The following is a 72,089-nucleotide window of genomic DNA, read 5'->3' on the forward strand; positions in this document are numbered from 1 at the left end:
GACCGACCTTGACTATTAGCTATATTTGAGAATCTAACCGATACTTTCTAAGGCATGGGATTCCCGGTGGTTGGGAATGGGTTAAAGAAATTAAAACGGAATCTACATGTCCTCCTTGGGTAGGATATGTACGGCCATCCTCCATGGGTAGGATGCCAATATTAATCCTGCGTATTCTCCTTGGGTAGAACTACGTACGTTCGTCCTCCTTGGGTAGGACAACAACCTTAAAACTTACTAGACAAAACTCTATCATAAGTCCCTCATTTTATATCGACTTAATCGCCGAGGCCAATGGCGAGCGGGTCATTAGTTAATAGCGCTATTAGGTTTAACAAACCTCACACCGTGCCAGTCGGACGGGCGTGTACTAATGGACTATGGCAAAACCGTCAGTGATGATAGACACTGATGTAGGGCACAACTTATTTGCGTTAGTAGTCGATATGGTACGGTCTAGTGGTTCACATGGGGAAGCCCCCACTGATCATGGATATGGTTTGGGTAATAAAGAATGAACTGGTTAATCATACTTTCAACTACGGGGTAACCCCCACGGCAATTACGCCAACGAAAGACAAACCACGTTTTCAGAAACAACTTAAAACTAATCAACCAACCGTGAACTCACTCAACTTTGTTGTTGACTCGTTGTTGCATGCCTTACAGGTCGTTAAATGCTTGGAGCTTGCACGAGGAAGGAGTCGTTGTGGGATACGGACTGTTATGTTCCGTGTTTAATATTTAAATCCTTATGAACTTATTAAACTTACGTTTTGGACTTTAAACTAATGAACTATGGACTTATATTTTGGGTTTTACTTTTAATGCTTCCGCTGTTTAATTCAAACTTAGTTAACTAGCTTTGGTCACCAATTGTATTGTGGTTGGTTTCATTTACTTAATTACGTTGTTCAATATGATTGGTGGCTCGATCTTGGTCACATCACGCCTCCAAGCGGTGATACTCCGCATGGTGGATTTTGGGGGTGTGACAGGTTTATTGGATGTTATGCTAGGCTGCAACCAAGTTAGGAAGTCTAGAAACTCACCGAATAAAAATCTGAGTTGGAATGGAATTTGTTTTTGAGACTGAATATCTATAATGACTGTTTATGCTTTATTTGTTTAATAGTATGGGATATTAAACCTTATAAATATTGTCACTTAATAGTTTTTATGGATTCTCTTGAACAATCTATTTCGCTCAGTGCTACGCCCCGATGATTCCGCCATCGGTTGGGGTGTGACAAATTGGTATCAGAGCCATAACTATAGGGAATTAGGTCGAGTCGTGTAGAGTTGACCTAGTCTATAGTCTAAGTACCCAAAAAGAGACCCTTCGTACGAACCCAGTAGGGACTTCGTACGAACCTACATGATGACTATGCTCTCGTTCGAACCTGCAACATTTCACCTTCGTACGAATCCACACTATATAGCTTCATACGAAGGTACCTTTCCTAAGGTCAAAACACACTTTGCTTTCCCAAGGCTAACACAATACACACATTTTTGAAAAACGCTCGCATAACACAACCGAGTGATTGGGTTGAGATTAGGTGTGAAAACCAAGAACTCTCGATAGGATCACTCACTCTACGCGTATTTCTACTCTCAGCACGAGAACTTCCGTTGAGTTAGGAGTGATATCCACATCTCAACGGGAATCTCCCTTTCAATCTTGTGGATGTTTAACCATAGTTAGGAGCAAAATTGTTAAGTTAGGGGTGAAACCTGCATCTTAACGACTTGTTCCACTCCCTACTTTGATTTTCCAAATCCCACCAAAGTCTCGATTGTTCCAACGGTGTGAGTCACGTAGTAACTGGAAGGATGAGTGTCGTTCGCCGAAATTCGGTGAGAGCACAGTCTATTAGGCCAATGCGTGTACTCGAACTTGTTGGGAATAGTCGAATCACTTTGGGTAGTCGATGTCTAACACCCAGGACACTCCATTAATTTTTCTAGCCTGGAATCACCGATTTTTATGCGTCATCGATTTTATGTGTTTCGATTTTGGTGACTCTACGCTTTCTGCTCCCCGCTTTACAAAACGCGCAAAACTTGGACAGCTACTGCAATCTGTTGGTGCATATGTCTGTCGACTTCGTCTTGTATCGAGTCTTGTAACTAGAATGATAGACCAGGACAGGTAGAACGAGAAAAATAAGAAACAAGGCTAAACTAGCCAGTCCACACGAAGTGGAAAGTCCAGTTCGTGCAAACTGGCAGTTCGTGCGAACTGGAGAGCATGGTTCATGCGAACTGGAGAGCATGGTTCATGCAAACTGGCTGACACTATATATAGGGGTCTTAAGTCTGTCATTTGTAACGATTCTGATTCCGGAGCTGAGGTGCTGTCGAAGTGTCGAGTGAACTGTAAAAGCTTTCAAATCAATATATTCGACAATTAAAGTGAATCTAAGTGCATATCAAGCTGAATGAAGATCAAATCAATGAATTCCGCCTCTGATTTGGTTAAGAACTCTTCTGAACATCTCGTTTAGATCGATTCAATGATCCTACAAGTGGTATCAGAGCTCAGGAGGAGGAAACGAGAAACAAGGCTAAACTAGCTAGTCCACACGAAGTGGAAAGTCCAGTTCGTGCAAACTGGCAGTTCGTGCGAACTGGAGAGCATGGTTCATGCGAACTGGCTGACACTATATATAGGGGTCTTAAGTCTGTCATTTGTAATGATTCTGATTCCGGAGCTGAGGTGCTGTCGAAGTGTCGAGTGAACTGTAAAAGCTTTCAAATTAATATATTCGACAATTAAAGTGAATCTAAGTGCATATCAAGCTGAATGAAGATCAAATCAATGAATTCCGCCTCTGATTTGGTTAAGAACTCTTCTGAACATCTCGTTTAGATCGATTCAATGATCCTACAAGTGGTATCAGAGCTGAGGAGGAGGAGTTCTTACCATTTCAGTGTGTTTTCATGGCTAAAAACTGATTTCTTCTCACTTCTACTCATCTTTCTACACTTTTCATCAAATTAACTGAGATTTTACGGTTAAAATGGGCTGATTTTCACATATAATACGCGAAACACTGTTTTAATCAATCCTTGAAAGAATCAGAACTAAATTCGACCTAAAACCTAATCAAATTTGACAAAAACACATCAGTTCGTTTGAAAATTGAACTAGATCGTGTGGAATAATAATTCAGTTCGCACGAAATGGTCCAAGTTGTTTAGTTGTTTGAAAGGTGTCCAGTTCGCACAGTTTGACCCAGTTCGTTTAAACCAGGTCATGCGAAGTGAGTCATTTCATTTGAGTTTGTGTGTTCAGTTCGTACGAGGAGGTGAGATAGTCCAGGTCGTTTGAAAGATAACCCAGTTCGCACGGAGTGAACCTAGTTCACATGGATTGAACCTTCACTTCGCACGAGGTGAGTTAGAAGTGGTCCAGGTCGTGTCATTGTGAACCAGATCGTTTAGAGTGGGTTTCAGGTCGCTTGAAAGGTTGTCCAGATCATACGGGTTGAACCTGTTCAGTTCGTACGAGGAGGGTTAAGTCCAGATCGCTTGAAATTAGGTCAGGTCGTGTGAAATCTTGTCAGTTCGTACGGATTGAATATCTCCAGATCGTTTGGAAACCCCAGATTGTTTGAAAATCTGTTTTTGTGAACCTTTTAAAACCGTAACATGGAAAACAAATTCTACAACGCCTTTGCTACTCCGATTACTATGGCTCAGAATGTGAACTTAGACAATGAAATAGGCACCATGCAAAAATCGCCTAAGCTCATGAATATCGAGGAGTATAACAGTTGGGAGGAACGTTTCGAAAATTGGGTTCAAGTGAATCATTTGGATGCGTGGGAATGTATTGAACAACGATATGTTAGACCGATTGATGACTACGGAGAGAATGTTGCTATTAAAGATCTAATTGATGATGAGAAAAAGAAATACAAAAGTGAAAAGATGATGATCAGTATATTGCAACAAGCTATTAAGGAAGACATCTTGATTTTATTGTAACACAACGGAAGTGCACACTCAATATGGAAAGCACTAAAAACAAGGTTTGTTGGAAGTGCAGACATGATCAAAAACAAAAAATCGCTTTTGAAGAAAGAATTTGATCTATTTCGTGGATTGAAAACTGAAAACACCAAGCAGATTATGGAAAGATATTGCAATTTGGTGGTTAACATGAAGCGATTGAGCATCAAGAAAGATAGGGAGGAATGGGTTGAAAAGTTAGCTGATGCTTGGGTCAGTTTCTTGGTCGCCCCCGGATGTATCGAATAACGAGATTTATGGGCCTCGTCAAGTAAAAGTGCCTTGGCACCACATGTATTTGGAACCCAAATTCTCCCAAATCGAGTTTTTAATCCTTGGTTACCGTCCTCCAAATCTTTTAACTGCCCTACTATTCTTTCCTTTTTCACTTTCTCTTCCTTTATTGCTTCTATTTGAGATTTTCGGATTTGGTCAAGCAATCCTGATGTCACAAGTAGTTGCATCGATCGGACTCGAAAAGGCGTATAATCTGTCTTTCGGCTCAACACGTCCGCCACCACATTAGCCTTCCCGGGGTGGTAATGTATATCACAATCGAAGTCCTTGACAGTCTCTAACCACCGCCTCTGCCTCATATTTAATTCCTTCTGATCGAAGAAATACTTTAAGCTTTTGTGGTCGGTAAAGATAGTGCACTTTACCCCATACAAATAATGCCTCCATATTTTCAAGGCGAACACCACTGCCGCTAACTCAAGGTCATGCGTAGGATATTTCTTTTCATGAGTCTTCAGCTGCCTTGAGGCATAGGCTATAACCTTGCCTCGTTGCATCAAAACGCAGCCAAGCCCCGAATGCGAGGCATCCGAGTAAACTACCATATCATCCGTTCCATCCGGTAACGACAATACCGGTGCTTGGGTCAGTTTTTCCTTAAGCGTTTGAAACGCCCTTTCTTGATCCTTGCCCCAAATAAACTTTTCTTCCTTGCGGGTTAGTTTGGTTAATGGCATAGCAATTTTGGAGAAATCTTGTATGAATCTCCGGTAATAACCCGCAAGCCCCAAAAAGCTTCTGATTTCCGAAGGATTCTTTGGTGGATTCCATTTTGCCACGGCTTCTATTTTCGACGGGTCTACTAACACCCCGTTTGCATTAATGACGTGCCTGAGAAATTGCACCTCTCGTAACCAGAAGGCACATTTTGAAAACTTTGCATACAATTTTTCTTTTCTGAGCGTCTCCAATACTTCACGCAAATGTCTTGTGTGTTCCGCTTCATCCTTTGAGTATATTAAAATGTCGTCAATAAACACTATTACCGACTTATCTAGCATAGACTTGCAAACCCGGTTCATGAGATCCATGAAAGCTGTGGGTGCATTTGTTAACCCAAAGGACATTACAAGGAACTCGTAGTGTCCGTACCACATACGGAAAACCGTCTTCGGTATATCTTCCTCCCTGACTCTCAACTGATGGTACCCCAATCTAAGGTCGATCTTGGAGAACCAACTTGCGCCTTGCAATTGGTCAAATAAGTCATCAATTCTTGGGAGTGGATATCGATTTTTCACCGTGAGTTTGTTCAACTCCCGGTAATCGATGCACATACGCATACTCCCATCCTTTTTCTTCACAAACAGCACTGGTGCGCCCCACGGAGACACACTTGGGCGAATAAACCCTTTGTCGAGTAGATCTTGAATTTGAGACATTAATTCTTGCAATTCTGAGGGTGCGAGCCGATACGGCGCCTTGGCCACGGGTTTCGCGCCCGGAATCAATTCGATTCCGAACTCTACCTCCCATTCTGGCGGTATTCTCGGTAGGTCTTCCGGAAATACGTCGGCATACTCGCGTACCACCGGTACGTCTTCAATCTTTAGTAATCCTTTGTCTGGTTCGTTTGCGTATATCATGAATGCCCTACAACCGTGCCTCATGAGCTTGTGAGCTTTTAGCATTGAGCACATAACAGGTTTACCCTCTTTCTCGCCATGTATGGTAACCGATTTCCCACTTGGAGATGTTAATTTTATCTCCTTGCGGAAATATACGACTTTCTCATGGTGTCGGGATAGCCAATCCATCCCGACCACTACTTGGAATTCTCCCATGGACATAGGAATCAAGTCTATTGGATATTCCTCATCGTCTATGCTTATCTTGCAATCTCGACATATATCACACACAAGGAAATTTTTGTTATCACCTATTTCTACCTCTAATGGCATAGGTAATTTCATTAGTACAAAGGAAGGATGCCGAATAAATCCATGTGAAACAAAGGATTTATTCGCACCCGTATCAAATAACACATGTGCAGGAATTGAATTTATGGCAAATATACCTGAGACCACACCGGGCTCTGTTTTCGCCTCCACTGCTGTTAACTGGAAAGATCTTGCTTTTGCTTTTGGTGCCTCTGTGTGCGTACTCTTGTCATCCTTCTTTCCGACCAACTCCGGGCACTCAGATTTCTTTTGACCCGGCTGATAACATTTGTAGCACACCGACACTTTCCCCGGGCACAACGCAGCCGTGTGCCCGGCCTTCCCACATATAGGACACGGCTTGTCCTTAAACCGGCACTCACCCTTGTGCCCTTTCCCGCATACTTTACAACTTGGCGTACTGCTCTTTCCTTCTTGCTTCTTCGATGAGTCAGTCGTGCGTGCCTTTTTCGTAGGGCTTGGATTAACCTCTTGCGCCCTTCTTTCACCCCTTTCAATTTGTTTCTTTAGCTCTATTTCTCTTTCTCGAGCAGTATTGATAATTTCAGTAAGGGTCTCATATTTTGAGGGAGTCATGAACTCCCGATACTCTGCGCTTAGCATGTTATAATAATAATACGCCTTCTGTTCTTCGGAGGTCACCAATGCATCGCAAAACCTCAGTTGGTTAAGAAAGATCCCCGTGATCTTATCAATAGATTTGCCTTTCTGTCTAAGCTGAATAAACTCCTCTTTGATTCGATTGATAACCGCTTTAGGACTGTGAGGTTTGAGGAATGGTACCTTAAACTCCTCCCATGTCATTGCTTTCGCCACTTCACTTCCGATTTCCTTTTTCTTATTATCCCACCAGTCTTTTGCTTGACCTCTCAGCTGACCCGTGCCATAAGCAATGAAGTCACTTGTATCACAGTGGGTTCTCTCGAACACCCCTTCAATATCACTCAACCATCTTTGGCACACTATCGGATCCACCTCTCCGTGATAGAGTGGCGGTTTACATGCCATAAACTCTTTGTACGAGCAACCCTTGCGCTCTACAGATTTTTCCTTAGCTACATTAGCATCATCTTCCAATTTCTTTATTCTCCCATCAACCACCGATAATACCGTATTCTGAATCTTATCAATAAAACCGGATAAGCTATTTTCGATTGCCTTTCCTACTTCCTCGGCAATCACTTCTCTCATTTGCTCGGTGACTCTTGGCACCGCTTCGTCATTTCCCATATCCGTCATCTTTAAAACTGAAATTTTTACATTTAAACGTTTCATTTATAACATTGCTTCTTTTGTTTCGGTTTAGCCAAGTTCTCAACTTGCTTTAACCGTTCAAATTTGGTGCACTTTCCGGATTTTAAGTGTGTTAACACGCTCTTCCCATGCACTTCAATTCCTTTCTCATTCTTACATAAGACATAATTTGTTAACATAATAAGTTAATTCTTACCGGACGATCGATCGAGCTTGAACCGAACACTTTGTTGACAACCTTAAGCTCTGATTACCAACTTGTAACACCCGTCTAATTTACTTGAATTTAATATTAGTACAACCCATTTTTTTTTTTTTGATAAAATATGCTTGGTTAACATAGATTTCATAGATATAGTTCATTAGTAGCAAAGACCTTAGTCGACTAACGACTAAGTTAAAACATCCAAAAGTTGTTTAACAATTTGTTTACAACCCATAAGCATATCCTATTAAAGTTTAAAACATTGCGGAAGCTTGTGAATAGTGTTCGGTTCTTCAAAAGCTAGTTCGATCATCTTCCGGTTAGTTCCAACATCACCTAGGATCAAAACCACAACAATTGTTAGTTTTGATAAGGTTACAATGGATATAAACAAGTTCCAAGAGTCAAACAACAAAAAAAATAAATTTTTCTCGGTTCAAGGGGGCGTCGCGTGACGCCAAGGGCCTAGGCGTCACGCCTAGCCCTGTTTTTCACAGAATGTTTGCTCAGCTGTTGCTGTACATTCCCAGCTCCAAGTTTATTCAATCCCAACTTAAAATCGCCATAACTTATGATCCGTAAGTCTGTTTTTAGTGATTCTTTTTCCTACATGACCGTATTTAAATTACCGACGTGTCTACCATAATTGTTATCTCACAAACTTGGTTTACGGGCTTAGTCACTAAAAGCTCTATTTAGATATTCGACCCACTATATTTACACAACTTTGCTACCGTACAATAGCAACCTTGAGGCGTTTTCACCCAACATTCGGGGCTTAGCATCACTCGCATTTCCTTACCAATTCCATGGCTTAATGCTCTTGTGCTTGATGTCACTTTTGCTAAGTAATTAGACACCAATGCTACAATTTACACCATTATTCGACCCGTTGGCTCATCTTATGGAAAATCCTCCAATGTGATGCCTACCAAACGGTTCTTTATCAATTTAAATGTATTAGTTCAAGTAATAATCATGGTCACTATTGTCGTGATTCCTCTTATAACATCTATTCAACCCGTTTGACTATCTAGTGAAAACCATCACTTTATAAACAAGTCAAACCCAATCCCAAGTCTTTATTTTAACCCGTTTGATGTTCGAGTGAACTACGCCACTTTAGAATGCATCAAACGCATCCCTCACGCTTCGATTCTATCTATACATTAAACTCAAACAAATATGCACAATTTAACGAGACTAAAGTCGCGTACCTTTAAAGCACTCCTTTTCCACGTGTATCCCCTCCGGCGTGTCCGCTCGACATTCCGGATTCCTTGCCTAAAGAGTTCAATTCATAACAAGTTTAGAACTCTTTCTTAAGCTTTAACGCATCATTTTCTTAACATATTCAAATCTGCGTTTTACCCAACCTTTAACATTTTAACCCTAATTTAGGCGTTTCATCAAACACCTAGCGGGTCAAATTTCTACATGATCTAAACCAAGTTCATGACTTGAAATTATCATCCAAATTAGCTTCAATTTGACAATATACACATATTTTTAACATCAATAATTTTAGGGATTATCTCAAAATTTCAATTTACACTAGACAAGAGTCTTAATCCTAGTGTTTATCAAGTTCTACTAACATATTAATCACCCGCTATGGTGATTTTGATCCATACAATCATCATGCAAGGATTTGACAAGATATCATCCAGGGTTTGTCCCTAAACCTTATATCACTCCCAATTTCATGTTTACAACACCTAATTAAGCTCAACATTCAAATTTCAATCAAATGCAAGAATTTGGGTTGAATCAAAATGACCTAATTCGACATACCTGATGATCCTCTAGACGAGGTGATCACAATTTTATGTTCAGATTTTGATTTCAACCTGATTTGGGCCTTCAATTTGAGAGTTTAGTAGAATTTTAGGGTTTGAGAGTGGGGGTGTCACCCCTTTCCTGTTCTTGATCGACCAGACCTCTCAATTGAGGGGTTTGGTTTTGTTTTTAATTAAAATCAGTAATATAAGTTTCAATTTTTGACAACATTGGCCCCTCACATTTGTTTAACATAGAGTTTTGTTGTTTTAACCCTATTTAAGTTATTTTTAGACTTGTAGTTAACTAGGTTATAAATTCCTAGTTAATTAATTATTGTTTATTTAAACTTTATAATTCTAATATAAAGTTTTATATTTCCGGGATGTTACAGTTGATTCAAAGAAGGAAGCACCGAAAACTCCCTTCAGCTTCAAACAATTCAAAGCCCGCGGTCCTGCAAACTTTACTGGAGAAGATGGACCCAGTGCAATGTTTCAGTGGTTTAACTCAATCGAGGTCCCATTCAGGCATAGCAGATGCCCATAGAATCTCTGCACTATGAATGCTACTGGAGTCTTCCAGTCCAGGGCACTGGATTGGTGGACCGCTGAGTGCAACAGGCGCGGTAACGATGCAGCTTATGGCCTCTCAAGGGAGGAGCTCAGGGAACTCATGATGAAGGAGTTTTGTCCTCCTCATGAAGTCCAGAAGCTGGAGAATGAATTCTGGCACATTAAGCAGGAAGGAGGTGATAACGTTGGTCTCACCGCTCGTTTCAAACAGCTGAGTATTATCTGTCCCAGTCAGGTGGACACACCTGATAAGACCATCAAGAAGTATATTCGAGTTCTCCCCGATTGTGTAGCCGACTTTGTTCAGGCAGCAAGACCTGCTACTATCGAGGAAACCTACCAACTCGCAGCTGAGATGAACGGCAAGAAAATCTTGGCTGGAGCTTTCAAGACCTCGACCAAGAATCTCAGCCAGGTCACTACTACTCCCAATACCAACAATGCAGCATCTCAAGGTTCAAAGTCTTCACGCCAAAGCCACAAGAGAAAGAACAACAACAGCAAGAACAACGCGGTAGTCGCAGCACCACTCAACGCAGTTCTAGCACCGCCCAACAACCAAAACCGTCAAGTTGCTGTTACCAACGCACCGCCTGCAAAGCGTGCGTATACTGGTACTCACCCTCTCTGCCCAACTTGCACCTATCATCACCCAGCAGGGGTCAACTGCCATTTCTATGCAAACTGCAACATCTATGGACATTTCACTGCTCACTGCCACTCAGGCCCCCGACAGCAAGCTACTCAAGCTCTTCCAGCACCGCCAGCTCAGCCCCTCGCTCTTTAGGGTAACCCGGTAATTCCGGCACCAGTTGCTAATGCTCGAACCTGCTACACTTGTGGTGACCTGAATCATTTTTGATAATGTCTGCCCTCATCGAATTGTGAAACAAGAACCCCAACAGCAGCAACCACCACAACAGCAACAGCAGCCTCAGCAGCAGCAGCAGCCACAACAAGCAGCCCGCGGAAGAAATTTCAATATCAACGTCCGCTAGGCCCAGACTGACAACAATGTTGTTAATGGTACGTTTCTTGTTAATGGTATTTATGCCTCTTGCTTGTTTGATACTGGAGCCGATAACTGTTTTGTGTCGTTTAAATTCGAAAAACTTTTAAAACATAAACGAGCTAATCTCCCAAAGACCTTCGACATGAAGTAGCCACCGGAAGGACCGTCACCGTCAGCTCCGTTCTCCGTGATTGTACTCTTACCCTCAACAATCACGTCTTCCCGATCAATCTCATTCCAACACAACTTGGTAGTTTCGATGTCATAATAGGAATGGACTTTCTTCATGAAAATCGTGCTGAAGTCGTTTGCTTCGAAAAGATGATCCGTTTCTCTATTTCGAACGGTGATCAATTATGTGTCTATGGCAAAGTATCCTCGAAAGAGCTCAAACTGATGTCATGCATCCAAGCGAGTAAGTATCTCCGCAAGGAATACTTGGCTTTCTTAGCCCACATTGTAGTAGCGGAGGAGGAAAAGAAGCCGATGGAAAAGGTACTTGTGGTTCGTGATTTTCCTAATGTCTTTCCTGATGATTTGCCCGGTCTACCCCCTACCCGAGATATCGAATTTCGCATCGACCTCATTCCTGGAGCTAACCCTGTTGCTAAAGCACCTTATCGTCTCGCACCGTCCGAAATGCGTGAACTTTCTAGCCAACTCCAGGAGTTACTTGATAAAGGCTTCATACGCCCTAGCACATCTCCTTGGGGCGCACCTGTCCTTTTCATGAAAAAGAAGGATGGATCGTTTCGAATGTGCGTCAATTATAGGGAACTCAACAAGCTTACTATCAAGAATCGCTACCCTCTACCCCGAATCGACGACTTATTTGACCAACTGCAAGGTGCTACCTGTTTCTCTAAGATCGACCTACGTTCTAGTTATCACCAGTTGCGTATTCAGGATCAAGACATCCTGAAAACCGCTTTCTGTACCCGTTATGGCCATTACGAATTCGTGGTCATGCCTTTTGTCTCACCAACGCACCTGCGGTCTTCATGGATTTGATGAATCGTGTGTGTAAACCCTTTCTTGATCTTTTCGTTATTGTGTTTATCGATGATATCCTTATCTACTCGAAGTCGAGAGGCGAACATGTGCAACATCTTCGTTTAGTTCTCCAAGGAAATCGCCTCTACGCCAAATTTCTAAGTGTGAATTTTGGCTTGAGGAAGTTCAATTTCTCGGTCATATCGTTAACAGTCAAGGAATTCACGTCGACCCCGTGAAAATAGAAGCAGTAAGGAGCTGGATTACGCCGAAGAACTCTTTCGAAATCCGTTCTTCCTCGGATTGGCAGTTTATTACCGCCGATTCATCGCTGATTTCTCTAAAATCACCGTACAGCTTTAACCCAGAAGGATAAACGTTTTGTTTGGGGTCCCAAACAGGAGGAAGCCTTCCAGATCCTCAAGTATATGCTCTGCAACACTCCCGTTCTTACACTTTCCGACGAAAACGACGATTCCGTTGTTTATTGCAATGCCTCTAACCTTGGTCTTGGTTGTGTTCTTATGCAACGAGACAAGGTTTTCGCGTATGCGTCTCGACAACTAAAGATTCACAAGAAGAACTACACTACCCACAACCTCGAACTCGGTGTAGTTGTTTTTGCGTTGAAGATTTGGCGACACTACCTGTATGGTACCAAGTGTATGGTCTTCACCGACCATAAGAGCCTACAACACATCTTGAACCAAAAAGAACTGAACATGCGCCAACGCAGATGGGTCGAACTTCTCAACGACTATGATTGTGAGATACGCTACCATCCAGGCAAGGCAAACGTCGTAGCCGATGCCGTAAGTCAACGAAGCTATGTGTATAGCGTTCGCGACGTTGAAGCCCAGCACGAGCTCGAAACCCTCATCCGTGACGCGCAACACGCATGCTTCATTGAGAATACCTTAAAGGAGGAAATGAATAAGTTGGTGCCAAAAACTAGTTGGTAAGCAAATCGAATGGTATTTATTACTATCTCGACCGCATTTGGATCCCTAGTCGCAATAACCTTCGGGAGATATTGCTAACTAAAGCCCACAAATCTCGGTATTCCATTCACCCCGGTGCCGATAAGATGTACCAGGATCTTCGTTCCAGGTATTGGTGGCCGGGAATGAAGAAGGATATCACTCTCTACGTTCCGAAATGCTAAACTTACTCGAAAGTTAAGGTCGAACATCAACGACCCTCTCGCTTACTCGAACAACCTGAGATCCCGATGTGGAAATAGGAGAGTATTGCCATGGACTTCATTACGAAACTCCCTCGCACTCCTTCAGGTCACGATAGCATCTGGGTTATCATGGACCGTCTTACGAAATCCGCCCATTTCCTTCCGATACGAGAATACTTCAAGGTAGAACGATTAGCACGAATCTACACCGACGAAGTCATTTGTCGACACGGGACGCCTCGTGACATAATGTCTGATTGTGATGGTCGTTTTACCTCGCGTCTCTGGGAGACGTTCCAAGCCGCTCTCGGTACTACTCTTAATCTCAGTATCGCTTTCCACCCCCAGACCGACGGTCTAACTGAGCGCACGATCCGCACCCTTGAAGACATGCTTCGTTCGTGCGTTATTGATTTTGGTGGTAATTGGGATTCGCATTTACCTTTAGTAGAATTCTCGTACAATAACAGTTATCATGCTAGCATTCAAATGGCACCCTTTGAGGCATTGTACGATAGAAAATGTCGATCACCAATTGTATGGCACGAGATCGGAGACGCTCAGATCACCAGTCCCGAGTTACTGCAAGAAACGACAGACAAGATCCACCAAATAAGAGACAATCTCCTGAAAGCTCGGAATCGTTAAAAGAGGTACGCCGATAAACGCCGCAAGCCCCTTGAGTTTGAAGTTTGTGATCACGTACTCCTAAAGGTTTCACCTTGGAAGGGGGTGATCCGATTCGGCAAGAAAGGAAAGCTAGCGCCACGATACGTGGGTCCCTTTAAGATTCTGGAAAGAATTAGCAAAGTGGCCTACCGACTCGAATTACCGGTGGAACTCAGCAACGTACATCCGACCTTCCACGTCTCACACCTCAAGAAGTGCTTAGCTGAAGAAAATCTTCATGTACCTCTAGAAGACTTGCAAGTAAACGAGACCCTACACTTTGTGGAGAAGCCTGTGGAAATCATGGATCGAGAGACCAAGAAACTTTGACGCTCACGCATTCCTATAGTGAAGGTTCGCTGGGAAGGCAAACGCGGCGCAGAGTTCACTTGGGAGCTCGAAAGTGATATGAAGGCTAAATATCCGCAACTCTTTGTTACGCCTGCTCCTTAATTTCGGGACGAAATTTAAAGTAGGGGAGGCTCTAACAACCTGACATTTCGGATCATTACCTGTTTATTTTCGCTTCATCTTGTAACCAATTGAATCCCGGGATTCGATATAAACAATGGATTATGTTAAACTAAATACTTTTTAATCACACCGCACCACCATACACTTAAACGCTTTATATCCGCAACGCTTATGCAACACGAATTACAGAGAATTGTGCTATTTAAATTACCGTGTTTGTTTGTTTGGTTATCAAACGCCTCCGCCTATGCTTATCACGACTAACACGCTCTACAATCGCAAACGCTGTTATCAGTAGTAGTAATGTTATGTGTGTTCTTATGTGCCTTACTTGGGTGTGTTTATTATGTGTATTGTTACTCGCAAACGCTATCGCAATGCAAACTCAACGCTACTCGCACAACTCAATTTATCACTCTAAAACGCAACGCAACTCGAAACTTAGTGCTATACTAAAATACTTAAGGTACCAATACTATCTAACACAACAGAACGCATTAAACGAACACCCAACACACGGAACGAGGAAAAGGTTGCACAAAACAGCACCTTTGTTCGAAGCTAGGCAGCTTCGTACGAAGGCACTGCCTTTGTACGAAGGGAGCCTGTTCGAACCAAGGCCCTTGTGCGAACCCACTCACTCTATAAATACCCAAGCCCCTCCTCATTCATTCTCACTTGCTGATTTTGATCCGAAACTCTGCCGAATTATTGTCCAACCATTTTCAAGTAAGATTTAACTGTTTTTTTTTTTCAATTATACAACATTTTCCACTTCGATTTTCACAAGAATCACTTCGTTTTTATCTAAAATCGTATGTTTACACATAAAAACAATCAACCTTTCACTTAACTTCTTCTTTTCTTCATAAATTTCTGCTTTACGCAAGAACCTTTCAACTTTTTCATTTAAACTTCTTCTTTCACCTCTAATCTACACTTAACCAGGTGTATTGGGACCAGCTACGGCTTCCCAAGTTAGAAATCAGTAGATTTCACACTCATCAAGTGTTGGATCTGGGTGAAAACCCTTTGAAACCATTTAAAACTTGACTTTTACACCCTCAACAGTAAAACGGAAAGTATCTCGTTCACTGAACAATGGAACACGGAAATGTCGAAACCAGCTCGAATTGGACTCAGAAATACATCCAATTCATGCGAAAACACAGCACCAAATGCCAAAAACAGCCACGTTTGTGAACTGGACTGTTCTATGCGAAGCCAGCTTCGTACGAAGGCACTGCCTTCGTACGAAGGGACATGGCCTCGTATGAAGGCACTGCCTTCGTACGAAGGCTCTGGTTTTACACAACACAGCCCAATTTCCAATCATGACACAATCAAAGACCTCTCCGACTCTAAGCTCAGTCAATAGCTTAAGGATGGAGGGATGACACTCGATTTTCCGAAGACGACGCAAAGACACTCGATTTTGGATAACGGATGTGACACCCTGACTTTTGCGGAAGCGTATGATGTGTTACTTGTTCAATATCATTGCATTCAATTATAATAAACAACTATATGATTAAAACATGATGTTCATCCATTCATAAGTTTAAAATGTTATAAACACAAGTCATTAAGTTTCAACCAACGTATCCTCAAGTTATGTTACAAACCAAAAGTGGATGACATCAAAACTTGAAATTTATGTCTTGAAAACAATGCCAGCGCCCAAGATCCATCTTGTTTCCTGAAATACATGTAATTTTGAAAACATCAACAAAAGTTGAGCGAGTTCATGTGTTTCTGTATGAGTTCGAATAATCTTGTAAACATTTGTATGTATGCCTTTGTAAATTGGTATGAAAGCGTCTATGAACAGATCAATTAATCTGTAGCTAATACATTAATATGTGTGCAACGGTGTAGAAAGGCTCAACCGTTTTATGCGTATTTCGTACCGGGCCATCCGGCGGGAACGACATAGTCACCACATGGTCCAACCCGCGGGCTCATGGGTGGGGCTCGCAACACCCAATAGATCTATCACTCATGCCCCTCGGTCCTTATACAAGGATTAATGGTCTTAAGTTAACGCCTACCCATTCATATAATCTAACAGTTCATTCCTTAGCTAACTATACCATTTGTAATCATCGAAACATTTGTAACATGTATTTCACCCCCGAAGTTATAAAACTGAAAACAGTTGAAAGAAAAGGGGGACATGAACTCACAATCTTGCGTCCTGCAAACTGGTGTAACTCAAAGCTTTTCCTCGGTCACACGACTACCTACACACGTGCTACGTTCTATTAGACGGATAGGTCGTGCCATGACTTTTTGTCTTAATTATTATGTTTTAGTATCTTTGAGTTACGTTTTTGATGTAATAAATATTATTCCAAGGTATATAATTATTTGTTAAAATAATAATATTTTAACTTAAATTATATTTATTATTTATTGGAATATTTGTTAAAATAATATATTTTAACTTATTTATTTTGTAAACCTTCCATGAATATTTTCCCCAAGGATGGGTATACTTATACATGTATTCTTAGACTTGTGTATTTTTGCCAAGTATTGGTGGCGTATTCCGGTGTGTATTTATACGTACGCGAATACGTATTTTTGTTGTGTTTGTTAAGATTCCGGAATAATATTTTTAATCAAATAAAAATTCACCAATATATATTCTTAAATATATATTTTAAGAAATCTTATATAGAAAATTATCCATAATCCTTTCTTGGCAAAAAATAATTATATCTTCAAGATTATCTTAGAAAATATTCATAATTCCATTTTTCACCCCAAAAATAATATATTCTAAATTTGTTTAAGAAAATGTATTTTCTTCAAAATAATATATCTTCTAATAATTCAATAATATATATATATATATATATATATCCTTTATTTATTAAAAAATAATGTATTTTCTACTTGACAAAGTATGACATATTTTCGTAACACTTGTAAAAATCATAATTTCCATTTCTTTGGTTTCCAAAATACCGTTTAATTTATTTGTCAAAATATATATGAACTTAATTCCGGAATATATATATAAAATCCATATTCCTTGTTCGATTTGTCCAATTTTGGGTATAAATTATATATTTGTTCTCTTGGAATTTTGGTAATATTTTGTGTTATAATTCTTGGTATTTTGGTGAGTTATATTATTTCAAGTCCTAAAATAATATAACTAATACACATAATATACAAGTAATCACACAAATTGTGGCATCTAAATATATATTTTCCTAAATATATACTTAGCCACTTTTATGTATCAAAAACCAACCTCCAATATTTGTAATTTTGTAACAAAAAATATGGCAAATTTTATATGAAAAACCATGATTAAAATATACGTGTAAACACTTGTTTAAAAATATTTTTCTAAGTGTTTAAATTCTAGAAAAATTTTGCCATAGTTTCCCCTTAAAAATGGAGGTTTCCATGCTTTCAAAGCATTTCATTTTTTTTTAAAATCATCACAAATCAACAACAAATCAAACAACACTTACTATAAGCCAAAATCATGCCATTTACATTACTTCATTAACTTGAAATTTTGTAAAAATTTGTAGTAACTTACCATGTTAATTAGTAGACTTAATTACCATTTAAAACATGGTTAGTTGTTTGTATATCACATTCTTGAAGATTTTAGACTTTCACAACTTGTAAAATCATTTTTCTAAAAATCATTCTTTTGAATTTTTCATGTTAACAACACATTTTGTAACACACCAAATTCTCGTATGTCCTAAAAGTATAATGTGTAGTGATGTTTTAATAAGTTAAAATGGAAAATATACAGAATTATGTCAAAATAAAAGTTAGTAAAAGAAAGATGATTTAAGTTAAAAGGTAAATTACCAAAGTGAATAGGGATTAAAAGATGAGGGACTAGATGTGTAAATATTGTTATAAAACATAAATAAAAGGAGAAACCAGACCTTGTCTGGTTTGTGCGATCGTGAGAAGCCAGGAGGGGACTCCTTCCCTCACAAAACCCTAAATCACTAAATTCCATCAATTGAAAGCCAGATTTTTGAAGAATCGAATGCGTGACCTAAGAATCCTGATTATCTAAGTGTTCTTGATCTCAAGTAAGTTAAATTTTGTGATTTGATGATGTTTGATTATGTGGGTTTTGTGTGATTCGTGAATGTAATACAAAATTCAGCATGATTAATGGTTGTTATGAAGGTCTAGACATCATTGGATGCTAAATTTCGAATAGGAGCATGATTAGGGCAAAACCCACTTGCATGTCAAGTAATGTTTAGCAATTGTAAAGTTTTGTATGTTAATTTGATTGTTGATTGATGAAATTGTTATGAATAATTCATTTAGAACTATGTGCTCATGATTCGAATGGTAGATTTCAAAATAGTAAGGATGTTTATGTTAATCAATGAGAGAACTATGGAAATTGTGCTTAGGATGCTTGTACATTGTGCTAAACTAGTGATACGCACACAATGTGTTTGACGAAATGCCTAAGTGAGTTTAGTTATGGTTTTTACATGGATACTTGTTAAGTTGATGCAACTTCGTTATGATAATGATGTATGTGATTAGTAGACGCCATAACGTACTATAAGGATTGTGAAAGTAATGTTTATGAAAGCTAAAGTATGAGATTAGGACATATAGGCACGAAGAAGGAAGAAGACGCAAGTTACTCGAAGGCACAAGCATCTCAAGATCGCGGTAAGTTCATATGAACTTTATTTACTCTAAATGTAGATTCATGAATGGTAGTATTTGGTACTATGGATTTATTGTAAATTTTCATTACAGGTCATGATTGATTTGATGCAAAGAGTTATTTAAGAAATATTCTAAAGTTGATGTTGTAGTGAATATGAAATGACCCGTTTAAATGGGTCGGAATGATAAGTAGAATGGTTGTTGGAATGTGAGGTATTGACTTGTTCATAACGGGTCAAATGATGTAAGTATGTTGAAAAGTATGGTATGTAATGATTCATTGCGAATGGGTCGGAAAGTGATATGTTGGATGTTTCCGAATGGAAGTAAGGATGTTAATAAGGTAACATGTCATGTTAACGGGTCGAACAATGATAGGTAATTAAAGGATCTGAATTGTTTATGTATTATGAAATAACAAATGTTTTTGTTGTTTTGAATGATAGGTAAGTCACATGCTTGATTGCGGCGCGCTCGGACCGAACACACACAATGTCGACCTTTTTACACGCTTCCGGTTCAAGTTGTCTATTATGTATGGGTCAAAGTTTTAATTTTGTGATATGGTGTTAAACTTATGTTTAGTATGTTAGTATGTAGTTTGGATTTCTAAACCTTTTAGTGTGGTTTGTACAAAATGTTTATGGTGAACCTTATATGGTCACCACTTTGCTATTTTGAAAACTGTTGTAGAACTTAATTAAATTGATAATGTTAAAAGCAGGTGGAAAAGTTCTTAATGCAAACGGGTCATGTCAAAATTTTGTAAAAATTGTATGAATTTTATGTTAATAGTCGAATGAGAAAATCTGGGCGTTTCATGTTGGTATCAGAGCCTAGGTTTGAGGGATTTAAGCACCGAGTGCTTGAACTCAAACTGAAAGCTCGTGAGAAGTATGTGTTCTTTCGCGGCGCATAGCAAGTAAGTATTTTAAAAGTTGAAATTTTTGCATTTACGAATAATTTAGTTACGGAATGTTATGGAATGGTTACGGGATGTTATGGAAAGATGTGGGATGAATCGGATGAGTTCGGGGGTTAGAACGGGTCAAAATGGGGGTAAAGACATGAAAAATCGGCTATTGTACGCTGGGCGTCACTGAAAGCTACGGTGGCTACCGTAGCTTACGGTAGAACCTTGGAGAAAATGGCCACCGTAAGGCAGTAGCCCAGCAGCGTAAAGGAAAAGGGGCCACCGTAAGCTACGGTAGCCACCGTAGCTTACGGTGGAGGCCATTTTCAGCCAAATTCAAATATGTTGTTCTGTTTGATGTTTTCATCACATGAGAAGTATTAAAAACATTATATTAAGACTTTAAAGAATAAGAAAAGTGATACCAAGGTATATGGGATAAAGAATACTATGATGTTGGTTGTCGGAAATGTTGAGTTCCCAAAGAAAGCTTAAGTATGGTTTAGTCGCGAGTAATTTCTTTTACGTATTAGAAAGAATGAGAGCTACGTATTACTAGCATGATTACATGATAGAAAGGATGAATGAATGTTTAAAAAATAAAGAATGATGTTCATGTGTAGATGGCGGATACGAACGATGATGAAGCAACACAACAAGAACAACTAAAGGCTATGATTTCAGAAGAAGTAAAGGGGGCAATTGAGGCTAGCATTCCCCGACTAGCTCAAGAAGTTGAAGGGCAGGTATTGGAGGTAGTTGATACCTTGGTGACGACCAAAATTGAAGAATTGAAAGGAATGATTAACGATCTACAAGTGAAGAAAAGTAATCGAAGGTGCACGTATAAGGAATTCATGGCGTGTAACTGTTGGTGCATTAATGTCTATCGCCTCCGTCAATTCAAACCGTAGCTGAAACTGTAGAAATGTAGGATTATATTGTAATATCTAGTTACTAAAAGGCAAGGTGGCATAATGGTAAATAAGGAGAACCTCCTTATACCTTGGCCTATAAATAGAACCATTAGGGTTCTCATTTGAGACTTTTTGCTCATTTGTGATCTAGGAGCTTAGAGCTTAGAGAGAGAAAGTCTAGAGAGAGAAAGTTCTCTCCACGTGATTCTTGCTTTGTACACGTCATCTTCTTCAATAAGAATCACGGTTCTAGTACGTTCTTGTGTGTTCGGTCACGCACATTCACGGATTCCGCACGTCGAACGTTCGTTACGCAATTGTATGGTGTCAAAACCAATCCTACAAGTGGTATCAGAGCAGGAGCTCGATTGCTTTGATCGAACACATAGTTTCGTACCAGATTACAACGATTTCAGATCCGAATTTCATCTATTTCTTCATCTTTTTCACTTTTATCACGTTTTTCACTGAAAATCGTCAAATTGAACGGGTTTTTACGGTCTGAATCGGCTGATTTTTTGACATGTTGTGCGAAAACACCTGATCTATAACCCTACCAAGTTTCAGATCCAAATTCCTAGCCGTTTAGGAGAAATCGAAGGTTTTAGGTCCGATTTCGCGTCAAAATCGCTGATTTCGCTCAAAAAGTCTGATTTCGCTCGTAAAATCCTCTTTAATTTCGCTCCAAAACAGTTAAATTCTGATTTCGCTCGTAAAATCCTTTTTAATTTCGCTCCAAAACTGTTAAATTCTGATTTCGCTCAAAATTTAAGGTCTGATTTCGCTCATGTGTACCAAACAAGAGATTCCGCTCCAAGATTAATCAAATTGTCGGCCAAATTTAAATCATAACTATCTGCTAATAAAAGGTCCAATTAAAAAAAGGAGATCATAATCGTTGTCGGCACATGTAATTAGAGACATTAAAAGCCAATTGTTTGGGATTGTGAATTGTTTGTCGGTCCAGTTACAAACTCTAACAATCTGCATGTGAATATTATTTGTCGGTTAAGTAGGTGTGTCAGTTAAGTATTTGTGTACAGCCCACTATAACAGAATCGGCCCAATCACATGTAACAATAAAGTAACGATCTTTGTGTAAACAGAAACAGATCAAGAAAATGTAATAGTCCCAAAGTAAGATAAAGCGGCCCAATCACATGTAAGAAACAGGGTTTAAATCAAGTTTAGCGGCCCAATCACATGTATGATAAAAAGTGGCCCAATCATTGAAATTCACTGCATGTGAAGTAAAAGGGCGGCCCAATCACAAAAATCGAATTAATAAAATTGACAGCAAATTGATTTCGAATTGAGTGTGCATGTGATTTGTTCTAGATTTTGTCGACCACTTGTGACTATAAGCGTTGAATTGAGTGTTTGAACAGGTTGTTTTTGAAAGTTGAAAAAATGTTTGATGAAGATGAAAATTATAATTTTCAAAGATTTAACAATTGGAATCGAGGATTTATAGATGATAGTTATAGAAATGTGAAAAAAGATGGTTGGGTCAAAAGGTTTAAATATTTTGTATGTTTGAAAAATGAAACTTTGGAAGATTTAGAAAACCGATATGAAGTCTTACTTGAGTACTTAAAAAATCATGAGATATTTCTATCAGATGCTGAAAAGATAGAAAAGTTTGCAGATGCATTACCTATTGAATGGAGTGAATGTTTGAAAAATTTAAGAAAGGACTCAAATTTTTCAAAATTACATCTGAAAGGATTCATCAACAAACTTAAAACTCATGAATTTGAAAATGGAAAGAAAAGGAAAGATTTGATAAGGGAATTGGAAAAACATCTAGTGGATATGAGTTTAGATGTGATTGATGAGATGAACAAAAGGATTGTTGAATGTGTTAGGGCAAAATATGTGATGAAATACGATATCAAGAGAGGTTGTTATATTGATAAGAATGCAAACCCTCTTAATTTCGTTAAAATATTTTGTGCAGGTTCATTCGAGAAAGGGACAAAAGAAGTTTCAAAAGATGAAGAATCTGTGAAGATTGGATCTTCAAATTCCATATCAGTGTGCTCTAAATGTGATAAACTTGAAGCTTACAATGGCAAACTCTTGAAGGATGAGGAAAGTTTGACATTGGAAGTCAAGAAGTTGAGAAATGAGAAGCAAGCTGTTGATAAGCAGATTCTTAGTTTGAAAGAAAATTGTGAGAAGTTGAAAACTGAAAATGACAAACTGTTGGGTAATTTGAATAGTTTGACATCAGAAAACAAGGTTTTGAAAGAGAAAGAAAAAGACTTTGAAAGCAAAAAGAAATCCTCAGAAAATAAAGATTTCTGGATAAAACTTGAAACAAAAATCTGAAAGCAAATGAAACAAAATTTCAAGAACAGATAAAAGTTTTGGTCAATGAAAAGTCTGTTCTTGAAAACATTAAGATTGAAAATGAAAAATCAATCAAATCTCATCTTGAAAGAATATCTCAGCTTGAAAATGAGGCTGAGAATTCGAGAGCTAAAATTGATGAGCTTGAAAAGAAATTGAAAGGTTTTGTGACATCATCTGAGTTTTTGAATATCCCCTGTCCAAAACCGATCAATTCAGTTCCAATAAGTGACGATGTCACAAATTTTGACAAAGTCAAAATTAAAGATTGCGATGAGAAATCTGATGATGAAAATGAAAAAATTGAAAAACAAAAATTGTTTTTGAAATTAAAAGATAAATTTCAGAAAACTGTTCTACAATCGACTGAAAAGGGAGAATGCTCTAAGCAAAAACCTTTGAAGAAGAAAGTTGAACAGAAACAAAAAATAAAAAATGTAAAAAATATACAAAAAGAAAATAATAGCTCATCAGATCAATCATCCAAGCGCAATGAAAAATTACAAAAATTGAAAAATCAAAATTCAAAAATTGTTGGCAATAAGTGGTGCAGGTCGGACCACAGTGCTCAAAAGTCAAATCCAGCAATCAAGAGGAAAAAGGAGTATCACCAAGCCAAACAGTGCTTTGATTTAAGCATTTGGGCTGAAAATGGTGATTGGTACGATAACAGAGTGTGTTACCGATGCGGTTATCAAGGACACATTGCTGTTAACTGCCAAAGTTGGAGTTATGAGACGAGGAGATGCTTTAACTATAACATCAGAGGTCACATTGCCAGAGATTGCCCAAGGAGATCGAATGACAGATTGAGGGCTAATTCTCAAAAGTTGGCAAAGAAACCAGTCAATGTCAAGCCCAAAGAACAGAAGGTTCAAGAATCTAAAGTTCAAGAAAAGAAAATGAAACTTTCTCAGGGGCAGAAAGACAGACTGTGAAAGAAGAGGAAGAAAGCGAGAGAGTATCTCGAGAAGATCTTGTCCTCGGGTTCATCTGTTGGTAAAAATAAGAGTTCTGATGAATCACTTTCCTCGACTGCAAAGTCAAGCAAGATGAATTCATTAGATACAAATCTGAGGATAGAAGAGAGAAAGAAGAAGAAGAAAGTTACTGGCAATGAATCTGTTTCTTTGGAAACAAAGGAGCCACATGTCGGCGATGAATCTGACTTATCAAAGTCAGACAAGCCACATTCAGGCAATGAATCTGGTGTGGTAAAGCCAGAAGAGCCATGTGTTGAGGTAAAAGTCGAGAATTTTGGTTTAACAATGGATGATGCAAACTTTCCACCATTGTTGAACGAGAATTCAAAAGCACCCAAGGACCGTCAGGCTTGGGTGAAACTTTTCAAATAGAAAAACCTGACTTGCCGGAGTTCCCAGATTGGTAATTGGGGAGTAGGAATCGGCATCTTTCTTGAGAAATTCACAGGTTGGTAACTGTGATATTTCGAAGTTCAAAAGACTAATCAAGGACATTAAGTTGTACTTGATTTATCTTTCCGACAAGTGATTAAAGAAGAACAATGTGATGAAACCCCAAGATTGTGAAAAGATAAACAAAACTAATTTTCCGGAAAAACCATTTTGATTAAAACAAACTTAAGTGTTTTGAAATCTAAATGGAAAAATAGTTTGTTGTCAGGGGGAGTTCTGATTGTTTATGCCAAGTGAATGGCGAATTGAAGCGATTTGATATCAGTTTGTCACGTTTCTTGTACAGTTTGTTTTCAAATTTTCCTTGAAATTCAAAATTGAAACATATTTTGATTTTAGGGGGAGAAAAATTTAAAAAAAATAGAAAATTTGAAAAAGTCAAAAACATTGAAAAATCAAAAATGAGTTTTGTTGCGAATAAGAGGAAATGATAGTAAATCAGTGGACTATCACAGCATGCTAAAGATATGAAATGTCAAATGTGATAAACTATCTCACTAATGATGTAATGATAGGCTGAGCTAGACTAGTAGATTTGCGATAACGATACAAACATAAATGAAAAAGCCTAGGTCTAGTGGGAAACATGATTGAAAGCACAGTACTTAGTTTTGTCCTTCTTGATTGTGTGCCTACTCAGTAATCGCTGATTGTCGAAAGACATAAAACTGGTTAAGTTTGTGAACTTTCACTACTTTGCTGAAAAATCGCTGTGATTGTGCATTTTATTTTGCAAAGATTTAAACTTGTCTTATTTCTTTATTTTGTTTAAGCATTGGACATCCTCTGCGTATACGTGAGTATCGACCTGGATGTTATTGCCTAAACGTTCTGCTTTATTTTCTTTGGTGTTTCGTTTAAGCTTTGGACCTCCTCTGCGTATACAGAAGTATCGACCTGGTGGTTAAAGCCTAAACAACTTCAACTTGTTTTTATTTCTTATTTTGTTTAAACATTGGACTTTCTCTGCGTATACGGAAGTATCGACCTGATTGTTAATGTTTAAACATTCTGCTTTGTTTTCGCACATATCACAGTTGATGAAAGTTTAAACGCATTACTTGAGTTAGTGTATTGCATGATGAGGGGATATGCTGAGATCGTGGGGTCCATAAGAATTTAGTGAAAAATTAATATACCTTAAACGTATCGGTAAGCATTTCGAAAGTTTTTAGATTGAGTTTAAGAGGACAACTATATCGTCAATCTATGTGAATCGTTTAGAACTTAAAATGTCTAAAAGCTTAATGGTGCTTGTGATGTGTCTCAAAAACTGATATGATCCTCTTTCACAAACTCACAAAAATATTATCTGTAAATATTTCTTTACTGCTTTTCATTAAAGACAAATATCCAAAAAGATTTTAGTGTGTTTTAGCATGAAATTTTGAAAAATCCAAAAAGATTTTTGGCAACTGATGTTGAAAAGCTGATATTCAAAATTCCAAGTGCTAAACAGGAAGAACAAAGGTTTGGGAAAGTTTGTTGGAAATGAGAAATATTTTGTTTTTGAAATGGATAAATGGCTCATTAATTTGAAACCAATTTAATCATTTTAAATACAAGTGATAAGCATAAAGTCAAATTTTATTGTTGATTAAAGTATGTGTAGGTATAAGGCTAATGAAAGCTAGACTACGATCCCGACAACTGAGTCTAAGGGGGAGTCTGAAGACAAGCTCAATGCAATGGGGAGTGTGCATTCAAGGAACCAGATAACTATTTTGGAAGAGCTTGTAACCGGAAAGCTAGGTGTCGATCCCAAAAGCACGGAAGCTTGACAAAACGGGGAGCCTGAAGAGACTACCGAAAGGGGGAGCTGAAGCTGAAGACAGATCCACCGGGATTCTGTTCGAGCAAGAGGGAGTCTGTGTTTGCTGAAGACGTTAAATCTTAAAGAAGACTCAAGAGAGAGAGAAAGACAAGTCGCTACGAGTTTAACTACGGATTGACTGCGGCAATATCCAAGGGGGAGTCTGTTGGTGCATTAATGTATATCGCCTCCGTCAATTCAAACCGTAGCTGAAACTGTAGAAATCTAGGATTATATTGTAACATCTAGTTACTAAAAGGCAAGGTGGCATAATGGTAAATAAGGAGAACCTCCTTATACCTTGGCCTATAAATAGAACCATTAGGGTTCTCATTTGAGACTTTTTGCTCATTTGTGATCTAGGAGCTTAGAGCTTAGAGAGAGAAAGTCTAGAGAGAGAAAGTTCTCTCCACGTGATTCTTGCATTGTACACGTCATCTTCTTCAATAAGAATCACGGTTCTAGTACGTTCTTGTGTGTTCGGTCACACACGTTCACGGATTCCGCACGTCGAACGTTCGTTACGCAATCGTATGGTGTCAAAACCGATCCTATAGTAACCCCTTGCCATATAAATGGGAAATTGACCCGATAGCCTGTCAAAGATGGATTTCAAGTACGGAGGCCGTGTTTGTAAGAAGTAGATGTGAAGCGGAGGACCAAGTAATGTTAGCTACGGGTCTCCTTCAACTCCAAGCAAAGGATTGGTGGGACGCGCATTCTAAGGAATTGGGGGATGACAAGGTACAAACGTTAACGTGGCAAGAATTCAATGAGCCATTTCTGAAATATCATAGCCCACAATCCGCAGTTGATAAGATTCAAGAAGACTTCTTACATCTTCGACAAAAGGATGACACGATTGACGAAGTAACGAATAAGTTCCTAGACAAGGTGAAGTTTTGTGGGAGATAGCGGGGACTGAGAGGTTGAGAATTTTACGTTATCATGCTATGTTAAAGGCTGAATATCGGGAGTTTGTAAAATCCCTCAAAGTGTGCAACGTTGAATGAACTAATTGACTGGGCAAGAGATAGGGAAATCGAGATAAGAAGGCAAGTCGAACGTGGAGAAAAAAGGGTGGCGGAAAAGCCTACCAACACAAATCCATCGAAAAAGGCAAGATATCAAGATCAAAACAAGAAAGGGAAGGCAAGTAGTGGAGTTTCGACTTGCAAGACATGTGGGAAACATCATTCGGGTGAATGTTTGTGTGGAAAGAAAGGATGCTACAAGTGTGGGCAAGAGGGACATCCGTATTATAGATGCCCCGAAAATTCAAAAGCGTGTTACAATTGTAATCAAACAGGACACCTTAAAGCAGAATGCCCGAAACTTCAACAGGGGGCAAGGAAAGATGGAAAGAAGGATGAGCCTTCCAAGGCTCGTGGGAGGATGTTCCAGTTAACCTCGGATGAAGCTAAGACTAGCTCGGATGTGGTCTCAGGTATATTCTTGGTTAATTCTATGCCTATGAATGTATTATTTGATTCCGGGGCTAGTAGATCGTTTATTTCTAATGAATTGTTAGTTCATCCATCGTTTAAGCTTGAAAAGATGTTAGTTCCCTTAGAAGTGGAAGTTACTGATAGTAAAAGCTATTTGTTACATGATATTTGTAGAAACTGTAAGATCTTAATAGAAGATGAGGAATTTAGTATAGATCTTGTCCCGATGTACATGGGGGAATTTAAAGTAGTTGTAGGAATGGATTGGCTAGCCCAAAACCATGCTGAAATTCAATGTGAAAAGAAAGTCATTCATGTAGTAACTTCGGGGGGGGGGGGAACGGGTAAGTGTTCAAGGAGATAGGGTCATCAAGTCGAAATTGTGTTCTGTAATCAAAGCTGTCAAACATGTGAAGAACAGAGGTAAGGCGTATCTATCTTACGTGATTGACACCAATCGAGGTGTCCCAAAGCTTGAAGATGTGAATGTAGTGAACGAATATCCGGATGTGTTTCCGGAAGATTTGTCGGGGCTTCCGCCCGAACGGGAAGTAGAATTCAAGATAGAGCTTAACCCGGATGCAAAACCGATAGCTAAAGCTCCTTATCGGTTGGCCCCGACCGAAATGAAAGAATTGATGACGCAACTTCAAGAGTTGCTCGATATGGGTTTTAATAAACCAAGTGTTTCACCATGTGGAGCGCCCGTATTATTCGTGAAGAAGAAAGATGGTTCGATGCGAATGTGCATCGACTATCGATAGTTGAACAAGTTAACGGTGAAGAATCGTTACCCGTTGCCCAGAATTGATGACTTATTTGACCAGCTTCAAGGGGCAAGTTGGTTTTTGAAAATCGATCTGCGGTCGGGTTACCACCAACTGCGTGTACGAGAAGAAGATGTGCCGAAGACTGCGTTTTGAACGTGGTACGAACATTACGAGTTTTTAGTAATGTCCTTTGGCCAAACGAACGCACCAGCTGCGTTTATGGATTTAATGAATCGGGTGTGCCGACCTATGCTTGATAAGTATGTAATCATTTTTATTGACGATATACTAATATACTCCCGAAGTGAAGCAGAGCATGCTTCCCACCTACGTGATGTATTGGAAACACTTCGCAAGGAAAAGTTATATGCAAAGTTCTCAAAGTGTGCCTTTTGGCTTAGAGAGGTACAGTTTTTGGGTCATATAATCGATGCGGATGGTGTCCATGTGGACCCGTCCAAAGTAGATGCGGTAATGAATTGGGTACCCCCGAAGAATCCAAGGGAAATAAAAAGTTTTCTAGGCTTGGCTAGGTACTACAGGAGATTTATCCAAGATTTCTCCAAGATAGCCTCGCCTATTACGAAGTTAACAAAGAAGATTGAAAAGTTTATATGGGGCGAAGAACAAGAAAAAGCGCTTCAGACTTTAAAGGAAAAGCTCTCAAGGTCCCCAGTGTTGACATTACCAGATGGAACGGATGATTTGGTGGTGTATACTGACGCCTCTCACCAAGGTTTAGGTTGCGTGTTAATGCAAAAGGGTAAAGTCATTGCTTATGCTTCAAGACAACTCAAGCAGCATGAAAACAATTACCCAACTCATGATCTAGAATTGGCGGCGGTCGTATTTGCCTTGAAGATATGGAGGCACTATCTATATGGGGTGAAATGTACTATTTACTCGGATCATAAAAGCCTCAAATATTTTTTCGAGCAGAAAGATCTTAACATGAGGCAACGAAGATGGTTGGAACTCATTAAGGATTACGATTGTGACATTCATTACCATCCCGGGAAGGCTAATATAGTGGCGGACGCTCTAAGTCGAAAGGAGTATCCGCCTCCGATTCGGGTGAAATCGATGAGGATGGTGATTACTTCTAAACTCCTTGAAGAAATACGGGAAGCTCAACTAAAATCCTTAAATACCGATGACTCAAAGAAGGAACGAACGAAGGGATTTATTCACGACTTGAAAGAAAATGTGAATGGTATGAAAACGAGGTATGACCGAATCTGGATTCCTCGGGAATGTAATGTGAAGGAATTACTTTTGAACGAGGCTCACAAGTCTCGGTACTCCGTTCATCCGGGAGCTACAAAGATGTATCGAGACTTGAAGATGAATTATTGGTGGCCGGGAATGAAAAGAGACATTGTCAAGTATGTTGCTAAATGTTTGACATGTTCTCAAGTAAAAGCCGAACACCAAAAGCCATATGGAAAGCCGCAACCCTTGGAAATTCCGGTGTGGAAGTGGGAACATGTAACGATGGATTTGGTGACTAAGCTTCCCAAGACAAGAAAAGGGCACGATGCAATATGGGTGGTCGTTGATCGACTGACCAAAAGCGCACATTTCTTACCTATTCGGGAAACTTATAATTCAGAAAAGATGGCAGAAGTTTATATGAACGAGATTATATCCCCACATGGGGTTCCGGTGTCTATAGTATCCGACCGAGACACCCGGTTCACATCCCGTTACTGGAGGAAGTTTCATGAAGAATTGGGAACCCAGTTACATATTAGCACCGCCTACCATCCTCAAACCGATGGTCAATCGGAACGAACTATACAAACATTAGTTGATATGTTAAGGGCGTGTGTCCAGGATTTTGGGGGAAGCTGGGTTGATCATCTACCTTTGGTAGAGTTTTCATATAATAATAGTTATCATAACAGCATAAAAATGGCCCCCTACGAAATGCTCTATGGAAGGAAATGTAGGACTCCGGTTTGTTGGAGGGAAGTGGGTCAACGAGAACTCGCGTCAAAAGAAGTAGTAGCCAAGACGAATGAAAAGATTGATATGGTTAGATCAAGGATAAAAGCAGCGCAAGATAGACAAAAGTCTTATGCGGATCGACGAAGGTGACCAGTTGAGTTTCAAGTGGGAGATCATGTGCTACTAAAGGTCTCTCCATGGAAAGGGATAATCCGTTTTCGTAAACGCGGGAAGCTAGGTCCTCGATACATCGGGCCATTCAAAATACTCGCCCGGGTCGGGGCGGTGGCGTACCAGTTAGAATTACCACCCACGTTGGATGGGATTCATAACACCTTTCATGTGTCGCAATTGCGAAAGTGCCTCGCGGATGAGACCGCATATGTACCTTTGGATGATATTGAAGTGGACGAGAAATTAAATTACGTTGAAAAGCCCGTCGCAATAAAGGATTTTAAAGTAAAGCAACTCTGCAACAAATCCGTTCGGCAAGTGTTGGTCCAATGGCAACATCGAAAAGGATCGGAACTCATGTGGGAAGCGGAGGATGAAATGCGAGAACATTACCCAGAATTATTTGGTATGTATTCAGGTTTCGGGGACGAAACCTTCTTTAAGGGGGTAGACTTGTAACACCCCAAATTCTCGTATGTCCTAAAAGTATAATGTGTAGTGATGTTTTAATAAGTTAAAATGGAAAACATATAGAATTATGTCAAAATAAAAGTTAGTAAAAGAAAGATGATTTAAGTTAAAAGGTAAATTACCAAAGTGAATAGGGATTAAAAGATGAGGGACTAGATGTGTAAATATTGTTATAAAACATAAAAAAGGGAGAAACCAGACCTTGTCTGGTTTGTGTGATCGTGAGAAGCCAGGAGGGGACTCCTTCCCTCACAAAACCCTAAATCACTAAATTCCATCAATTGAAAGCCAGATTTTTGAAGAATCGAATGCATGACCTAAGAATCCTGATTATCTAAGTGTTCTTGATCTCAAGTAAGTTAAATTTTGTGATTTGATGATGTTTGATTATGTGGGTTTTGTGTGATTCGTGAATGTAATACAAAATTCGATATGATTAATGGTTGCTATGAAGGTCTAGACATCATTGGATGCTAAATTTCGAATAGGAGCATGATTAGGGCAAAACACACTTGCATGTCAAGTAATGTTTAGCAATTGTGAAGTTTTGTATGTTAATTTGATTGTTGATTGATGAAATTGTTATGAATAATTGATTTAGAACTATGTGCTCATGATTCGAATGGTAGATTTCAAAATAGTAAGGACGTTTATGTTAATCAATGAGAGAACTATGGAAATTGTGCCTAGGATGCTTGTACATTGTGCTAAAGTAGTGATACGCACACAATGTGTTTGACGAAATGCCTAAGTGAGTTTAGTTATGGTTTTTACATGGATACTTGTTAAGTTGATGCAACTTCTTTATGATAATGATGTATGTGATCAGTAGACGCCATAACGTACTATAAGGATTGTGAAAGTATTGGTGGCGTATTCCGGTGTGTATTTATACGTACGCGAATACGTATTTTTGTTGTGTTTGTTACGTATCTTTATACTTAATTTTTGTATTTAATTTTCCGGAATAATATTTTTAATCAAATAAAAATTCACCAATATATATTCTTAAAATATATATTTTAAGAAATCTTATATAGAAAATTATCCATAATCCTTTCTTGGCAAAAAATAATTATATTTTCAAGATTATCTTAGAAAATATTCATAATTCCATTTTTCACCCCAAAAATAATATATTCTAAATTTGTTTAAGAAAATGTATTTTCTTCAAAATAATATATCTTCTAATAATTCAAGAAAATATATATATATATATATATATATATATATATATATCCTTTCTTTATTAAAAAACAATGTATTTTCTACTTGACAAAATATGACATATTTTCGTAACACTTGTAAAAATCATAGTTTCCATTTCTTTGGTTTCCAAAATACCGTTTAATTTATTTGTCAAAATATATATGAACTTAATTCCGGAATATATATATAAAATCCATATTCCTTGTTCGGTTTGTCCAATTTTGGGTATAAATTATATATTTGTTCTCTTGGAATTTTGGTAAAATTTTGTGTTATAATTCTTGGTATTTTGGTGAGTTATATTATTTCAAGTCCTAAAATAATATAACTAATACACACAATATACAAGTAATCACACAAATTGTGGCATCTAAATATATATTTTCCGAAATATATACTTAGTCACTTTTATGTATCAAAAACCAACCTCCAATATTTGTAATTTTGTAACAAAAAATATGGCAAATTTTATATGAAAAACCATGATAAAAATATACGTGTAAACACTTGTTTAAAAATATTTTTCTAAGTGTTTAAATTCTAGAAAAATTTTGCCATAGTTTCCCCTTAAAAATGGAGGTTTCCATGCTTTCAAAGCATTTCATTTTCTTTTAAAATCATCACAAATCAAACAACACTTACTATAAGCCAAAATCATGCCATTTACATTACTTCATGATTTTTCTAAAAATCATTCTTTTGTAGTAACTTACCATGTTAATTAGTAGACTTAATTACCATTTAAAACATGGTTATTTGTTTGTATATCACATTCTTGAAGATTTTAGACTTTCACAACTTGTAAAATGATTTTTCTAAAAATCATTCTTTTGAATTTTTCATGTTAACAACACATTTTGTAACACCCCAAATTCTCGTATGTCCTAAAAGTATAATGTGTAGTGATGTTTTAATAAGTTAAAATGGAAAAGATACAGAATTATGTCAAAATAAAAGTTAGTAAAAGAAAGATGATTTAAGTTAAAAGGTAAATTACCAAAGTGAATAGGGATTAAAAGATGAGGGACTAGATGTGTAAATATTGTTATAAAACATAAATAAAAGGAGAAACCAGACCTTGTCTGGTTTGTGCGATCGTGAGAAGCCAGGAGGGGACTCCTTCCCTCACAAAACCCTAAATCACTAAATTCCATCAATTGAAAGCCAGATTTTTGAAGAATCGAATGCATGACCTAAGAATCCTGATTATCTAAGTGTTCTTGATCTCAGGTAAGTTAAATTTTGTGATTTGATGATGTTTGATTATGTGGGTTTTGTGTGATTCGTGAATGTAATACAAAATTCAGTATGATTAATGGTTGCTATGAAGGTCTAGACATCATTGGATGCTAAATTTCGAATAGGAGCATGATTAGGGCAAAACCTACTTGCATGTCAAGTAATGTTTAGCAATTGTGAAGTTTTGTATGTTAATTTGATTGTTGATTGATGAAATTGTTATGAATAATTGATTTAGAACTATGTGCTCATGATTCGAATGGTAGATTTCAAAATAGTAAGGATGTTTATGTTAATCAATGAGAGAACTATGGAAATTGTGCTTAGGATGCTTGTACATTGTGCTAAACTAGTGATACGCACACAATGTGTTTGAATGCCTAAGTGAGTTTAGTTATGGTTTTTACATGGATACTTGTTAAGTTGATGCAACTTCTTTATGATAATGATGTATGTGATTAGTAGACGCCAAAACGTACTATAAGGATTGTGAAAGTAATGTTTATGAAAGCTAAAGTATGAGATTATGACATATAGGCACGAAGAAGGAAGAAGACGCAAGTCACTCGAAGGCACAAGCATCTCAAGATCGCGGTAAGTTCATATGAACTTTATTTACTCTAAATGTAGATTTATGAATGGTAGTATTTGGTACTATGGATTTATTGTAAATTTTCATTACGGGTCATGATTGATTTGATGCAAAGAGTTATTTGAGAAATATTCTAAAGTTGATGTTGTTGTGAATATGAAATGACCCGTTTAAATGGGTCGGAATGATAAGTAGAATGGTTGTTGGAATATGAGGTATTGACTTGTTCAAAATGGGTCAAATGGTGTAAGTATGTTGAAAAGTATGGTATGTAATGATTCATTGTGAATGGGTCGGAAAGTGATATGTTGGATGTTTCCGAATGGAAGTAAGGATGTTAATAAGGTAACATGTCATGTTAATGGGTCGAACAATGATAGGTAATTAAAGGATTTGAATTGTTTATGTATTATGAAATAACAAATGTTTTTGTTGTTATGAATGATAGGTAAATCACATGCTTGATTGCGGCGCGCTCGGACCGAACACACACAATGTCGACCTTTTTACACGCTTCCGGTTCAAGTTGTCTATTATGTATGGGGTCAAAGTTTTAATTTTGTGATATGGTGTTAAACTTATGTTTAGTATGTTAGTATGTAGTTTGGATTTCAAAACCTTTTAGTGTGGTTTGTACAAAATGTTTATGGTGAACCTTATATGGTCACCACTTTGCTATTTTGAAAACTGTTGCAGAACTTAATTAAATTGATAATGTTAAAAGCAGGTGGAAAAGTTCTTAATGCAAACGGGTCATGTCAAAATTTTGTAAAAATTGTATGAATTTTATGTTAATAGTCGAATGAGAAAATCTGGGCGTTTCACATTTCTACACTTGAATTAAAACTAAAACATGGTTAGTTTCTTTAAAAAACATGGTTAGGTAAATCTTGTAATTAAACTTGGTTTCTTGAGAAAACCATCTTTGAAATCATCCATGTACAAGACTAATATCATGTTTTAACCATCATCATTCATAAAAACAATTTCATCTTTCAAGTTCATGTTTACATAATAGGATGATCATCTTGGTTCTTCACAAGATCATCCTCTCACTTGCTAGATCATGTGTTTAATCACAATCTAGCAAGTTTCATATGATGTTTAACATTATAAACACAAGTAATCAACATTCAAGAAGCACACATACACTAAAACAACAATGATTCTTATGATTTAGAGCTTTATGTTAAGAGTTATGTTCTTAGTTCTTTATGTTCTTTATGTTTAGTCTTTTACATATACTTTTAACCATCATAATAAGAAGTAAAATGAGATTATAAGAGCCTTACTACTAGTACAAAGCTAGGGAAGAAACCATAGATGAAGAAGATGATAAACTTGGTGGTTAAAAGCTCTTGAGAAAGGTCCTTCAACTTCCAATGGCGCCAAGCTCCTTAATCAAGTTTCTTGCACCCCTATAACACCTTAGAATGCTTGATAGTTGAATGAAAATGGTGGGATTATGGTGGGTTATTTGGGCCGTAGGTAGAGAAGGAAGGAGAAGAAGAGATGTGTTATTAATATGGTGAAATGATTTAAGAGTTATGTCTTGTGGGTTTTATATAAAACACTTCCAACATCACTTTAGTCATTGGATAATATGTCCATTTCTCACCCAACATATCTTTTAAAATAATACAAAGAAATCAAGGGGTGGGCCCCATGTTGAACCGTAAATGGGGGGGGGGGCGTCTTAGTTGGGATGCAATGGGTGGTTAAGTAATTTAGTTGGATTCCAAGTGTATTGGTTAGTGTTTTAGGTATTTAGTGTTTTTAGGCTGTGTTATGATGTTCGGTGACCATAACTAGCTTCATGACACTAAAACAATGCTTCTAGTGAAAATTTGGTGTTTCGGGTAGTGTTCGGTTGGTTATCGGTTCGTTAAGGTGCTAAATTACGCAGTTTAGTGTGCTTTATGTTTCCTTTTGTGACAGTTTTGATTCCCGACACTTGGGAATGTATTCTGGACCATTAAACCACATTTCTGCATTATATTTTGATGTTTAATTGCTGAAATTTGCTGAATTTGGTTACTTCCTGCAGAATTCTGCAGTTTTAGTGTGTTTCTGGCACTTTCCGACACCTAAATCATCACTAGGAAGGCAATTTTGAAATCCCTACTTTCCTACACACTAGTCTAGTGTAACTCTTAGTTTCGGGGCTCATTCTGTGTCTTGACATCACTTCTGCCTGAGTACTGAGCTCCCGTCAGTGCCTCTAGTTGTCTGATAACTGTGCTAACTTTGTTTCATGCACTAATTAAACTATATAGTGTTGCATGCAATAATGGTAAATAATTTTGCAACGTGTAATGCATTTGTATATATATGACAGCATTCAGAAAATTATTCATGTCATTAACTAAATCAGGCACATTCATTAATGCACAAATTACTGTTTAGCATTGTACGGAAAACGTGGAAAATTGCCAGTTGTCACAACGAAAGCAGCATGAGTACAAAGACCCACCTTTGTACGAAGGGCCCCTTCGTACGAAGGCAACAGCTTCGTACGAAGCTTCTGTTTTCCCACCGACACTTCGATTTCCGACCATTTCAGCACTTTGGAGGACTTATGCTTCTGTTCCCGTACGCATGCTGACCTGGCGCTCCCTTCACTGAGGATCGTGTTTCTTGACTAGTACACGTTCTGTGAGTATACTCGAACCCATTTTCGTTTAACGCACTTTGGGTGTTACATACGTTCTCTATCAAAACACAACACACAACACACAACGCAAACACTTTATAAACGCTAACCGTTCCCGCATGCTATACGTGATTTGTTGAATGTTTGTTACTATGCTTATACAGTGTTACACTAGACCGCCTCTAGCAACGATAGTACTATAGTTTGGACTCAGCACCTGTGTGACAGGGGTTGCTAGGGATCACATTACTTTACTTCACGTGTTCGTTTCGGTGAACATGTGTCGCGCATACTCTACATCACAGTCTCGTGGTTAGGTGGTATCATTGTTGATAGTTACATGCTTTGCCCATTACGTGTTACTTGCTGGTTATGCGAAAACGCTTTTATACTATTATCTGTGCAAACTTGTGTACTCACCTTTACTTTATGTATTGACTTTTATTTTAACGTATGTGATAGGTTTATTGGATGTTATGCTAGGCTGCAACCAAGTTAGGAAGTCTAGAAACTCACTAAATAAAAATCTGAGTTGTCGGAATGGAATTTGTTTTTGAGACTGAATATCTGTAATGACTGTTTATGCTTTATTTGTTTAATAGTATGGGATATTAAACCATATAAATATTGTCACTTAATAGTTGTTATGGATTCTCTTGAACAATCTGTTTCGCTCAGTGCCACGCCCCGATGATTCCGCCATCGGTTAGGATGTGACACTCACATTGCAGGTTTAGGTTGACAGAGCTTGCCTACTGGTTTATAGCTGGTAAACCTAATTAAATATACAATGCAAACGTATTAATGTATTAACTCAATACAACACTAACGATAATCACGAGAACGAAACCCACAACCAATGACAAAGTATAGCCGGTAGCGGCAGCACTTAAACATTCGTTGGATCGGTTTTAATCGATTAAATATAGTACCGTAGCAGTGGTCGAGTTATTACCAGATATCGTAGCAGAGTTTCGGGAATTTAGGGTGTAAATTGAAAGAAACAGAGCAACGATCAGTGAGATGAATTAATTTTTACGTCGAAATATGAAAACTGACTTTGTCCCAGACTGAGGGCTTTATAGCCAACTTGGACCTGCCCCGCGCGTCGCGACAGATTTCTGGGATCCTTCCACGTGTCGTGGGTGGCGGCCATCTAGCCTAGGGTAGCCTTGTGTCAAGTATAGCCTGGCCATGTGTCAAAATAGAGTTACATACGTCCAGAACTCCTGTCGCGCATCGCGGAAGATTTAGGGGATTCCCCCATGAGTCTCATGGGGTCCCTGTTTTTGGTTTCTTCCGTTTTTCAATTTGGGTTGCGCCGTACAAGTTCAGGGTTCCAATTAGGGTTCCTTAGTGTAGGATCGTTGTTGGACCCGAATGAGTCAATCAGAAGAGTTGTTGATCCGAATCAAAGGCGGAAACAATGAAACGGACACTCAATGTAATTATAATGTCTCTTGTATTGATTTAACACTGATTACAACCTGAGAACAATCTGGCAGCACTTCGTTACACAGTTCAGATTCCGTGCCAAATGAACAAACAAGTGCACCTTATATACTAGACCTGATTTCGCTCTTATGACCAAATGCCTTTCGGGCGAAATCAGAAGTTTCTGATTTCGCTCCAAGTGACCTTGGTTCATTACGAGCGAAATCAACACCTTAACTTCTAATCTTTGATTCTCAAACCTCGTGCACTGGTTATTCTAACCTATCCTATTATATGATACAAGACGAAGTCAATAGACGTGATGCACTAACAGACTCCCCCTCGGATATTGACGAAGTCTTCAGTGTCTAGTCTCTGTCATGACATCGCTTCAGTCTTGATCATTCTGCACTCTCACTCAGATTGTAACAATAAAAGCATCTTTCAATCTTTCTTCTCTTGATCAGCTTCTCTCTTTGACTTTTATATCAGAATCTCATCACTGGCTCTATCATCAACAGCTTCATTATCATCAGGCTCCCCCTTTCGTCAAGCTTCCGTGCTTTTAGGGATCGACACCTCACTTTCCATCTATAAGCTCCTCCTAACTTCAAGCTTATCTTCAGACTCCCCCTTAGACTCAGCTCTCGGGATCGTAGTCTAGACTTTTATTGCAATCACTCATACAGTTATAAGTAACAACATTTTAAACTTCCAGATATCGTAATCTGGCAACTCAATCTCCTCAAAATCACTTCTCATGAATTTGGCAGTTTGATCAAATCGTATCGGAAACTAGCTCTATTAACAATATAAACATCCAAATCCCCCACAAATCCAAGTCCAAACTAATGACCTTGGAGATATCACAAACTGTTTTTGATTTTTTAATTTTTAATATCAAGTTTCAAATTAATGAACTTGTTTTATTTTCAGAAACACAATCAGCTTACTGAGATTTTGAAACTCAGCATCTCAGACATCGGTTGTCGAAAATAAAGCAGAAATCAAAATCTTTTTGTATTTTCTTAAAATATAAAGCAGTAAAGAAATATGTACAAACGTATTTACATACAATATTTTTGTTTGAGTATGCGTCAGAGGATCATATCAGTTTTGACAAGTCACAAGTACCATTGAGCTTAATTACATGTTAAGAATTAAACAATTCACTTAGATTGTCGATATACTGGTCCACTTAAATTTTCATACAAATTTCAACTGATTCAGGATACGATTTAGGTGTTTTAAGAACATAAACTCATTCATGTGTCCCACCTCTTGAATATACTCCCGTATCCAGAATCCCAATTATTCAGTCTTACAGGTGAGTATACCACAAATGATATATGTAAGGGGTTAAATTGTGAGGGCCGTGAGAGCTCAGGTCGATACTTCCGTATACGCAGAGAGATGACGGCTTCGACTTTTTGGTGTGTCCCCTTTAGAGGACCTTTTAGTTACAACAGCACACGATTAGCATTTTGCAATGTTTCATCGTTTTTATGCTGAGGATGGTGCTATGTTTCAAGCAATACGAAAAGTATTATTCAAGGACTAGGTCAGAACTTCCATTCAGCAGAAGTCCCGGAATAATACCCCAGATACTGAGTATAAAGACCTAGTATCTCAGAATAAGGGACCTTTCAAACGAGATTTCAGGGGTTACCTATATATCCAAGTAGTGTTCCCCACGAAATAAGTAAGTTTGAATTTTAAGTTTATATCCCAAAAAAATTTACTAAATGTATAAAAACCTATCGACATATCATCAGTGAGACTGTTTAACGCTATTTAATCATTACAATTCTTTAGCATACTGTAACTGTCTACTGATGCACTATCATTTCCTCTTTTTACGCAAAAACTCAATTTTTGAATTTTATCATGTTTTTGGCTCTTTCAAATTTTCTAATGTTTTTGTATTTTCTGACAAATTTTTCTCCCCCTAAAATGCAAAATCATTAAAAATTTTGATAACCGATGTAGATAGCCTTGTCTCGCCATCCATTTTCTGCATCTTGTGTGATGTTTTATAGTATCATGTTGTCAAATTTTGTACCCCCATGATTTACAACCCATTGATCTTTTACAGTTTGAAAACCGTTTTTCGATCTGATGAAAGTAATCATGTTTGTTCAGCCGTGAGGGTTTCGGCGTATTCAATCAGAACTCCCCCTGACAACAAACTATTTTCCTATTATGATTTCAAAATACTTAAGTTTGTTTTAATCAAAATGGTTTTTCCAGAAAATTAGTTTTGTTTGTCTTTACACAAATTCAGGGTTCTTTCATCACATTGATTTCCTTTAATCACATGATGAAAAGATAAATCAAGTACAACTTAATGTCCTTGATTAGTCTTTTGTAATTCGAAATATCACAGTTACCATCCTGTGAATTTCTCAGGAATGATGCCGATACCTGTTCCACACTTACCAACATGGGAACTCCGGCAACTCAGGAATTCAACCAACAAGTTTTGACACCCAAGCCTGACCAGCCTTAGGTACATTTTGAGCTTTTCTCTTTTCTTCATAAAATTCTTTTACTCCTTTTTCCTTACCATCAGCCATCTTACTAAAAATATGTTTAACATTGCTATTAAACATTTTTCCAGTATCAACACCTTTTGATTTCAGGTTTGCGGCTTGTAATGGTGGAAAATCCTCATCATTCATTAAAGGAATTGTTTCTTCCTTTTTTACCTCAACTTGTGGCTCATCTGATTTTGTGGAATCAGATTCATTGCCCGAACTTGGCTTGTCTGACTTTGATGAGCCAGATTCATCGCCGATAACTTTCTTTTTCTTCTTGTTTGTCCTCAAATTTGCATCTGAAGAATTCAATTTGCTTGGCTTTGCAGTCGAGTGAATCGATTCATCAGAATTCTTATTTGTACCAACTGATGAACCTGAGGACAAAATCCTTTCCAAATACTCTCGTGCTTTCTTCCTCTTTTTCCTCAGACTGTCTTTTTGCCCCTACGAAAGCTTCACTTTCTGTTCTAGAATCTTTTGTTCTTCGGTCTTGACATTGACTGATTTCTTCACCATTCTCTTAGATTCAACCCTCGATCTCCTTGGGCAATCTCTGGCAATATGTCCTCTGATATGACAATTATAGCATCTTCTTGTTTCATAATTCCAATTCTGGCAGTTAACAACAATGTGTCCTCTAACACCACAAGTGTAGCACACTCTGTTATCGTACCATCCACTTATCTTAGTCCAAACCTTCAGATCATAACATTGTTGGGCTTGGTGATAATCATTTCTCCTCTGCAATGCTGGATTTGTCTTTCGAGCACTGTGGTCAAACCGGCACCACTTATTACCAACATTTTGTGAGTTTTCATTTTTAGATTTTTGTGATTTTTTATAATGATTGGATGACTTATCTGATGAGCTTTTATTTTCATTTTTAGAATTTTTCAAATTTTTATCTTTTTGTTTCTGTTCTGCGTTCTTCTTAACAGGTTTTTGCTTTGAGTATTCACCTATTCCAGTAGATTGTAAAACAGTATTTTGAAATTTTTCTTGTAAATCTAAAAGTATTTTTCTTTTCTTTTCTTTTTCATCGTTAGATTTGTCATCACAATCTTCAATTTTGACTTTGTCAAAATTTGTGACCTTATCACTTATTGGAACAACATTGATCGGTTTTGGACACACATATGGTGCAAAAGTCATAAAACTTTTCAACTTGTTTTCTAAATCAGCAATTTTATTTCTATTACATTCGGCTTCTTTTTCAAGTCGAATGATATTCTCAAGATGAGAATTTATTGAATCTTGCTTTTCCAAATTATGTTTTTCAAAAATTGATTTTTCATTTACTAATATTTTTATCTGATTTTTCAAATCGTTTTCTAATTTTTAAAAATTTTTGTTTTCTAATGACAAACTCTCAACGTTCTTTAAAAGTTTGTCATTTTCAGATCTCAATTTTTCGCAGTTCAGGCGCAAATCCAAAATCTGTTCATCAGCAACTTTCTTTTCATCTTTCAAAGTTCGAATATCTTCAACCTATTTCTTCTCCTTCTGAACAATCTCAAAGACTGGTGTGTCTTCTTCAGTCTCTTTCTTAATCACTGTTTCAGATTTCACAGATACAAGCTTTACAGATTCTTCTTTCTTTGAAATTACTTCTTTAAAAACCTGCTGTTTTTCAGTAACAACTTATTTTCCTTTTTCAGTTTTTGCTGCTGCAGCTTTGACTTCCTCTAAAACTTTCTTCTTCAAATCTTCAAACATCTTTTTCACCTTTTCTTCTGTTCTCTTCTTCATTTCTACCACCTTTGGTAGACTTGCTACACAAACTTCTCTTATCTTTTTCTCCAAATCCGGCAAATAACTTTCATCAGAAAGCCTTCTTGTGTTGAAAGTGCCCTCACTCGGAAGCAAATTTATTACAGCTTCAAAATCCACTTTTGATGGGTCAACAACTGGATTATCCCATGGATCCATGTAACATTCCAAATCGTCATTCCATATTTCGGCTCTCTGGGCTTCTTTGAATGGTTCACTGAGTATTCCGATTTCCCATCTTGCATAATCTGCTTTCCACCATCTATCAGGATCAACATTAGCCATGTTTTGAAATTCTTGATATACCTGAGAATTCACAATCAAACAAACTTAATCAGTTTAAACAATATCAAATAAACTGTAATAAACCAACACTCGATTGTCGTGAAATGATCTTGATGCGAAAAAGTTCACTTTCGAGCGAAATATGACTCTCGGGCGAAATCAGATTTTAACCAAGTATTCCCTTTCGAGCGAAATCAAGGAATAACACTATGAGCGAAATCACTTGAATATCAATTCGAGCGAAATCAGGTTGCAAGTTGGAGCGAAATAGCAGTCTTTGCTATTAGGAGCGAAATCAGAATAACACTTTCGAGCGAAATCAACTATTTGCTAAGCTTTGGAGCGAAATTACTGCTTATGTCACCCAGGAGCGAAATCACACTTGTCTTTGGAGCGAAATTACCAACTTTAGCACATTGGAGCGAAATTAGACTAACTTGTCTACTGGAGCGAAATTAGATGGTAATTTGGAGCGAAACCTCAAAGTAATGTGTCACAAGAGCGAAATTAGGCTGCTTTTAGAGCGAAATCAGATGTTCCCAGAAGCGAAATTAACAAAATAATGATCCTGGAGCGAAATCTGATATGATCTATGAGCGAAATCATAGGATGTCCATACGAGCGAAATCAGCTCGGGGGTCAATTTGGTCCATTTTTAGTCCGATTTTAGGTATGAAATTTTCCAGGGTTTGTTAATGTCCAATTATACACAATCTGTGAAATTTTGATCCGGTTTTGTCCGATAAAACTTCCTGAAATGATGAAAGAAGGTGTAGAAGACAGAATATAATTGCAATCGAGCTAAACTCTTCTTCCTGAGCTCTGATACCACTTGTAGGATCGTTGTTGAACCCGAATGAGTCGATCAGAAGAGTCTTTTATCCGAATCAAAGGCGGAATCAATGAAACGGACACTCTATGTAATTATAATGTCTCTTGTATTGATTTAACACTGATTACAGCCTGAGAACAATCTGGCAGCACTTCGTTACACAGTTCAGATTCCGTGCCAAATGAACAAACAAGTGCACCTTATATACTAGACCTGATTTCGCTCTTATGACCAAATGCCTTTCGGGCGAAATCAGAAGTTTCTGATTTCGCTCCAAGTGACCTTGGTTCATTACGAGCGAAATCAACACCTTAACTTCTAATCTTTGATTCTCAAACCTCGTGCACTGGTTATTCTAACCTATCCTATTATATGATACAAGACGAAGTTAATAGACGTGATGCACTAACACTTAGTGTGCATTTTAGGGATGGGAAATGGAAAATTTTGAGGTTGTTATATCCTCCCCACCTTATTTTAAATCTCGTCCTCGAGATTCACTGGAATAAGTTAGGATACTTTCGTTTCATTTTCTGATTCTAGTTCCCATGTGTATTCTGGTCCTCTTTTTGAATCCCATTTTACCTTGACCAGAATTAACCTCTAAGATTCTTAATCTTTCTGTCTTCTATTTGCAGAGGTTTTTCAACAAACTTTACTTTTTCATTTACCTCTATATCCTGAAGAGGTACTATGAGTGATTCATCAGCTAAACACTTCTTAAGATTACACACATGAAATACATCATGTACACTGCCAATTCCTCTGGTAGTTGTAACTGATAAGCGACTGGTCCTATTCGTTGGATAACTTTAAATGGTCCGATATATGTTGGGCTTAACTTTCCTTTCTTACCGAAGCGGACTACTCCTTTCCAAGGAGAAACTTTCAATAGCACATTGTCTCCAACTTGGCGATCTCTTGCCGTTTTCAATCTTTCCTTGATTTGAGTTATTTTGTCGGTGGTTTCTTGTACAATTCCGAGACCTGATAATTGGCTTTCTCCTATTTCTGCCCAACATACTGGAGTTCGGCACTTTCGTTCATAAAGTGCTTCGAATGGGGCAGCATTGATGCTTGTGTGATAACTGTTGTTATAGGAGAATTCTATTAATGACAAATGGTCGTCCCAATTTCCACCGAAATCTATAACACATGCCCTCAACATGTCTTCTAAGGTTTGTATCGTTCTTTCACTTTGTCTATCTGTCTGGGGGTGATATGTTGTACTTAGGTTTAATCGTGTCCCCATAGCTTTTTGGAAGCTTTTTCAAAAATGTGACGTGAAACGACTATCTCTATCAGATACAATGGAGAGTGGAACTCCATGTAATGATACTACCTCATCCACATATAACTTAGCTAGTTATTCCATGCTAAAGGTTTCCTTCATTGGTAGGAAATGAGCCGATTTGGTTAATCGATCTACAATCATCCAGATTGCGTCATTACCTTTTCTTGTTTTAGGTAGCTTAGTAACAAAATCTATTGTTATTAATTCCCATTTCCATACAGACATTTCTAACTGTTGAAATTGAACTAAATTCAGATAAGCTTCGAATCTATTTTCAAAATTCAAATTCGAATAACCCTTTAACCAAATGACGTGAATACCAACATGACTAACACCCATAACATTTGGTAAAAGGAGGTGACAAATTAAGATACAACCTATTATTTTCTATTTTCTTTTTTTTTCAAAACTTTGATATTTCTAATAACAAAATATATTTTATGTTACCTAATTTTAGTTATATGTTAATTAAGCAATAGAAAATTATAAAGTCATCCAAATATTGCTAAGTAAATTTTATATAAATTAACTAATGTCCTAATGTTTGAATTTTTTTACACTCTCTCATTCTACTATTAATTTACACTTTTTTAGGATTGACAACTTATATGCGGCGATAAAATACTCAGCACCAGAAAGACAAATTTTATCCAACACTTTGGTACCGTTAGATTCAAGACCCTTTGGCACTAATGTTTCATTAAATGGATTATTATAAAAAATGTACTATACGTGGATCTAACAACAAACCTATCTTAAGAATAAGAGTAAACTGTCAAAATGGTCCTTGACGTTTGATCACTTTTGTCACTTTAGTGCAAAACTCAAACCTTTTGAATCTGGTTCCTTGTGGTTTCAATTTTGTTGTCATTCTCATCAAAAAGCAAAACCTTGTCTGATTTTTTAGTTAACATCCAGTTTTTTTTTGTCTTTTTCTATTTTTTAATGAAGGGCAAAATGGTCTTTTAAGTAAAATTATAACTTAACTAAAAAAACCACATATGATTAACAAATCCTATTTATAAAGGAGCAAACCCTAATCCATTATTGTCCCTTCTTCAACCCTCATCCACCTACAACTGAAGATCAATAATGTTGGTCTGCACATGTGGAACCCCAACCCAATATCTGTAGGGATGTCGTTAATTTGTGCCCAAAATCGTTTTCTGCCCTCCAGAAAGGTCGACTCACCAGCTGAATCGTTCCATTTCAACACGTTGTCATTGATGTGTAAGTCGGCTTTAGCATTAACGACTTTCTCCCATGGAATCCTGACTGAAAGACATAATCTTTGCTCCCATACATACGGTTAAATGCACCTTCAGCATGGAGGATTTTAGCCCCATAACCCTCTTCCTCAACTCCTACAGCCTCTTCATCAACTACCACAACTTCTATGAAATCTTTACTAGTTCTTACATCAGAAATCGGCCAACAGGAAGAGGCAGAAGGGGACCACTAAGAGAAAGGGTTTGAGGAGGCTGGCTGTGATGGCAATTAGGTGGTGGTAGATGGATGGCGGTGGAGATGGATGGTGTCGGAGGTGGAGATTGAGCAAATTTATGCAGGTTTACTCTTTTTAATTATTGTAGTTCTGTTTGGGAGAGCTGGCATGAAGGCAGTGTTTGAAGTTTGTAGGGTGGTGGTGGTGGTGGTGGTTTGGGGAGATGGGAGCTGGTGGTGGGTTAAAGGTGGAGATGGAGGTGGAAGAGGTGGTGGTGATGGTGGGTTGAAGGTAGAGGTGGTGGTGGGTTAGAGAGAGAGAAAGATGGGGGAGAAAAAGATGAGGGGTGGGCTTATCTTTTTTTAATTGTTCAGGGACAATTTAGCTATTTCATAAAGACTTAACTGAAAAATTTAACAAAGGTTAATGTTAAGGACCACTCGAATTTAAAAATTGCAACCATTAGGACCAAGCGTGTAACTAATGAACCCTTAGGACCAAGTCTGTAATTTTCGCAAACGACAAGAACCAACCAAGCATTTAACTTTATATCTTTTAACGATATTTAAATTAGCCTGGGATTATTTGGGTCCCATGACTATTTCTAGTCAAAATTCAAGCAATTATTAGTTGATAGATGGTGACACTTCTTGAACACGTACTAAAGGGAATCATTTATTATACAAAAAAATCTAAAATATTTAAACATGAAACAAAAAACACACAACAAAAAATATTTGTTTCAGAGTTTAATTGACCACTAATTATAAAAAAAAAAATATAAATAGAAAATTATCATAACTATAGAGTTGTTAACATACACCGGATGTAGTGGGGTACCTATGATTTTTTTAACTGGGTTGCAAGTTTTTCGGTGTTCAGATTTTTCATAATCAAACGTTAAAATTTTCGGATTGATCGTCGTTCAGATTGGGTTGGGTCAGAGCGAAGAACATATAACAAAAAATATATAATCATTACTCATTACATAACACACAACAAAAATACGATATCATTCGGAAAAAAAATGCAAATTCTAAATGCAAATTCAAAGAATCATTACACAAAGATACAAAGGTTTACTTGTCATTCAAATTTCCAAACTTTACATTCATAGTAATAAATCCTTAAACAAAGACAACTAATAAAATTCAATTTATAAAACTATATATATATATATATATATATATATAGGATTAGGTTCAAACGTGAACAAAATCTCAAGAGTAAACTGCGTATCAGAAATCAGGTATGGAATGATAGATCAATCTGAAAGATGAGGGTGAACTGATCTGGGCCCTTGATTTTTATGATCTTGAGATTAAAGTGAGTGGCATGATGGTAATTATTTGGTTAATTTTTTTTCATTTAATTAAATACAAAAAGGGTATATGTGTAATTTCAATCTTAAATTGATTGCATAAATCTCTCACAAATCAAGTAATTAATTATCCTCTTAAATTGATTGCATAAATCTCTCACAAATCAAATCAAGGATTAGGAAAGATGTAACTTAATTCAATTATTAAAATAATTATTTGTTTAAATGTGATGTACACATGTGTATTCTGATTTTGCCCTCTTTTTAATGCGATGTACACATGTGTATATCGTCTGTTTTTGTGATATCTCAGAATTTTTTTTGTATTGAATGTTGATGTACACCTGTGAATTACTGTACACATATGTACGATGTTGAGCACACATGTGTACTGTTCTATTTATATCCAAGTACACATGTGTATACCGTTGAAATATGAAGGTTACGTGGATCTTAAAAATCAAAATTTGAATTCTGATGATGAAATCTGAAATGAAAATTAAAATTGAAATCTGGTGAATTGTTGTTCGTTTTGATAATTATCTTATTAATAAATAAACATAATGTGGATAATGAATTTAAATTAGGAAAGATGTAACTTAATTCAATTATTAAAATTATGATTTAAATCTAATTTTTTATATAATTACAATCCTACCCTTAACAACTAAAAAGGAAATCAAGGGTCCATATCTGTTCATGCAGTTCACTCTTGGGAGGTTGTTCACGCTGGAACCCTACCATATATATATATATATATATATGACAAGGATTCGTTAGGAACCACCCTTTATTGCGAGAACCAATGTGAACACAACCAAAAATGCCTAAAAATAGCTAAAAAAACACACAAAAATTTTTTTTTTAATATTTTTTTATAAAAAAATCGCTACTTTTAGTAGCTAAAAAAATTTTAAATTTAAAAAAAAAATTGGCTACTAAAAGTAGCGATTTTAACATATAAAATATTAAAAAAAATAGATTTTTTTATATTTTTTTAGATATTTTTTAGATATTTTTAGGGTTTTTGGAGGTTTAGTTTTTAGCATTTTAGCTTGGGGGGGGGGGGTGTTTAGGTTTTTGGGGTGGGGGGGGGGGGTTAGGTTTTTCTTAGGTTTTTTGGGTGTTTTAGATTTTAGCATTTAGCTTGGGGGTGGGGTGGGGGGGTTTAGTTTTTTTTTTTTTTTTTTGAGGGGGGGGGGAGGGGTAGGTTTTTTTAGCTATTTTAGGTTGTGTTCACATTGGTTCTCACGGTTCTCACAATAAAGGTGGTTCTCGCATGAACCTTACCCTATATATATAGGAACAGGATCAGGAGAGAACGCTTCAAAGTGTGAGAACAGTGAGAATGATTATCAGCCACAAGATCTTAGTGGTTTGTGGCTGAGATTGATGCGGTGGCATTTTTGTAAATAATAGAGGATCTGGAACTACTAGGAGGGGTAAAATAGGAAGATCCAAACAAATGTGCACATGCTAATCACATGCCATTTTTCCCCATCATATTTAAACGACAATAACTTTTTTATACATGATTATTTTTCGAAAAAATTACACTATAAAACTCAGCGTTTTTTATCTTTCCAACGAGTATACTATTAATATACTTTTTGAAAAAAAATTAACTGGGTTTTATGGCGTTTTTCTGAACTGGGTGTTTTAAACTAGGTATTTTCATTGCGTTTTTCTGAACTAGGTGTTTTTATGGCGTTTTAACTATGTATTTTCATGGCGTTTTTCTGAACTGAGTGTTTTATGGCGTTTTCAACTGAGTTTTTTAATGGTGTTTTTCTGAACTGGGTGTTTTATAGGGTTTTACACTTAGTACAAATTATGATTTTTCTGAGCTCAAAAAAGCTATATGCTAAAAAAAATTGGTTTTTTTGAGTTGTTATAAATTATAACTCAAAAAAATAGTTTTTGAGTGTTTTATGGGTTAAAAAAAATGGTTTTTTGAGTTGTTGTAAATTATAGCTCAAAAAAATAGCTTTTGAGTGTTTTATGACGTTTTAACTGGGTATTTTTAGTGTTTTATGACGTTCAAAAAAATGGTTTTTTTTAGTTGTTGTAAATTATAGCTCAAAAATAGCTTTTGAGTGTTTTATGGCATTCAGAAAAATGGTTTTTTTGAGCTGTTGTAAATTATAGCTCAAAAAATAGCTTTTGAGTGTTTTATGGCGTTTTAACTGGGTATTTTCATGTCGTTTTTCTGAATTTGGTGTTTTTATGGCGTTTTATTTGAACACCCAGTTCATGTGAGTGGGTTTTTTGACAATATTACCCCTTAGTGTAATTTAACATCAATGCCATATGTCACCACCAAAATCGTTCTCACCATTTTCACACTTTTCACCGTTCTCTCTAAATCCTGACCCTATATATATATATACACACATACATAAATCTTTAAAACAAAATATATACACATACATAAATCTTCAAAGCAAAATATAAATATTTGAAAACTGTTAGATATTTTAGTGTAATTGAGATTGACTTGATGATCAAAGCAAATAATAATAATACATTAAGCAAGTTAGGAGGTGCTGGAGTGCACGCTTGTTTGAGTTATTATAATTCGAATTGTACGGGCAGAGCCTGTATTCTACGGGGGTTTCAAGGGGGCAACTCCACCTTGACGCGGGTCCGGGGGCAGCGCCCCTGGGAACAGGGTCCAAGGGGCCGAGGCAGTTAATTATCCCCAACCCCGGAATTGGTAGGTAGTTTCTGATCATATTTTCCTAGTTCAAACAAAATTTTCGCACACACATACCTTGGTTCAATTTCTCGAAAATCAGAGTTGTATCCGATTAAATTATTCGGGGGAACCACCGAAATAATTTGATCTAAGAGTGATTACACGCCTCTCTAATCATCCAGTTTTCTTAAAATTCCCTAACAAAAACAATATATGATCAAATCAAAAGTTTATTTCTTGCCTAATTAGGGTGTGAAGAATCTTAAACTTTCATTTTTCAAATTAATGGTTAAGATGAAAATGTAGAAAAAAAAGGTAAGGGTATCTTTGGAAAATCTTAACTTTCTCTCTTCACATGCAAAACATATGCATATTTCATCCTCATTTTTTTAAACGTTCCTAATTTTTTATACGACATTATGGGTGGAGATACAATAGGAAGTTTATTTGGCTAGGAAGGCTAGGAAGTGATCTTGACCATCCATTAAGTTAATCAAGGGCTAAGATTAAATCAGGGAAATTGAAAGGAAGAAAAGAGGCGCGTGAGTTTGTTCAAGGGCATTCTAATCCAATCCAAGCTAACATAAAAAGTGTTTTACCTAAAACGCAATGCACAAAAAACACAAAGAAATGTCTTATTTGTAAAACGCAATTGCCAGAAAACACAAAGAAATGTTTTATTTGTAAAACGCAATGGCCAGAAAAACTTAAAAATGTCTCATTTCTAAAACGCAATGACCTAAAAAAACAAAGGAAAGTGTTCTCTGTAACACGCAATGGACTGAAAACACCTAAAAATGTGTTTTACCTAAAACGCAATGACTAAAAACACTTCAAAAATGTGTTTTACCTAAAACGCAATGACTAAAGATACTTAAAAATGTGTTTTTTCTAAAACGCAATAGCCAGAAAACACATAAAACTCTCTTATTTCTAAAACGCAATGGACACGTAAAACTGTTTGTGAACTGTTAGTGAATTGTCTGTGAACTGTCTGAATTGTCTACGAATTATTGTCTTCGAAATGAGCCAATTTCTAGAAAATTAATGTTTCTGATGCGTTTTTAGCTCAACCCCAGCCAGGGGCTCTGCCCCTTGGACCCCGCCAGGGGCGCCGCCCCCGGACCCCCGCTAAGATCGTAAAACGCAATGACTAAATAAAAACCCAGATCGTGAAAATGAAATTAAAGAATTTCTTACATGGATCGAAGCTGGTTTCTTCATCAATTGACGAAATTTGAATGATAGAAACACTTATCAGCGATTGAATCGAACAAATCGAGTGATTATCTTCAAAATCACCAGAAAAAACGAGATTTTGAATGAAATTAAACTGGGTTTTCTTCGAAAAAAGCTGAAGAACACGTTGATCGGGTGGTTGAATCATTGATTGATGACGAAAATCACACTATAATGTAGTGATTATTGAGATAGTAAGTGAAGAAAATGTTGGAGATGGTGGGTTTTGAAAATGGTGGGTTTTGAAGTAATTGGGGAGAAGAAGGAAGAAGAAATGATGAGATTGACTAAAATACCCTTTCTCTTTATTTTAAAATTTGCCACATGTCATAATCCTATTGCTTCCTATCCTTCCTAGCCAAAATTAACTTCCTATTTGATCTTTTCCCACGACATTATTATTTAATAAAAATTTCACCATACAATTAAGTGTTATTTTATCTTTAATTTGAGTACCCTATTGCTATATAAAATATGACAACTATAAAAACCCAAAAGATGTGTTATATTTCTATGTTGTATAACATTTTTGTGATGAATTTTTGTACTACATTTTTTTGTGCTGAATGTTTTTGTATTATTTTCTTTTTTTGCTGAATTTTTTGTATTATATTTTTTTGTGCTGGATTTTTTGCTAGATTTTTTTATACTAGATTTTTTTGTGTTATATTTTTTGTACCGAATTTTTTGTGCTGGATTATTTTTTTGTACTGGATTTTTTTTTGTTGTATTTTTGATAAAACAAAAGAGGCATCATATGTCATCTCCACACTCCTACTTATAAGGATTAAAATGTTTTAGTATCAAAATGTCTTTTCTTCCTACTTATAAAGAGTGACACACTTTTTATCAGAATCATTTCTAAAGCTATTTAGGCGAAACCCACTTTTTAGTAGATTTTTCCCCTATAGGCAGTTCAAATGAGCTTAAAATATAGCCGATCCAATTTTATGCCGACTGAAAAAACAATATTTGTTAGAAAGAAAACTTATTTTTTTTGTTTCGCTTTCTTTTGTACACAAAGACAGGGGCGGACTTATGTGTAAAGTACGGGTTCCCGGGAACCCAGTCTTTTTTTAGTTTTTAGTGTAAATATATATAAGAAGCTGAAAAGGAACCCATAAGTATATTATAAAAGGAACCCATAAACATAAAAGGCCTTGGTTCAACTAGTTATAATCGCGCTTGCTTCCTAAGCCACCCGGGTTCGAATCCCGTCACTGCATTTTTTTGGTCCGTTTTTTTTTAATTTCTCTTTTAATTTTTTTTCTTTAAAGTAATAAAACATTAAAACCCATTTAGGGTTATATCAAACATACGCCGCACATAAACACAAAGAAGCAGCGAACAGACACAGAGTTCAAACAACATCAGCAGGCAGCAGCTCCGCCAGTCCGCCTCCGCCCTCCGGCTGCTCCGCCGCCTCCGCCTCCGTGATTACAGTTAGTTTTATATCTGTTTGTTTTCTACGAATTAATTGATTATCATTCATCATCTCAGTGATAAGTGATTACAGTTTGTTATATTATATACGAATTAATTGATTTGTAAGATTTGTATCGAATTATTGGTCATAAAATGCAAAACTCCAAACTTTTGAACCCTTTTAGTTGGCGTTGCAAATCTGGCAACCATGTATATATATAAATAATATGTGTGTGTATGTATATGTACAATGGCAAAGTTGCATATGGTGGTTGATTTAAAGTGTGAATAATTTGAAAGAAAAGAGGTCCATGGCTGGTTGGAATCCATTTCTCAAGAATCAAACAAATGACTACCCATTTATCTTTCAAATATATAAAATGAATATTGATTAATGAATCTTTATAGCCTATTGGGTTTGAAATTGGGTTTTTAAGTTAATATTGCTGCCGAAACAGTTCGATTTAGTGGTTTTTAAGTTAATTGCTGCTGGCCTGCTGAAAGTTTCATCTGTTTGTTGATGTTTTATTGCTGCCGAAACAGCTTTTGATGTTTTATTGATGTTTTATTGCTGCCAAAACAGCTTTTGATGTTTTATTGCTGCTGAGAGTTAATATTGAATCTGTTTGGTATTTAGGCATTATCAGTTATGCAGTTCTTTGAGCTTATCGATGAACTCGGCCACTACATTTCTAATATAAAATACGATAGTTTTTATTTGTAAAGACTATCGTATTTTATATTGTGTTTTTAAATTTCTAATGACGATTTTCTTTTCATCATTGTATCGTACTTTTATTATGTGATGAACCTTACCCGATCCAAACTATCGAACCGACCCGAAATTATTTATGTTCAGTTACATGAAATTGGAGTATCTAAAAAAGTGAACCCAGTGAAAAATATTCCTGGATCCGCCACTCCACAAAGATAATAAAGAAAATATCTTATTTGTTTCGAACCATTTTTTTCCACACACCTTATTTGTAACATTGGATCATAAATATTGAGTACACACACAATTTTCATAAAAACCAAATAAACTAGTCAAACCGGGGTAATTCGACGGGTTTAGTCAGACATGTTTAGGTATTCTATAAACCTAATGATTTGATTTACAGTCTTAGGAGTTCAAAGTGGCTAAACCGAATAATACACTTCCCTACTAGGGTCATGCCCACAACAAATCGAGTACGTCACGCAATGCTTATGAATCTAAGGTTGGTTACCCGCTTTCTTTCTCAACAGAAACTTGTGTCAAAAACTTGGAATAACGTTTTATTGTTTTCCACAAAAATGTAATAATATTGTTTGTTGGACTAGCGAAGACTTTATTGGGCCGGTTATTTAAGTAAACAAGGCCCATTATGGTTTCTTATTAACCCTAGTTTTATATCTACAAAGACATCTCATTGTAATTGTGTGCCATGATCTTAATGAAATAATTTAGTTGTAGCCCGTGGATCTAGGTCCCTCCCTAAGACCGAACCATGTAAAGTCGTCTTTATTTTCTGTTCTGCGTATTTATATCATTTGTGCGTTGTGTGTTGGTTTCCGTTGCGCCGCTTGACGCCTAACATTGGTTTCTTTATAAAGGAAATGTTAGTTTTTATATTCTATAATTCATAACTGTGATACACACGAGTATAAATGTTATATTATATGTTTTAAAATACATGTGTCGCAAAAAAACCTTCAAATAATAAATAAGCACCACAAAGAGTTGGGATAACGTTTCACGTGCTTAAATAGTGGGGCCTAGACACATGGATAGAAACATTACCAAGTGTCTTTTGAGTCGTCTATATCGTTAAATTTCTGATTTGCTCCTTGCAACACATGTTGCTACCGGAGTAGGGGAAAGTGGATGGTTGCAAGTTTGGTTCTTTTTAAAACTTGGAATAACGTTGTAGGTTTTCCACAAACTTTACTAATAATGTTTTATCTACAAAGGAATGTGTAGTTTAGGGAGTGACATACATGGTTATAAACTCTTGGAAAAATAAGTTGTAATATGTTTTTTTTTATTTGGATAGAAAAAAAATTGCATGGTTTAGTTCTTCATGATTAGATTTTTACAACTTGCAAATATGTGTGTAAAAAGAAGTTAAGAGTAATAAGATATGTGGAAGCTCATTTAAATGAATCTTGATAGTAGGAAAGAAGGGTATATTTGGTAAAAGTAGCTGGTGGCTGGTAGCTGAAAGCTGGAAGCTGGTAGCTGGTGCCTGGAAGCTGGTAGCTGTAGCTGGTAGTTAGTAGCTGTAGCTTTTTAGATATATTTGGTGTTTGGTAGAGTAGCTGGAGCTTTTAATAAAATGTATAAAATGACCAAAATGGACATAACTAAAAATTTAGAAAGTTGGTGCATTAAAAAGTTCCTTATTTTTAATGGTTAAAATAGTCATTTTTTCCTTAAAAGCTTGTAGTTCCTTCTAAACGCTACTAGTAGTAGCGTTCAACCAAAAGCTTCAAGCTCCTAACCTAAAAGCTTAAAGCTCCTTCAACCAAACAAGACCTTTTATTGAGTAGGAGTTTTTTCTTAAAAGCTTAAAGCTAGAAGCTCCTAAAAGCTCCATACCAAACATACTCGAAGTAAAACTTGTCCAAATGATTGATGAAGAAATATTGAAAGAGTTCAAAAGGAGCCAAGATGTTTGGATATACATGTCCACGATCTACAAACATGAATGAAGAACCAAAACTGTCAGCTTCTCTTAAATAAACTCAGCAGCGAACTGGTTTGAATAAAGAACGTTTGCACTCACCAAAGGGCAAAGGCAACTCTTAGGGGCTGTTTGGCAACATCTGAATGGTTAAGTGCTGAACAAATAAAAGGTCTGAACTATTAAGTGTTGAACGAGTAAGATATCTCTCAAAACCCTACAAGCCCAACCACTCACCAGGGTACCTCAAGCGGTAACCCAGCTTCAAGGGTAGTAAAATATCTCTCAAAACCCTACAAGCCCAACAACTTGTCTTGCTTCTCCCAACAAATCGTTGATTACGAGTTTCAAACCCAGATAAAGATGCTATCACGGTGCTGAAAACCACCTCCAAATCTTCGCCGGGGCAGCAAGAATTGAAAATTTGCCCAGCCCCGAATGTTGTCTCATGTTCATGCAAACCCTTGAAGCGTCTTCACGCATATGGTTCAATGACCTTCCTAAACGAAGCATTCAGACCTTTAACGATCTTAGCAAAGGTTTCCCATAACAACGGAAGTATGTCAAGGACGCCACGATAATCTTCCGGATCAAACAACGTGATGATGAAAGTCTCAGAGACTTCATCGAAAGGTACAAGAAGGAAGATTTAACTTACGCCGATGAAAAGATTAGGGTTGCAGGGTTCATGAATGCTAAATTCCAAATATCTCACAAGAGACTTCAATAAATGCCTGCCCAAAACCCTTGAAGAAGCACTCAAAAGGGCTGAGGCCCACATTCGAGGAGAATAAGCTGTAGACATTAAAGAACAAAAAAAATAAAAAAATAATAAAAAAACTCTTAACCGGAGCTTCTAGTATGGCTCTTATGACAAACGGTTCAAAGCCGAGAAAAAACCATAAACTTTACAGCCTTAACCAAGATTCCACAAGAGATCTTGGCAACCGAAGAGGTAAAACACAGCTTCCGCCCTCCTCAACCTCTGCCAAAAAACAAAAGATTGAAAAATCAAGCCAGTATTGTGAGTTTCACGAATAGAAAGGTCACAATACCAATGATTAATTCCAACCCAAAAAGAGGATCAAAGCAGCCGTCAAGTCCAAACTGACTCACTTGGTTAAAGGGGTCAAAGACAAGATGGTTGAAGAAAAAGCAAAGTAGGAAGTGAACATGGTCGACCTTGAAAACAAAGCTTCCCACAAACGCCATCATTCCAAGGCATGGGAACGTCAATATGTTTGCTTCCCACCACCGGAAGGAGAGTTGCTTTAAACCCCTTTGATGATGGAATCCAACATAGGAACCATCAAGACACAAAAGGCTTACATTGACACCGGTGCAACCACCAAAATCATGTTTGAGAAATGCTTTAACCCTCTTAGCGACGATGAACGTTCAAAGCTTCAACAGTCTGAATCCTCCATCGAAGGTATCGCAGACATACCTATCAAGCCTTTAGGCCAAATAACCCATTATGTTTGTTCAACGAGAGAACAAAGGGACGAACCGAACAACTCACTTTTGCGGTGATCAATATCCCTTCCAACTATGATATCATCATAGGAAGGCCAGGGCAAAGTGTGTTCGGAACGACAGTTTCAGTTGGTCAAGGCACTATGAAGTTTCCCACTGAAACCCAAGAAGCTTTTGTGGTTGAAGGGGAAAGCTCAAGAAAGGACGAAGACGATGAACAAGGGTTGGACATAAAATATCCTCAACAGGGGATAAGGGTAAACACTAACCTTTCCAATGAAACCCTCTCATACCTTGAAAAGCCGCTCTTGCACTATGTCTTTGATTGGTGTCCGGAAGATATGACCGGCATCCCTCGTAGCATTGTTGAACATGAGTTATGGATCCCACCTGATGTTAAGCCCATTATACAAAAAAAAAAACGGAGTCAAACCCCTGAAAGAAGCCTTGCAGAGTTCCTAGAGATGGAAAAACTTGTTCTAGCCGGAATCCATCGAGAGGTCAAGTATCAATCATGGGTGGCCAATCCCGTAATGGTTCGAAAACCCGATAAGTCTTGGAGAATGTAGTATCGATTTTAAAGAGTTGAACAAAGCATGCCGAAAGGATTGCTACCCGCTGCCCCAGATAGACCTCAAGGATAACTCGCTCACAGGCTTCCCGTTCAAGTGTTTTCTTGACGCCTAAAAGGGTTACCATCAGATCCTAATGAAAAAAGAAGATGAAGAAAAAACCACATTCCACACTGATAAAGATATATCTTGCTATCAAAAAATGCCTTTTGGTTTAAGAAATGCAGGTGCCACTTATCAACGTCTGGTTGGCAAAGCGTTTGCCAGAAAAATCGGCAAGAACATTAAAGCTTATGTTGACGATTTGGTGATCAAGAGCAAAACGGAATACCAAATGCTCGATGACATACAAGAAACCTTCCAAAACTCGAGAAAGATCAACATGAAGCTTAATCCAGTCAAGTGCTCGTTTCTCGGGCGCATCATGGGGAAACAAAGCATAAAAGCCAACCCTCAAGGGATGTGCTAACAAGAAAGACTTTCGATGGAAAGCTTACAGCTTTGAAGCGTTTTACCTCAAAAGGAAGCCTTTAACCAAATGAAGCAACACTTGGCTTCACTCCCAGCCATTTTGGCTCTGAAAACAGGAGGAACGACCTCTATCTACCTTTCGATTGCTGAAAAGACCATAAGTACAGCTCTGATCATTGAACGAAACAAAGTTCAGATACCCGTTTACTTTTTCAAAACTTCAAAATTAGCATAAATCAAATATTCTTCTTTGGAAAAACTTGCTCTACCCCTAGTCCAAACGGCTAGAAGGCTTCGAAGGTACTTTCAGTAACACCCAATACAAGTGGTCACTAACTAACCTATTAAGAATGTGCTTAAAAAACAAGAAAATTCTGGACAATTAGCCAAATGGGTTGTGAAACTAGGTGAACACAAAATCGCCTATGTCCTGAGAAAAGTTGTCAAAGCTCAAATCTTGGCTGACTTCATCTTGTAAGTCCCTAAAGAAGCCATAACAAAAATTAATACAACTGTAGCTGAACCCTCCAACCCTGATACCTGAAAGCTTTTTACCGATGAGGCTTCCAGTATCGAAGGGTCAGGGGCTGGGCTAGTTTTAATTAACCCTGAATGGTTAGAATTCACATATGCTCTTCGGCTTGTATTTCAGACTACCAATAATAAAGCCAAGTACGAAGATTGATCACTGGGCTAAATCTAGCCACAGAAATGGGGGTTCAAAAGCTTCAAGTCCTCACAAACTCTCTCAAGCCAAGATAATAACAATTACATAGCAAAGGAACTCAACATGAATAAGTACCAAAAGAAATCAAAGGAATTGATGAACACATTTCAAACACGTGCCATCAAATAAATTCCAAGATCTCAAAATAAGAGAGCTGATGCACTAAGCAAGCTTGCATCTCTTACGTTTGCCCATCTCACCAAGAAGATACTAGTTGAGGTATTAAAAACCCCATCCATACAAAAACACGAGGTTCAAGATATGAGCACCGAAGAAGGGCTAAATTGGATGACTCCCATTGAAAAGTTCCCCAAAAACGGTGAATTACCTAATGAACAGACTGAGGCTGAAAGGGTTCGTATCAAGTCAAGGCAATATGTGTTACAAGGAGATATCCTTTACAAAAAAAGTATACCTTGCACCACTACTACGATACGTTGGCCCAGAACAAAGTCAATATCTGATCAAAGAGGTTCACGAAGGGATATGTGGGGCTCATTGTGGCCCAAGATCGGTAGTGTCAAAGTTGATGAACCACGGATACTTTTGGCATTCCATGCATCGAGATACCTTCGAACAACTGTGAAAATATAAAGCTTGTCGGTTACACGCTCTGGTATCCAAAAGCCCCAAACACGACCCTGTTCCCACCTCCTCGGCTTGGCCATTCCGCAAGCGGGGAACGAACATTGTTGAACCATTCCCACCAGCCAAAGGAGGAGTCAAGTTCTTATTGGTAGCCGTGGGCTATTTCAAGGGACCAGAAGTAAAACCATTGGCAAAAATCTCAGGGAAACATGTCATTGATTTCGTTTAGGAAAACATAATCTATCGTTTTGGGCTCCCAGGGGTACTAGTCACGGATAACGGGAAGTAGTTTGCCGAGAAGCCTTCTAGCTCCTGGTGTAAGGAGAACTTAAGTATTCAGCTTGGTAGCTTACCCACAATCCAATTGCCAGGTTGTTAGGAAAAACCGCAACATTGTTGAAGAGATTAAATCTCGATTGGGAAGATACGACAACAACTGGCTCGAATAACTTCCCAATGTGCTATGGGAAATTTGAACAACCGAGAAACGAGCCACAAGAAAACACCCTACAGCCTAGTGTTTGGATCAGAGGCTGTAATCATAGCTGAAATTGGAGTAACAACACAAAGAAAATTCAACATTGACCTCGAGCAAAATAAGAAAGAGACGATGTTGAATTTGGAACTCCTCGAATAGGCTCGTGATCAAGTAGCCATACAAAAAGCAAGTTACAAGAAAAACATGGAATTGTATTACAATACACGGGTGAAGCATGAACGCTTCAAGCCTGGGGACCTTGTGCTTCGAAATAATGAGGCCTGCATGAAAGAAAGCCAAGGAAAGCTTGGCCCTAAGTAGGAAGGGCCATACACTGTCCTTAAAGCCCACAAAGGGGGATCATACAAGCTGGCAGGTCCGCAAGGCAAAAAGCTTCCCCGCCATTGGAATGGAAAAAACCTTAAAAGGTTCCATGTTTAACCAAAACGTGTTATAAATAGTTCCCAAAAGTTGTTCTATTCCCCTAGTAATCAAAGTACTTTGAAATGAATGAAAGATGAATCAAAATTTGTCTTTCTATCCTATAATCAGGTTGAGAACCTAGCAAGAAACTCCATGGCAAGGGCCATGTAAGGGGATGAGCTCCCAGGCCACATCGCTCAATAGGTTCAAGGGTTGAATGGACCTATATAAGGGGTGAGTTCCTAAATCAATACAACTCCATGAGGCTCATAGAAATCTTAAAAATCATGTCTCATAGACGGGTTTGAACAACCTACACCAAATGTTCCTTAAGCCCTAACATTGGCTTACGAACCAAAAAGACTCTAAGTGAATGTCATACATAGGATAGAGGTTGTATCTTATTGTTAAAAATATCCTAAGGCTATGTGACTGTAGCACTAAACCCTTTAAGGTATAAATAACATAAGATGCACCGCTCAAAACAAAGACAACATGCAAAACCAATGAAAACGCAAGGGAATAAATAGAACAGCATAGCAAGATAAGTTAAAGATAGCAAGGGCCATACTGGCCATCAAACATAAAACATTTTCCACAAGCCTTCCAGGCTTTAACCACCAAGGGACCTAAACGGTTCCCTTAAAATAAAAGGATGTTCAAACAAACAATCCATAACATTGTTTGACATGCTAAGAATGCTACAAATCAAAGTTTCTTCTTCACTTGGCAACATCAGAGATGGTAGACTTTGCTGCACCATACTTCTTCAAAACCCCATCATCTTGGGTCTTTTCAGCCTTCCTCATCAAGGCTCGAATCTTTTGAGCCCTCACCACCTTCAGAACACGTTTGCTCGCTATCTCCGGAGCAACGACGTTTCTTCAAGAGGGACTTCAGCACTTCGTTATAAACAACCTCATTAAGGCCCTGAGGTTTTAGCCCTTGCAAGACAGGCAAGGGTTTACCAAAACACTTGGAGACTTTACCCAGATAAGGGTAAATCATATGCTGAATCTTCAAAACTGTTTCCTTGAAGACTTCGAAAACTTTGGGTTGAAAAAGAGAAGACTTTTCCCGAGGCTCCCTAGGCTCACAAATCTTTGTAACCAGCAACCAAACCTTGGTGTCTCCCATGAGCAAGAAGCTCGGTGTACACATCACCCAAGACCTTTTTGAACTCCGATGAATGGAGAAGATAGGTAACCACTTGCTGGAATCCATGCTCAATGAGCCATTTATTATCACTAGTTGCCTGGGCAAGTGAAGCCTTTAACCCTTCTTTCTCCTCTAGTAAGGCTTTTTTTCTGAACCTCCAAGGCAGCCTTATCGACCCAGACTTGAACCTTGTCAGCCTCCAAGCATTTTTCCAACTCAACCATCTCAGTCTTGTGCTGAGAAGAAAGCTCATCAATCCTCAACATCAGCTTTTCTCCTTCTCAACATAACCCTCTGCCTCCTTCTTTAGAGCAGCTAGTGAAGCCTTCATCTCATCCCTCTTCCTCGAGAAGACCTCATATTCTCGCATCCTTTTGTGAAATCGAGATACACCCTCTAGAAGCAAGGTTGCAAGCACCTATCATCATTTTCGAAATCATTAGTTCATCGTCCATAGACGAGCAAGAACCTCAAACAGTAGGAGGAGCAAAATGGTTAAGAACATCCTCACAAACGGATGAAGACTTGAAGCTGTCACCAACCGTGACCTTCCAATCCAGCACATAAACATCTTCTGGATCAACATTGGTGGAACCTTCACCACCCTTTCTGAAAACCTTCAAGCTCATAACCTTCTTACCCGCTGCCTTACTCTCCTTACCAATCACCAATGGCAACTCCTTGTCGTTTTTTCCCTCAACCACAACTTCCAAGTCGTCCGAAGCCTCTATGTCATCGCTCAGTTACACCGACTCAGAAGCCGATGGTAGGTCGGCAACCTTTAACATACGTCGGGTTAAACAACGAATAGAAGCTTTGGAAGCACCGAACCTAGTTAAGCCTTTGACATTTGGAACGTTCACATAACCTGAACCCTCGAACCTGTGTTCAGCACCTCTGGCAACAACATCTTCGCCGGGGGTAGCCTCAGCATCCCCAAACACAACATCAGAGGTATCATCACTCTTTATAAAGCATAAGGCAAAAACATCATACCCTGATCATCCCTCATGAGCACAGGGTCACGATCTGGCTTGTCCCACAAGATGCTCACACCTATCAACACTAAAAGGTGTTCAGGAAAGGGACGAAGCCTCGAAGGACATTTCCTAATGGCTTTTAACAACCAACTATCTAGTTCAGACTCAAATGGCTCAAGTTCGTTTAACACAGCATCAGGGTGCCTCCAAACAAGCTTGAAGGGAACAATGGACTCAAAAATCCAGAAAAATCGGTCCTTCCAAGAACCAAAGGTGGTAACCATTGAGGAAATCAAATAAACATCAAATGGGGATGTCTCAAACGTGACCCAATCGTCGTTCTTGGTCAACCGGAAGAAACATCGGAACAACAACGATGGGTCATACCCTATCACAAAACCTCAAAGTGTAAAATCCCAGCAAGACTTTGAGGACGCAACTGACCAAACGACACACGATAATACTCTAAAATATTCAGAACAGAGATCGAAAACGGATGACACAAGTTGGAAAACTCGAAATGACAGCAATAAAGAGCAATCGAACCAGCGGGACACTGATCGATCGATTTATCTAAAACCGGAGCCACCGGATTAAACTTTAAAGCGATCCCCCATTCTTTACAAAAAGCCTCAACTTCCTCTCGAGTGAGACAACAATAACTCACATACAGATCTTTGCTAGCACCCAGGAGAGACGATCGAAAGAAAAAAGAAAGTAAAGTCTAGGCAGTTATTATTACGCAAAAAGCAAAAAACTGCCATCCATCACATTAACTGCCATTTCAAAATTCAAATCCAAAAAACTTAGACGTCTGATAACCTTTCAAGCCTTGAAGCCTTTAAGCAATAAAAATCGTGTACAAAAGTCAGAAGAATTTGAGCTTACATCCCAAATACCTCTGACTTGGGGGGCTGATGACGGAGGTAGCTCAAACCTTAATAAACTGATTAGAGACACAACAACTTAAAAGGTTAAAAGGTTCAGAAATCGTCAGCTATCGTGAATAGTAAAAAGGACAGGGCCTTGTTAGAAAAGGAAAAAATAATTTAGAGAAAATTGTTGATTACTCAAGATCATCTCCATATTTATCATTGTATTTCCTTTTTATTCGTTCTTGTAAAGCCTATAAATAAAGGCTTGGTTTTATGTTTTGAATGCAAGAATTATATCAATAAAGTTTCAGTTCTTTTCGATTATCTTTTATCTCTGATTATCATTTTCAACATGGTATCAGAGCAGAGTTATGATCCTTGAAAACTTTGTTTGTCAATCTCAAACGAAAACCAAAATCGTTCAACAAACCTCAACAAATCGATCTTTGTCAAACTCCCTAACGAAGAGTCAATCTTCGTTCAAACCCCCTAACGAAGATTATTCAGTCTTCAACTCCCAACGAACCATCCAACCCAAATCAGAAAAACCGATAATCAAATCAAAACTCCAAAAAAAAAACAACCAATTCAATCAAAACAACATCAACCGCAGTTGCTGTGATACACATTGCTGCTGTGATACTCAGAATCAGACGTTCCAGCCGGAATACTTACCACGTGATACTGCCGCAGCCCGATTGTTTTTGTTTCCGGTCAAAATCCATCCGCAAAGCCGCTGCAAGAACTTCCTCAGAGCCGCCGGAACACTCATCATTGCTGCCGCCTCGTGATAATCGGAAACCCTAAAATCCACAACAAATACGCTGCTGAAATCCGCTGCATAGTCGCCGCCGCGTTCATCTGTGTTAGCAAACCCTCAAATCCGCCGCTGTTGCTTGGAGATTTACAATGGTGGTGACCGGATCTATAAAGGGGCTATAGAAAAAGGAGGAGTGCTCAAGAAACCCTAAAACTTCTTGCATAAAAGGCGAAGGAATGTTGGAATTTGGCAACACAGCAAGAGAAAGAATGTTGGAATTTGGGCTTACAAGGATTGCGGCAAAGTCAAAAAGGCAAAGGTCTCCCTTTTTTGAATAAAAGAAAATATTAAAAAAAGAAAAAAACAAGTAATGTTTCCGCTCAAAAAAATCAAAGCTCAAAAAAAAAAAACAAAGCTCAAAAAAATAGAGCTAAAAAAAATCCGCTCAAAAAAAAAAATCAAAATCAAAAACCAAACCCAAAACCAAAAAATCCAAAACCAAAAAACCAAACCAAAACAAAATTAAAACCCAAACAAATGCCAAGACTCAAATGGCCAAGTTGAATTATTTCAACTTGAGGGGAAACCAAAACCCAAAATAGGCAGCCATGTCGAAAGGCGGTAGCCTCAAAACCCAAAAGTTACCATATCGAAAGGCGGTAACTCAATAGCTCAAACTACCATGTCCAGAAGACGGTAGCCAAACCAAAAACCAAACACAATCAAAACCCAAAATCAAAACCAATCCTAGTTGAATCATGGCAATCCCACAATTCAACTTGAGGGGGAGTGTTAGAAAAGGAAAAAATAATTTACAGAAAATTGTTGATTACTCAAGATCATTTCCATATTTATCATTGTATTTCCTTTTTATTCGTTCTTGTAAAGCCTATAAATAAAGGCTTGGTTTTATGTTTTGAATGCAAGAATTATATCAATAAAGTTTCAGTTCTTTTCGATTATCTTTTATCTCTGATTATCATTTTCAACACTTGTCACATCACCCTTTGCGTGTGAAACCTCCTGCCCAGCCGCAACCAGAACATGTGGGAGAGCACACCCTTTTGTCCGCAGGTCCAAACCCTTCAACCCCTAAAAGGGTAACTCCCTCACTGCAAGCCAGGTTCACTAGTCAAAGGTTTATCCTTTGAGAAACCTCTTCCACCATAAAATGCAGGCCATGATAGACATGCGTCTCAAGAATCAGTAGGAATCTTCCTAACTCTCTGATTCTTCCACTCCATCTCGAGAACTAGCTTCATCTTCTCTTCTTCTTCTCCCATGAAAGCTTGTTTCTTACAAGTTCTCTTCTTCGCACTAAATAATTAATCTTCTCCAACGATTGCTTTCTGGGCTGATTTCTAATCAGTTCAGAATCTAAGGAGAATAACAATAATACTAGTGAACCTCTATCCACGTCTTACAAACGTGGGGGGACCCCACGACCTTCGTTAGGTTAACTGAAACCTTGAACTCTTTTACCCCGGTCCCCGGAGATATCGCTACTGGCCTTGCTCTTGTATTTGTTGTAGCAACAGATACCTGACTAGAGATGATGCTTGGCCGATAACTCAAATGACCGACTTGTATGTGAATTAACCAGTGAAAATGCGCAAATTAAAAATAGTGAAAAAACAACCCATAACTCACAAAATAATCATCAAAACCCTTTTTCTAAATATTTTTATTTTATAGGCTTTTATTTATATTTGAACTAAGTCTAGAGTGTAAGTTATGTTGACCGAAATTAATGTTTTAGTTAGTTTTTTAATTAAGTGTCTAGTCAATGTTTCGATTACATTAACGGAACTTTGTTAGGGTTTAATAAAATAGCCTATAAATAAAAGCTCAATTGTACTGGTTGAAACAACTTTTGATATATGATAAGTTTTTCTCTTATTTGTTGTAACGTATCAAACACTTTTATCGATTCCGTTCCGTGTTAAGAGATCTTCAAGCTTTAATCAAAACCAAATAAACAAGTCAAACTGAAGTAATTTGGTAAGTATGGTCACGACCGACTTGGTTTAGGTTTTCTATAAACTTTGCGATTTGAGAGTTACACAAGCTAAACCATATAATAAACATCGATATTCGGGGCATGCCAGGAACAAATCGAATATGTTTAGCAACACATAAAAATGTTTATTTTTTTTATTTCTTATTATTGATGATTGTGATCGACTTATAGACTTGTATATATTAATTACATGTGTCACGATAGATCTTTAAATAATAAGCACCACAAAGAGTTGGGATAATGTTTCAATGTGTGTAAATTGTGGGGCACCTACACACCTGGATAGAAACATAACCATGAATCTTTTGAGTCGTCTGTATCGTTAAAGTCTCTGTAGTTGCTAACGGAAAGTGGATAGCTGCAAGTTTGGGTGGTTACTGCTATCAATCACACAAAAGACTTAGGGGTTGTTTGGCAACTTCTGAATGGTTAAGTGTTGAACCAGTAACAGAACTATTAAGTGCTGAACCAGTAAGAGGTCTAGACCATTAAGAGCCAGTATAATGTTTAACTGTTCAGAGGCAAATGTCTGACCAATTCAGATTAGAGGTTTTAACTGTTCAGACTCAGTATAATGCTTAACTATTCATAGGCAAATGTTTGAACCATTCGTACATTTGCTCGTAAAACAAATAGTCTGAACTATTAAATGTTGAGCGAATAAAAGGTCTGAACCATTAAAAGCCCCAATAAGAGCTAAATAAACTAACTCAGTGTTTCAAAAACATGGAATAACGTTGTAGGTTCTCCACAAACCTTACTAATTGAAAGATTAATTTTGGAATGACATTAAGGGTTGTAAACTCTTAGGAAAATTAGTTAACGTAACCCTTTAAAAAAAATAGACAGAATATCAGTTATTTTAATATGTTTATGTTATTCATTATTAGAGTTTCATACCAAGCTAACATGAGCCTAAACTAAAGCTAATGTTAATGAAGTGGCGAAGCTTGAGATTTCCGATCGGGGGTCGAAAACGTATATACCTAAAAAATTATATACGAAAACTACATACCGGATACTACTGAGCGAAAAGTTCAGGGGCTCGGGCGCCCCCACGGGCCCCTTCTATCCTGCGCCCAGCTTGAACTAGTGTGATAAATGAAGCATGAAAGTAAAAAGTGGTGAAACTTGTGTGTGAACAAACATTGAAGAAGTTTACAAGCAAGTAGTAAAGATGTTAGTAAGCTTCTTACCCTCTATCTTACTCCCACTTCTAGATTAGGGAAGGTGCAAAATTCGGTCCAAATGGCTTGGGAAATCCGCAGTTGTTCATGCTTATGATATACGAAGAAGAATGCAGAACCGAAACTCACGAGTTTCTCTTAAATGAACTTAGCAACAACTTAATGATCTAAACTAAGGACGGGTTACATTGACCCATCAAACGTCAAGCTGACCAGTTTGAGCTAGGAACGATTGCGCTAATTAACCCTGAGTTTCTCTTTAAAGAAAATGCTAGCTTTTGCTATTATTAAATAGTTAAATTGTATATTAAAAACCAGCTTTTGTTTTGGTCGTAAAAATGAACTCGTTGATTCCTCTTCATACACAAGTGACAATGCACAAGATAGGGTTATGATTGACTTGAAAATAGTGAGAGAAGTTCAAAAAAAAGAGATAGGAACTCCATATAAAAGTCCAAGGTGTCTTGGTCGTTTCCAAGCACCTACCCGATATTATTTTCTATAAAATGTTTCACTAATTAGCGAGTGCTACCTCTAAATAGTGAGTTTATCTCCGTTTATTGTACCCTACACATTTAGATAAATTTATTTTTATGGGAATCAGAGTCTCAGCAAAACCTAACTCTTCTCATTTGTTCAATTTTTTAAAATGCATATTTTTACCGCCAAACACACACACACTACTCTACTCCTAAAATCATCACACCTTTGTTCCGTAAGATTTTCAACCATTTGGTTGGGGAACACACAACTTTGCCACCTTATGTTTATTCATTGTGTATGGTATACGTTTTTTAGTAGCATGTTTTGTGCAAACTATATTGTATCATGTTATATCTCACAAACGGTATGGTATCTTGTTGTTGATTTGTTTCTATAAATTTTGATCTTAAACGTTAATTCCAAAAACAAAGTCAGCATAACAATCATCAAAGAAGTTATTGCCTCAAAAATTAACTCAGAGTAACCAATAGGGTGGTGGTTCATTGGCAAAGACAAAACTTTTAAGCACTTCAGGGTAGGTTTTGGGTTAAAGTCACACAGACGACAAAGATTAAAAGCAATTTGCCGTTAAAAAAAGAAAAATTAAGTCATAGTAATATTGTTATGAGTTTGTAGATAAATTTAAACATTCAATTATCTATATTTTTTCACACCAAGATACCACCAAACCCTACACTTACAATAATTTAAATCCGTATCACTTTCGTGACAAACACCATACCACTAGACCACTAGATCATGAGTGGTTACATCTATATTGTCATCCGAAACTGAACATTGATTCCGACTAATAAGACCCGGTACTTCCACGACCTTTTTCCTCCAAATAATTATTCCATTTATATATGTCTAAAAAGGGGCCTAAGGGGTTGTAAGGAAGTAAATATAATATATGAGTTTCGATTTCTTTTGTAATGATACACCGTATATATTTAGCACATGAATAAGGATGGTCACGGTTTGAACAAAACCGAATAAATAAGTAGAACATAAGTAATTCTGTTGGTTTGGCCACGATCGACAGGTATATCTTATCTTATATATATAAATGAAAATATTTGGACTGATGTGGCGTAATATTAGAGCTTTTCAATATGAGTTTTGGCTCCAAAAATTCGGTCCGCTTTTTTGTTTAGTGAAGGCCCGAATGCCCACTTTCTGACCCGGATATATAAACCATCTAAACTCGCTTCTTTTCTAATCCCCACCATACAAACCCTAATTTCATTCATCAATCTGCCATCATATCCCTTGATCTTCCGACTAAATTCGTGGATCAGGTGAGCAATCCTTCACTGCTAATTTTTTTTTTCTTTCGATTCAACTTTCTATCTTTTGATTCCATTCGATTCAGATGGATTTGACTTCATCGCCACTAAAGACGAGCCTCACAAGACTCATTGTTACGTTTGATTTGGAACCCGGAGACGATTTTCGGAGACGAGCCTCTCAAGTCCCATTGTTACGATTATCGGTAAAGTGTGTTAATCAAGTTTATCGAATATGAGATTTTTTTTTATTTTTTTTTTTTTTATAAAAAATGCCCAAATCCTCTAATCGTGGTTGATACTTTTCATTCTTTTGTTGTTATTTTGGCCTTAAAATCTTATAGTGATTTGGTTAGTGATTGGAACTTTTATTGGTTTTTATTAACTGCATTTTTTCATCTTTTAAAATGACCAGCAATTATGTACTGGGAATTTGTATTTTTGTTGTATAGTGTGTCATAAAGTCAATTGTTTTTTTTTTTATCTTTTTATTTTGGCCTCAATGCTTTCACTTCAATAAACTGTAATTTTGTATATTTCTATTGTTATTGATGAAATAGTATGAGTTTGCTAAGTAAAGTGTAAGCTTCATAGGTCACTTATTTCACGATTTCTAATGTTTATGAGTTTTGATTCGGTTCATTTGATGTTTTTTTAGTTATAAGACTTTTAATGGCTTTTAATTGAATTAGGAGACCTACTAAAGAATTACAGCTATCCAGTATATTTATATTTGATTATCTTAGTATTACACGTTCTTATGAAACTTTAAATACGTTGTAAGCATTTACTAACTTTTAATTTAGAGTTAAATGCCATTTTAGTCCCTGTGGTTTGGGCCATTTTGCCAGTTTAGTCCAAAGGTTTTATTTTTAACCTGTGGGTCCAAAAAGGTTTCACAGTTGCCATTTTAGTCCACTGGGTTAACTTCATCCATTTTTTCTGTTAACGAGAAGGCAAATTCGGTCATTTTATATGGCTGAATTGCTCTTTTAGTTAACAGAATTACATAAAAAAATGACCAAATTGGCCTTCTCATTAACAGAAAAATTGGATGAAGTTAACCAAGTGGACTAAAATGGCAACTGTGAAACCTTTTTGGACCCACAAGTTAAAAATAAAACATTTGGACTAAACTGACAAAATAACCCAAACCATAGGGACTAAAATGACATTTAACTCTTTAATTTATTTGCAATCTTTGAATTCTCAATCACGATTCATCTTCTAGGTATGTTTTTATTTGCTTTTTAAGTCATTAGTATTTATACATTGTAGGATTGTGTTTATGATTTTGCTTACTTTGATTCTAGGTATTTTGGTTATAAAGTCATTCATAATGTTTTATTTTAATTAGGTCTCTAATTCTAAATGTAATTGACACTTGATTCAAAACTATTGTTGGAAAAATAGCAGAATTATTATGAAGGTTGTAACTTGTGATGTTAATTTTTGTTTTACAGGAATACCAGGGATCAAATAGTTACTTTTGGAAGAATTTGAGATTCGGTTGGTAACTTATGATCTTCCTAGGTTTGGCGAAAGTGATCCCCACTCTAACAGGACTCTGCAGTCATTAACGAGCTCGATGTTTTTATTTACTTCTTAAAACGGGTCCGGATTTGTTAAATTTATTCATTGTCAAATTTAATTAGTTATGGATTCAAAAATTCGGGTCCGCTTTTTTCTTTAGTGAAGCCCCATTTTACCGGGATATAGAAACTCTCTAAGACACGCATCGTTTGTAATGCCTATTCTAACCCTAGCCTCCCTTCCCCCTCTTCAGTTTTGGATTTTTGCAGAGCCAAGAATGGATTCTTTTGCCAAGAGACGTTCAGATAAAAAGGAGCTAGTCAATAACTATTTGAAAGAAGCTGCAAAAAATTGGTGGTTTGCCAAGGTTTTATGTTTTTTTTTTTTTTTTTGGTATTATATCAATAGGCATTCCCGAACGTAGTATTTAATTATTCTAAAAATATGACGGGATGAAGGAGGTCTTAGGGGGTGTTTGGGATTGCTTTTTCAAAATAGATTATGTGTTTTGAATAATCAGAATTAGATAATCAACTGTAACAAAACGTGCTACAGAAAGATAGTGTTTGGATTTGATTATGCTGTTTGATATCACAATAATCAGATAATCAACTATTGAGTGTTTGGCAAATATATATATTTAAAAAAATAAATAAGTGAAATGACAAAAAAAGACATTAACCGTCAAATCAAACAAACAATATCAAGAAGCCAATAACAACAAACTCCAGTTCAATCGTTACGCCATATGATTTCGGTGCAAGGTAAGTAAACAAATTATTCACTATTCTGCATTAGTACCGCAATTGCAACAGATAAACATTCAACTGGATTGCATAATATCTCTTGCAATTCTCTCTCTTACCGAACTCATATACAGATCGTCTTGCCTACGACGTGTAGTTATGTCTTCTTGTGTTCCATTAATTCTGATGGATGTATCACCTTCAACGTCTCGAGTTGGACGATAAGTTTCTTGTTGTGCTTTGTTAAATGCTTCATCAAAATGACCTTTCATCCTAATGTAGTTGTGAATTGCCATGGATGCTATCACAATGTTGACATGTGTTTCATAAGAGTAATTAACATGCATATCTTTTAATATTGCCCACCTTGCCTTCCATACTCCA

The 72,089-nt window shown here is 37.3% G+C and overlaps 2 protein-coding genes across 2 annotated transcripts; one reads left to right on the plus strand and one right to left on the minus strand.

Annotated features, from left to right (window-relative positions):
• Positions 1-4,014: 4,014 nt before the first annotated feature.
• On the minus strand, positions 4,015-7,457 carry LOC110869881. The gene is made up of 4 exons (XM_022119085.1): positions 6,838-7,457; positions 6,335-6,738; positions 5,787-6,208; positions 4,015-4,029 (listed from the first exon to the last, which is right to left on the minus strand). Exons 1-4 carry the CDS (start codon positions 7,455-7,457, stop codon positions 4,015-4,017), a joined length of 1,461 nt encoding a protein of 486 aa, XP_021974777.1.
• A 21,429-nt stretch (positions 7,458-28,886) lies between these two features.
• LOC110869882 lies at positions 28,887-46,902 on the plus strand. Its single transcript, XM_035975959.1, has 5 exons — positions 28,887-29,916; positions 30,121-30,740; positions 30,843-31,233; positions 34,284-34,340; positions 46,739-46,902. Exons 1-5 carry the CDS (start codon positions 28,887-28,889, stop codon positions 46,900-46,902), a joined length of 2,262 nt encoding a protein of 753 aa, XP_035831852.1.
• The last annotated feature ends 25,187 nt before the right edge of the window (positions 46,903-72,089 follow it).

The sequence above is a fragment of the Helianthus annuus genome, chromosome 8 (assembly GCF_002127325.2).
Source record: "Helianthus annuus cultivar XRQ/B chromosome 8, HanXRQr2.0-SUNRISE, whole genome shotgun sequence".
NCBI classification, from domain to species: domain Eukaryota; kingdom Viridiplantae; phylum Streptophyta; class Magnoliopsida; order Asterales; family Asteraceae; genus Helianthus; species Helianthus annuus.

Coding starts and splice junctions, on each gene's coding strand:
- LOC110869881 (XM_022119085.1), bottom strand. CDS start 7,457: ATGACGGATATGGGAAATGACGAAGCGGTGCCAAGAGTCACCGAGCAA. Junction 6,739..6,837: donor ACCTCCGAAGAACAGAAGGC/GTATTATTATTA, acceptor TGCTCGAGAAAG/AGAAATAGAGCTAAAGAAAC. Junction 6,209..6,334: donor AGAGCCCGGTGTGGTCTCAG/GTATATTTGCCA, acceptor CTATGCCATTAG/AGGTAGAAATAGGTGATAAC.
- LOC110869882 (XM_035975959.1), top strand. CDS start 28,887: ATGTCCTTTGGCCAAACGAACGCACCAGCTGCGTTTATGGATTTAATG. Junction 29,917..30,120: donor CTTGAAAGAAAATGTGAATG/GTATGAAAACGA, acceptor CATGTTCTCAAG/TAAAAGCCGAACACCAAAAG. Junction 34,341..46,738: donor ACAAGCATCTCAAGATCGCG/GTAAGTTCATAT, acceptor TAATTATTGTAG/TTCTGTTTGGGAGAGCTGGC.